Source organism: Myxocyprinus asiaticus, chromosome 16 (assembly GCF_019703515.2).
Source record: "Myxocyprinus asiaticus isolate MX2 ecotype Aquarium Trade chromosome 16, UBuf_Myxa_2, whole genome shotgun sequence".
Lineage (NCBI taxonomy): Eukaryota > Metazoa > Chordata > Actinopteri > Cypriniformes > Catostomidae > Myxocyprinus > Myxocyprinus asiaticus.
Genome location: NC_059359.1, coordinates 10,011,039 through 10,063,390, shown reverse-complemented (window position 1 = coordinate 10,063,390; position 52,352 = coordinate 10,011,039). Strand labels below are relative to the sequence as shown.

Sequence of the window (52,352 nt, the reverse complement as noted above, 5' to 3'; positions counted from 1 at the left end):
TGTACCATGAAGCCGGTTTCGGTGGCTAGCCAGATAAGTTTTAGTTTAGTTTGTCTCAACCCCAGGTTTTAAGTACCATGAAAGTAGGTCAGCTTTAACTGCGTTCATCACCATAGCAACATGCTCCGCAGGTTTCGCTCTGGATTACAGATGCTGAACCAATCAGCTGTGAGTAAAATGACATCTCTGACGCAATCAAGTCACTCCCCCTTTATCAGTGAACAGGTGATATCTTTTCAGACCTCTATCTGCCCAAAACTTATATGTATTATCTACTCTATTTGGCATGAAATCAGGATCTTTAGCAGTGTCTCTTAAATTAACTATATCTTTCTTAATTTTACAATTTGTATTTTTATCTAACCAAATTCTAAAAGTACTATTAATACAAATATTATCTATTGATTTAAAAGGGATATACTAATAGGTTCCCTCATTTGATACATTTACATCTTCCTCCATTTCACTTTAGATACTTCATTCATCCAAATCAATATAGGTTTAAGTTGGGCAGCTTTATAATAATTTATTAAATTTGGGAATTCTCATCCTCCAAGCCTTTTTGACAATTTAAGAATTTTAAGACTTTTTAAGGTTTCCTATTATCCCATATATATTTACAGAGTAGTTTATTCCATTGTCTAAAAACACATTTTGATATACAAATTGATAGATTTTGAAAAAGGATATGTAAAATATGTTTTTTTTATAACATTAATAATTTGATTGCAGCAGTCCTCTTGAGCTCTCGTATCAGCCGCTGTTTCTTTTTGTTGTGTAAATGTCTTTAATTGCTTCATAATTTTACATTTATCCCTTATACTGTGTAAATCATGTGTTTTGTCTTCATGATTTCATGCAGAACTCTTGAGCAGTGTAAATGCATTTTTATTTTTATTTTTAAAACAATATCTTGTGCAGAATGAATTTAAATTCTTATTTTCATAATAATCAGCTTTCAGCAGAGAGGTAAATCCCGCTGAGTCTCTCGCGAGATGTGAATCGCGTTCTCTCACATGATTGGTTGTGCGCAGCAAACGTCACTCATTCATGTGCACAAGCGCGTAATCTAATCTTGAAGTCAGCATCGAAGCCTGAGTTGACAGAGAAAGTTGATGAGCTGCATCATGGCACCAATTAAGCCTGACTGGATTGGTTTGAATTTGTCAACCTGTAACCAATCCTAAAACCCGGAGTTCGTTCAGAGACCTTCATGGTACAGGCCTCCGACAAACCTTCAGGTTTTGGGCTAGTTTCGGGTAAGTTTTTCCAAGTATGTTATAGGGCGAGTTACGGGCTGTTAACACGTGCGTCGAGGCCATTTAAACACGAACTGGACGGATGTCTTTGATCGTTTTGCCACAGCTCACTTTTTTCAGAGTACAGCGCAGGACCGTCGCATTTTTTTTAGACACTGGTAACTTAAAAATAATTTCAGTATTTATCAACTCATCTCCAGACACCTGTGTTCTGTTTCACCATTTGTTGATTTTTAAGTGGCACGAGGCGCCTACACAGACAAGTGGGCGCCCTGAACTCCACCAGCCATCTCATTTCCAACCACCCACAACAAGTAAATGATGAGATAAAAGGTTACCGTGCACATATTAAGGATATTTTGCTTTATCATTAAACATGAAATGCATGCAGGACTTAAACATTTTAAAGTCATCCATACTGTTGCACGAATTCTGTTGCATATATTAATTTAAACCATCAGCTTTGTGCACAGCAAGGGTAAACTGCACCTTATCTTTGTGTTTGGAAGTGTTTTGTAAATCAGACACTGTTCTCTGTAGTCCTTTAAACGTGCTGTACCTGTAAGACGCAGATTCCTTGAACGTACTCAAGTGCCTGTGCTGCTGTTGTCCAGCACGCATTCGGACAAACAAATGGTATTTCACATAAGTCTGACATTTGATATCTCAAAATAAATAATTGATTTAGAGCTCAGGGCCCTTTGGGTTTAGAGGCCCATGGGCAACGGCCCAATCATCCTGGTGGTTAATCAGTCCCTGCTAATATCGTTTAGGTCCCACTCATGCTGCCAAAACAACTATGACCTGTTGAGGCATGGACTCCACAAGACCTCTGAAGGTGTCCTGTGGTATCTGGCACCAAGACTTTAGCAGCAGATCCTTCGAGTCCTGTAAGTTACAAGGTGGAACTGCCTAGGATCAGACTTGTTGATCCAGCACATCCCATAGATGCTCAGTCAGATTGAGATCTGGGTAATTTGGAGGTTAAGTCAACACCTTGAAGACTTTGTCATGTTCCTCTAACCATTCCTGAACAATTTTTGCAGTGTGGCAGGGTGCATTATCTTGCTGAAAGAGGCCACTGCCATCAGGTAATACCATTGCCATGAAGGGGTGTACCAGGTCTGCAATGATGTTTAGGTAGGTGGCACGTGTCAAATTGACATCCACACCAATGGCCGGACCCAGGGTTTCCCAGCAGAACATTTCCCAGAGCATCAAACTCCCTCCACCAGCTTGTCCTCTTTCTACAGTGCATCCTGGTGCCATCACTTCCCCAAGTAAATGGCACACAGGTACACGGCCGTCCACTTGATGTAAAAAAAAAAAAAAAAAAAAAAAAAAAACTTGACTCATCGGACCAGGCGACCTTCTTCCACTTCTCCAAAGTCCAGTTCCAACACTCGCGTGCCAATTGTAGGCACTTTCAACGGTGGACAGGGGTTATCATGGGCACTCTGACTGGTCTGTGGCTACGCAGCAAGATGAGATGCACTGTGTGTTCTGACACCTTTCTATCATGGCCAGCATGAAGTTTTTCAGCAATTTGTGCTACAGTAGCTCTTCTGTGGGATCGGACCAGACTGGCTTGCCTTCACTCCCCATGTGCATCAGTGAGCCTTGGGCGCCCGTGACCTTGTCGACGGTTCACCGGTTGTCCTTCCTTGGACCACTTTTGGTAGGTACTAACCACTGCATACCGTGAACACCCCACATGACCTGCCGTTTTGGAGATGCTCTGACCCAGTCGTCTAGCATCACAATTTGGCCCTTGTCAAAGTCACTCAGATCCTTACGCTTGCCCATTTTTCCTGCTTCCAACACATGAAATTCAAGAACTGACTGTTCACTTGCTGCCTAATATATCCCACCACTTGACAGGTGCCATTGTAACGAGATAATGTTGTTCACTTCACCTGTCAGTGGTTTTAATGTTGTGGCTGATCAGTGTATTTGGTGTGCTAGTGCGCTTTTATTGAACTTAAAGTGAAATACTGTATGTTCATGGCATCTCTGCCAGCAAATCCTAATAAGAAGGGGTTTGGGTGGCATTCACACTTTTCTGATATATCAACTCTGTGGATACTGTGGATTGATTAAGTTTTTATATTTTAAAGTCATTCGTTATTGATATTGTATTAATCTTACTTGAAATTATATAATTATTTTAGGTTTGTTTATTCATACATATTTTATGGCCAGTGTGGGGGAAATAATTGGGGAAAAAATTAAAGTGTCTTTAAACAAATGCAAGACTACCAAAAATATATTTCTTGCAATAAATAATGATCATAAATTGCTTATTTTACAAATTTCTAAAATTGTCTCATTGAAGTGCACTTTAAATTGGAGTGAGAGATAGTGGGGGGAGGTCACTGTCACTTTGCACAGCTGATTGGTCCAGAATCTGGATGAGATCTCTGATCGGGAACACAACCTGCCTCGGAGCAGGTTACCCGATTAGCGTATGTTACTATGGTGATGAACCCCGATGTAAGCCTATCCATCCATTTTACTGGTATTGCGAATACAGAGTTCGCTTAAACTAAGTTTAAACTTTGCTAGCTAGCTGCTTAATCCTGCTTTGTGACATAGGCCACTGGTCATTCAATTTTACCCATGTCATACAGCATTAGCTTAAGTTAGTTTAAAAACTTTTCTCACGAAGCATTTTGCTTTTTTTTTATCTGCCATCACATGCATGAGTCCTCAGTTGATACTTCCTCTGAAAACAATTTATGCAAATAAAAGGGCAAACATCATTTCTATAAAATCGGTCAGTATGCCACTGTTTTTTAAAATTCACTTTCAATTTTCTGTTGGCATATGTGGTGCTTGTTATAAAAAAAATGTCTTAATTTAGACAAATTTATATGAAAAACATTTTATTGGTCATTTTTGAGGTGCTGATTTTTTCCTCAAATTGAAACATAAAATGCACACAAGATGTACATGTGTGCATTCATACTTTATCTACATACATAAATCTTTAGAAATCAAAGTCCCAGTACAAGCAGTGTTAACCTTGAACGGTTAAATCAAGGTTCAAAGTGTTATGACCTCAATGATACACAGTACGTACAAATAAATGTGAAACAGAGTGCCGATATCCAGTCTACAATATCAAATATTTTCTACTTGTAGAACTCGTGTTCCTGCTCGTCTTTCTTGATAACGGTCTTGTAAGCTTTCTCAAAATCTTTAGCAAGCACAATGTAACGGTTTTCACGCACCGCCAGCATACCAGCCTATAAACATGAAAGAAACAGTATTAATCATAAACAGAAAAACATATGCATGATTTAAAAAATGTATGAAAGTTAAGCAGAGTACAAACTGTCAAGTGTATACAGTAGGTGTCAGATCAGAATTTCAAAATGTAAAAAAGGTTTCATAATATTAATATAACAGTTTACAAAGAGCAATCTGCATATATCCTGAAAGTCATATTCAAAGTATTTAAAAGACATAACTAAACACAAATGTTGCTTTAGAAATGTAAAGGACTTAGATTTGTTAAACAGAACACTAGCTTAGCAAAGAAAATACTGCTCTAAACTATTCTCCTCTCGCTTACCTCCTGGCAAATAGAGTTGATGTCAGCACCAGAGATCTTGTCAGGCCTGGCAACATCTGCACTTCGGTTAAGGACAAGTGTGAAAAGCAAATACAAAGCATATTCTAAACATCTACTTTTAGTTTTTGGTTGTGACAGTCAAGAATAAGAAACTAAAGTCTTTGAGATATTTTATAAAATATTTGAGCAAACATTTTATGCAGAATCAGGATACAGTCCTCTAGGTCAACCTCCTCAGACAGGTTCATCTGGCTGGTGATGGTGGAGAACACCAGGCGTTTCTGTCGACGATCTGGCAGCGGGAACTCTATCTTACGGTCGAGCCTACCTGGGCGCAGCAGGGCTGGGTCCAGTGTGTCAGCCCTGTTGGTAGCCATAATGACCTGCCATAGAAAGTGTGAAACAGTGGACATCAGCAAAGGTTTAAAGTGAAAGTGACAGTGAAATAATAATAATTAAAACATTTCTCCAACCTTAACATTCACAGTCTGGTCAAAACCGTCCATTTGATTGAGGAGCTCCAGAAGGATTCTCTGCACCTCTCTATCAGCTACAAAGGAGATAACAGAAAAACAATCAACAATACGAACACAATATACAGTGCACAGGACCAGGGATTATCAGCAAGTATTAGTGATCATCCGATATTGAATGGCCGATGCCAATATCCAGCAAGCAGTGTTGCCGATACAGTAGCAATATCACAAAATGTAATAGTAATAACAATAACATAAAAACATAAAATTGCAAAAAAAAAAAAAAAAAACTTTAGCACTACATTTACTCAATTTCACACAAAACTAACTTTGTAAAAACAAATTTTTTTTGTGGATTTTCTCCCCAATTTGGAATGCCCAATTCCCAGTGTGCTCGTGGTGGCATAGTGGCTCGCCTCAATCCAGGTGGCAGAGGACGAATCTCAGTTGCCTCCACGTCTGAGACAGTCAATCCGCACATCTTATCACGTGGCTTGTTGAGCGCGTTATCACGGAGACATAGCATGCGTGGAGGCTTCACGCTATTCTCCGCGGCATGCACAAATCACCATGCGCCCTAACGAAAGAGAGAACCACATTATGGTGACCACAAGGAGGTTACCCCATGTGACTCTACCCTCCCTAGCAACCAGGCCAATTGGTTGTTTAGGAAGCCTGACTGGAGTCACTCAGCACGCCCTGGACTCGAACTTACGACTCGAACTTACGACTGTGGTAGTCAGCGTCTTTACTTGCTGAGCTACCCAGGCCCCCTGTAAAAAAGAATCTTTAAAAAAAAATTTATTGTATTTTAAATGGTATATGACAGTTTCTTCTGATTTCTGTAAAGTAATAAAATTTTAGTAATTTACTTGCACATGAATTTTTTTTAAATAAATTAGGGAAGACAGAAATAAGAAATAAAATGCGCATTAGTAATCGCATTTTCTCACAAAAGACCTAATCAAACCAATTGTACATATCGTGCATAGTGAATATGACATTTACTTAGAGTGCACGTTAAGAGCATTTACTTTGAAGTTGCACTCACAAGCTTGTGCGGATCCAGAGGGAGCAGCAATCACCTGACTGTTTAAATGTGCTGAATCACCTGCTTGGATTGTCACAGACTGACCATCGTGATTTGTGAAACAGAGGAACATTTGATCCTGATCTTGAAGTTTTGATTCTGGCTGATAGAATATGGGCCTCAGAGGAAGATATTAGATGAGCACTCGACGGTAAGAAAAGGTTGGATTTTCGTGAGGTTCGTGAATTACATCTGTTTAAACGAGACATCCACATATTTGCAGAAGGTATATGATAGAAGTATGATATTTGCCTTTTTATCATTAGACAAGACAGTTAAATGTTACAGGGAAATAAGAGGCTGATAGAATACGTGCTTCAGAAGAAGAAATGAGTGCTTCACAGGATGCTGAATTTGCCCAAGTTTTGTGAGGTTTGTTTATTGCATTTGTTTAAACGAGGTATTTGCAAATTTGCAGACGGTAAATATCTGTTTTATTGATATTTGCATTTTTATTATTAGACAAGAGAGTTATAAGTTACAGGGAACTGTTGAGGAGAGAGAGGAAGAGTGAAACACGCAAGCTTTAAAATTATGAGCTCAGACGAGTCTGACGCATCTATCAGATTCTGATAAGCGGACTGTTAAAATGACACTGTTATTGTAGTAACACGATGCCACGTAACAACAAAACTAACTGTGATTGGCCGTTTACATGTCTCAGACTATTCACATGCAAGCAGGCAATTCTTTGCACCCTCGCGGCCTTAAAGGGTTAGTTCACCCAAAAATGAAAATGATCCCATAATTTATTCACCCTCAAGCCATCCTAGGTGTATATGACTTTCTTCTTTCAGCCAAACACAATTGGAGTTATATTAAAAAATATCCTGGCTCTTCCAAGCTTTATAATGGGAGTGAATGGTACTTTAGATTTTGAAGCCCAAAAAAGCTCATCCATCCATCATAAAAGTAATCCATACGCCTCCAGGGGGTTAATAAAGGCCTTCTGAAGCGAAGCGATGCGTTTTTGTAAGAAAAATATCCATATTTATAACTTTATAAACTATAATCATTGGCTTCCAGTAACGGCCGTCCACATGTTCACGAGAGAGTTGAGTTCCGGCATATGACATGGGCGTAGCATAAGCTCTGGTGAGAAGTGACGAACGCGGAAGCGCGCGTTGTTTACAGCAAAGGAAAATGGAAAAAAGTAGTGAGTTGTTTTAGCTATACTGTACATTTGTATTAGTCTTAAAATAGTGCGTTTGTGTGTCTATTCAGGATGCTTCAGAATAAAGTCTTAAGATTACGTGAGCCGACATCGCGCGGACGGCTGTTACCAGAAGCCAGTGATTATAAAGTTATAAATATGGATATTTTTCTTACAAAAACGCATCACTTCGTTTCAGAAGGCCTTTATTAACCCCATGCAGCCGTATGGATTACTTTTGTGATAGATGGATGAGCTTTTTTGGGCGTCAAAATCTAAGGTACCATTCACTCCCATTATAAAGCTTGGAAGAGCCAGGAAATTTTTTAATATAACTCCAATTGTGTTTGGCTGAAAGAAGAAAGTCATATACACCTAGGATGGCTTGAGGGTGAGTAAATTATGGGATAATTTTCATTTTTTGGGTGAACTAACCCTTTAAGAAACAAATTGGCCAAATGGGAAAATTTATTCCTCCCCAATTTGGAATCCCTAATGCACTAAGTCCTCGTGGTGGCCTAGCGACTCGCCTCAATCTGGGTGGCAGAGGACGATTCTCAGTTGCCTCCGCGTCCGAGACCGTCAATCCACACATCTTATCACGTGGCTTGTGGAGCACATTACCGTGGAGACGTAGCTCGTGTGGAGGCCCACACTATTCTCCGCGGCATCATTTAAATGGAAGTTTTGTATCCGACTAGTCTAAAGAGAAACCAACCTTTAGAAAACAGTAAAAAAATAAAAAATAAAAATAAATTTATGCGACCCATTTAAAATACTTAATCTATTCCAAATCCGATGCTAAATTCCACTGAAATGGGGCATTTATCTGCGACGTGTTCACCTTGAATTATGATCATTGTACATTAAATATAGAACATGACACGCATTCACTGAATCAACATTAGCGAATATTTAATAGACATATTTATTGAAAACAAATGAATAATGCAGGATCAAATGGAACAACCATTAAAAGCCTGTTCTAAATGGAAATCACTAAGTAAAAGTTACTTAACATATTAAAACAGTCAGGACACTGAAAATAATTAACAGGTAGACTAAACCAAATCTATGAGAGAGAAAAAAAAAAGAACAAAAAAAAATGCGCTTAAGTTGCGCATATTTCACGCCGTGCAATCGTGCATTAACCATTGATCTAATATGACAGCTGTTCGGTAAAGAACGTTAACCAATAACAGTTGAAAACAAAAAAAAAGTAGCTATAGGATAGAAAAAATAGGCCTGTGATGTAGCCTGCAATAAACCTAATGTATTCTAAACATGCCGTGCACACAGAATAAAATATAGTTTAACCTGTTAAGCAGTCGGCACCTTGTTGAAAATAGTTTTCTTAATCAGCAGATTAAAAAAAAATTGCATACCTAGTCTAAAAGTTATTTTCTAGGCTACTTAAAAGCATACATTTTTTGATGAGCAAAATTAACCCGTCGACATGGTCTTGTGAAAGACAGGACTTGACTCACCTGAGTCGGCTATCCTGCACTTGAAAAAGCCCGCTCAGCGGAAAAATAACATCCAAGCATGCACAGATGTAAAGAAGACTCAAATGTGAAAACATCCATAGGGACTTTCAAACATTTGGAAAGCCGATTCCCACACCACCAAAGTGATTTTCCTAACTACTTTGCTGAGTTTGCATGTCTAGCGAGAGGACATTTTCCTGAGCGCGCCACGAGTGAGAGAGGTAAGAAACATGCGCAGCCTGAGGTGAAATTAAACTCTGTATCTGCTCCAGAAATCCTTTTTAAATAATATTTGTATTATTAATTCTATTTAAAATATGTAACATTAATGACAGTAATTTAAGTGCAGCCTCTGTAAAAATATAAAGCCAAATGTAAATGTGTAAAAAGAATGATCAGTTTAATGGGGGGAAATATTAACCGACTAGTAATTCCAGTGTCGAGTAGCAGCATCAGAACCGTTTAGTCGACCAGTCTCACACATCCCTACTCCTCACAAGACTTATAGCTCATGAGTCATATGGACTAATTTTATTTTGATTTTGTCACTTTTTATTCACTTAACAACCCCAGTCCTGATCAGCTATTGTTGTATGCAAAAGAGCAGCTCGGGACATGAACCCTATGGTTTTCATCTAAATCTATATTGTAAGTCATTAATAGGTTCTTAACGGTTCTTAAAATATTTTTGGCATTTTAACTGACAAAATGAGAATTTTCATTTTTGCATGATTATACTTTTATAAAAATGTCAGTGCTCTGCATTTCTCATTTGCCATGTTAAAATATATATATTTGCAGGGAACTTCATATAAACAATTAAAATAATTTCATGCTGCAATATGTGTATTGTATATACCTGTAATACAATACGCATATTATCATGAATAATGGTTTAATCGATACATTTCTGAAATAAACAGCCAAACAAAAAAGCGGGACCTTCATACCTCCAGTCTGTGCATCAAAACGCTTGGTAGCAATTGCATCTATCTCATCAATAAAGATGATAGCTGGGGCATTCTCTTTGGCCAGTCGAAAGACATCTCGTACCATGCGCGGACCCTCTCCAAGATACTTCTGTACAAACTCAGAGCCCACCACACGGATAAAAGCCGCTGCAGACATTTTGAAAAGCAAAGATAAGAGACTATAAAAGTTTAAAAATAACTGTGTGCCTCTGTTCTGTTCATTACAGTCTATGTTCATGAATAAAACCTCAACGATCAATGAGAATGGTTACTTAAGAGATTAAAGGATGAAAACTCCATGGTGGACCTTGATTTTCTAAAACATACCGGTGGTGTGGTGAGCAACAGCTTTTGCCAGCATAGTCTTTCCACAACCAGGTGGGCCATACATCAGCACTCCTCTGGGTGGGTCAATACCAATCTGTGAACAAAAGTTAAAAATTTAGTTGACAAACGAAACAGCTAAACTGTGACCCCATGTTTCCCATAGGTGCTGGCACCCATGCATATACACACACAAACAAACACCTGTTTATAGAGCTCAAAATGTGTCAGGGGGAGCTCCACAGCCTCTCTCACTTCCTGTTTCTGGATGTCCATTCCTCCGATTTCAGAGTATGTCACATCTGGTTTCTGATCTGAAGTCATAAACAAAATTGTGTAAAATTTCAAGACTTTTGTTGGCCTGGAAATCACAAATTCTATTATATTTCCAGGTTGCCCATGACAATTGGAATACTGCAGCAGATGCTCTTACCTGAGGTGAGCATCATAATGCTGCTATCAGCCTCTGGAGGGAGAACGTCCACCAGTGCATTGCTGTGCTTGTGCAGGGCAACAGAGGCATTGGGCTTCAGCAGTTCCCGGTCAATCGTGCTCAAAATCCGAACATAGTAGTTGGAGCCTGAGTTTTTAGAAAAATATACTAGGACATTAATGTTGAATCGAAAATGAATAGCATTAAGTATAAAACACAACTATATAAAAGTTATGCATGTGACACCATGTATATTGTTAAACCATAAATTTGGCATTGAAAGAATTTAACTGAATTCATAGTGGTTGTTTACATAGGAAAAGGGCACTGAAAACACACTCCATATTGCACCATCCCCACAGCAAAGCAGCAGCAATCAAAGGATGTGTTGGAACTATAATCTGCAGTTCTCAGTACTACTAGAACTACTCACTGACTTGTAATTCAAGATGGTCTGGGTGGCAGCATCCCCAATGTGTTTAATTTAAGCCATTTTGAAGACTCCAACAATTAAACCTCCTATTGCGTTCCATGCATTTTTTGGCCCGAGAAAGGTAGATGATAATTTTTAAATACCACATAGTTTTTAGTACAGGAACCAAACTTTGGGACTTTGTCAAGTCTATCAAAATACACATAATAAAAAAAAAAGAGTTTTTTTAAATACAATTGTTTGAGATATAATCTTTTGCATTTGTTTGTCAATTTTGACATCAATTGTGGCTTTAGTCTACACATGATATTATGTAGATTTTTTTGTACACTTATAAATACTCCACTTAGATTTTGCCTCTTTTCCATAATCTCTCACTGGGACTGCATCTTGTTTACAAACATGCACACACACATACAGTCACACACAGATTCCTGTACAAAACAGACAAGACAGGTGTAACAAACATAACAAATAAACTAAATCAAAGGTACTACTGTCCAAAGGGGTGTGGTGAGAAAGTTCAAAAGTATCAACATTAGTCTAAATAGGGCCTGAATGAGGAAATTGTCCACATTTTACTCTGCATGCTGAACCAGCTTGCAGCATACTCACGCATCAACATTTGGCAGTTCATGCAAGTAAACAGAATAGATTTTGCTTAAAAACCTAGTAAAGTATTACTGTTGCATACTTGAGTTGTACAGTTGTTTTGATAATGTTTAGTTGAAAAACGTTGGTCCACCAAGCTGTATTGAGCATTTATGAGTAATATGAAATTCATTCCAATTACTAGTAATTCTCACATTAGATGTCTATATATTGTATACTAAGTTATATTTAGATACATTTCACAGAAATGTTAATAAAAAAAGATGTCTTCACATGTATTATACTGGTTTTGTTGTAGTTAATGTATATTTTGAAATGTCAAAGAATTTCTACATTTTATTTTTTCTAAAAAAAAAAAAAAAATAGCCTATTAATTAATAACTTTTATATTTGTCAGTTAACATGCCAAAAATATTTTAAGAACCGTTAAGAACCTATTAATGACTTACAATATAGATTTAGATGAAAACCATAGGGTTATGTATGATTTATCAGCTTAAATTCCACCGGGTCAAAACTGACCCGTGAATGCAAAATGTGTATGCAGATTCTGAACACAATAGGAGGGTTAAGAGTTGATCGACAATGTCTTTTGATAATAGTACAATTGATACTTTTAATACACATACCCGTGGTTGAGCCCACAATGGCGGTATTCTGGTCAACTGCTTCCAGAAACTGCCCAATAACCAGAGGGATGCTCTGTATCCTCTTCACCTCTTCTTGAGCATGAAGGAACTCCTTCTTCAGGTTCTTCTGCTCATCTTTAATATATTCCTCTTGCACCTCCAGAAACTCCAGCTCCTGCTGCAACTTCTGCACAGTGGATATGAGGGCAAATTAAATAGGTGATTAAATGGGAACATTCAAAGCAGTAATAATTGGTGCCTTTTATACAAATAATAAACAAATGTCATGTTACTCAGTATAGATATTAGTCACAGTTGATGGCATGTAATTTTCTGCGATTGAAAACGAGGCTGTGAGGGATAGATGTATATAGTCTGTTCAATGGTATTGACCATTCTGCTGATGAAACAATAATATGTCATTCCATGAGTTGTGATAATTAAACTTGACTTCTGACATATGGATAGTACAACCAAGTGAACAAACTGCACATCTACTTTCCATTATTCACTCATGAAAAAGTAAATATGGAAGCTGCCATGACTAATGTCTATTATGCCAATATTGTGAAAGAAAACACCACAACATTCACAAAACAACAGGAAAACATAAACCTTATATCGGCTGTAAAGGTCCTCCAGATCTTCTGGTTCAGGAGCTAAGAAAGACAAGCCGGTCTGGGGCCTTGAATTCAACAGGGCCGGTACATCTTCCTGTAGGGGAACAAAAAGGATCACACACACATAAGGATCACATGTGTGTGTGTGTGTGTAAGCCCATATACCATGGAAATTTCAATCTACAATCCAGGGACACAAGAGAGTTCATAATAATAACACTAAACAAACACACTTTATAATCATTTCAATTAATAGCATTATTAAACATCATTACATTATATAATGCTAACGCTAATCATAATTGAAATGTACATTCATAGAGACTTTGAATTAGCCTAAATATATTCATGTATATAAATGTTAATGAACTTCTGTTAAGCATTAGATTGCTAAGCTAAATGGCTAACAAATATCCCAACTGATGTTGTTGCTGCTATGAATGTGTGAACCCCAAAATGACCACATATAGTACAAATATGTTGAGAAGTACACATCTGAACTTGAAAGGTTAGCACTGAGCGATTTTACTCCTGTAAAAGAGTGTCAGCACACGTGCTAACGTTAGCTGCTGTCAGAGAATGGCGTGACTGAGCATTTGCAGCCAGCTGAATGAATCGACGCCATCTATAGTACGATTAAGGGCCTTAGACTCGCGTTCCTGCTGCATTTGTATTTTTGAAATATGAACCATATCTCATTTAACATAAGTAGGACAGCAACACCGCCCCCGTCTTTGAAAAATGCTTGAAATACAACGGGATATCTCACCTGAGGCTTCTCAATCAGCACTCCGCCGTCCTCCATGTTGCTTTGTAGCGAACTGACGTCACGTCGTAGGTCATAAAAGTCCCTTAAATAATACTTTTCCTCTCCTCTCCCGATAGAGCCCTTTATTTTGGGCTACAAAAGCACCAGACATTATAGGTTAGGGTAAGAATAAATCAGCAGGAGAAAATCAAATGTCAAATAATTTAATCTGAATGCAGAAGTCCACTTTTTTAAGTGTTAGCCTACTTTGTGTGTAGAGAAATGTATAGCCTAAATATCTTTGACATACAATGAACTACCAATAAAAGTGTGTGCTTCTTTGAATAAATGTAGAAAGCTATATTAGGGTACAACGGGGCTAAAGGCATACATCACGGAAAATGTGCTTTTTCTCGTCACAAAATGTATCAAGATTTTAAAAAGTCAGTGTTGGGTAAATTACTCTAAAAAAAATAATTTATTACTAACTACTAATTACATATTCTACAGTGTAATTAGATTACTGTACTAATTACTCTGTCTGAAAAGTAATTGCATTACTTGTTACTAATTACTTCTAAAACCCTTATCAGCCTCCACAAGATGAAAAATACAAGGATAGACATGAAACTGTTCTTTTAATTCTTTCAAATAAATCATATAAAATCAAATAACTTATTAATGAACTGGCCAAAGAATTTAAGGGGGCAGCGTTAAATTAGAAAACATACATTTTAACATTAGATTTAAATTCACTATTGTTTTATATAGAATTGTTCTATAGTCTATACTGTATTTAACACAATTACATCAGAAGTAACTGTCATTAAAATACTGAAAAATTAAGATTAAGAGTAATCCCTTTATTTTTTATTTTTTACGAAAAATTAATTTACAGTAATTAATTACTTAGTAATGCATTACACCCAACAACTGAAAAAAAAATATATTTTTATTGAATATTGATGAAGCAACAATTTCTATGAAAATAAATAATAATAGGTTGTTTTGATTAAAATGCATTTATATATATATATATATATATATATATATATATATATATATATATATATATATATATTGTACAAAGGTTTTAGGCACTTGGGAAAAATGTTGCATAGTGAGGATGTCTTCAAAAATAATGCCATAAATAGTTTTCATTTATCAATTAACGTCATACAAAGTCCAGTAAACATAAAAAAAAGCTAAATCAATATTCGGTGTGACCAGCGTTGTCTTCAAAACAGCACCAATTCTCCTAGAATCTATTTCGGATATCTCAATTGCTTCTGTCTCTTCTTGTAATCTCAGACTGACTCGATGTTCAGTGGGGGACTCTGTGGGGGCAATGCCATCTCTTGCAGAGTGCCCTGTTCTTCTATTGTAATCTTTTCTATTTGCAAAATAAATATTTGGGAGTCTAAAATGTATATTTCCTACTGACACACTAAAGCTGAAAATATAAATAACCATCTTAAGACAAATGTTTTTGTGAAACATCTTATGTGCCTAAGAATTTTGCACAGTACTGTATATATATATATATATATATATATACAAAGATGAGCAATGTACTTGGGGTAAAAGGCCCCCAGGGGATTTATAGTGCTATTTTGTAGATATAGAGGCAACATTATATTATATTATATTATATCATATAGGTTAGTGCAAAATCTGTCAACTAATGCAAATACTTTTGAGACAGCAAGATGCTTTTTTGAGTAACAAATGAAAATAACCACCTCAGAAAAGGGTTAGCAATTTTCTGTTAATTTAAATCACATTTGGCAATTCTGAACATCTCAAGTATTCTATAAACAAATTAATCTCTATTGTGATTGGATCAGTCAATGTGAGCCCACTTTGAATATTTTTCACAATGAATCTATTCACCTCAATTAAGAAAAACTATGTGTTTTATGGGAGCCTTTAGCCCCTGCAACAAGGGAGCTTTTTACCCCAAATACTATCCTTTCACTTATTGGACAGTTTGTTTAAATCACCTTCAACAAAACTGAAAATGTCAAATAAGTATTTTGTCTCAAAATAAATGTGATAATTTCAGGAATTTTTATTAGCTACATAAATTTGCAACATTTTAAAAATGATTAAAAATTAAATCAAATTACTTTAAAATCAATCTTTAGACATTGCATGTTATGATCTCATGGATCAAGTAAACTTTGCAGTGTATAGTGACAAAAAGGTGTTAAGGAAAGTGTTGCGGTGGTTTTTGTTGCTGTTATAAGTGTTTTGGGGAAAATCAATCAAATGTGCCTTTTCACTGGGGACATTTATCCCCGTTGTATCCTACGGATTTCTTGTAGACGTATTTATAGAAGTATAGTTGGTTTAGTAAAAGAAAAAAGAAAATATTTATTGCATAAAATAAACAACTTGGTTACTCAGTTTTATTGAATTCTTTTTGATAACATCGTACAGTATTTGTAAAACAAGGCCAGTGAGTAGTCAAATGTACACACTTGAAAACAGTCTTGACCAAAAAAAAATCACTATATGAGTTTATTACACTTATATTGTCTGTTTTTTCAAAGTCACTTGTGAAATTGTCTGTTGTTAAGTGCACTCATGAATTCCAGCTGTGACATCAGGTTCCAAAATATCGCATGCCCTTAAATTAATTTGTGTTGAAATATTAATGAGAAAATGTACTAAAAAATAAATAAAATAAAAGTCAACAAAACATACTTTATCATATATTTAAGATGATTTTTTTTAAGCTGACTTATCGTTATTTATGTATTGATAAAACACCAATTGTGTGAATATTTGACATCAGATTCCATTATATCTTTTAGTTGTTTCTTTTTTCATACAAACCTATGAACAAAGACAAAACTTCAATTTTATTTAATGCATTTGGTAGACACGTTTATCCAAAGTGACTTACAGTGCTTTCAAACTATGCATCAGTATGTGCTCCGATGGGAATCAAATCTTGATCTTGGTGTTATTCGCATCATACTCTACCAGTTGAGCTACAGGATCTTTTGCAATGCCATTATTTTAATGGTTCAACTTTTTCCTGTCCTATTTGTGTGGGAGTGATGTGATGGGAACACAGTTTTGAAACCTGTACAGGTTCTAAGGCATAGAAAGGCATCAAGGTAAATATCTGTCTGATCAATAAGTCTAGACAGTAAAATGATTACTTAAGCTCGTCTGTCTTGGAATAATTTGTGTTATAAAAAGAGTTAATTGTCAAATAAATCTATATTTACCCTACAGTTTGTCCCATGACATGATTTAATTCTCATCATCAAAATTTAAAATCTTACTAACACATGAATTATTAACATCCCCAATAATGTAGTTTTAAAGAACCCATTAATAATCATTTTTCCATCAGATTGCACTACAGCAAACTAAAGTATCTTGTAGTTGACTTTAATTTAAACAAGCCACAGACATACAAAAATGAAACCTTTACGTGTATTTTAATGCCTTTATTTCATTGCATATTTTATGCATATTTTTATTGCACCACATTTTTCAATGCAACATGTTTTTTAATGCACAAGATGTTTATACACAAAATGTTTTACACACAACATTATGCACATTTTTTTTTTTTTTTTTTTGTTCTTTTTCATGCATAAAGATCCATACTGGAAAAGCAAGCAGTGATGGCTATGGTTGGCCTATCCTCTGGAAGCTGTTTGACAATCCCACAACAGAAAAATCTGGGATGTTTTTATATCCTTCTTGTGATGGGATTCTTGATCAACTCCAGGACAACGTTTGATCTGTACTCAGAAGGAAAACTGGTGGTGTCTTCCTTCTTGATTAAACCTTTTGCCAAAGCTGCTCTTCTGGCCAGAAGAGGGACTCTGCCTGGTGGACGAGGCCTCCACATCTTTGCATACTCTATGTCAGATGTACTCTCAGTGCTGAGGTGATAAGATGTATGATGATTATCCACAACAACAGTGCCTGTTTTCCTTGGTCTGGTTTGAGGAATGATGGGCAGACAGGTTGGTTCCATAGCTGGCATGCTCTTCGGCACAGCAACAGGCCACTGATGCTGAGATGTACCTTTGTCTACCCTAAATGTTCTGCTCACAAGATTGGGCAGGTGAGGAATGGAAGGGAAGACCGAAGACTCAGCTTTGGCTTGGGTCCTGAGAGACTCGCATGAAGGATCTGTGATCTTTTCATCAGAAACCTCTTTAAACTGGTTAGAAGATCTGGCCCCTCGACGCCCTGGAGGTCTTTCGTCTGGATCAGACATCTGAGGTCCAAACTCAGAAGTTCTGGGCCCTCGGCGACCTTGAGGCCTCCTTTCTGGAGCTAAATTCTTCTGATCTCCAGTCTCTGGCAAGTAAGATCCAGAAGGTCTGCCAGAAATATGCTTGCCTGGGTTTGGCCAAAGCCAGAGAGTCTGTCTGTCTCTGTCCATCATGTCTAAACGCTTGGTTGAAGTTTTCCAACAGCAACAACAACAAAACTGGCTATAACGAGTGATTAGCAAATAGCAGTCACAACAGTCAGATGCCAAATGAAGTTCTGATCAACACTATCCTCTCTTTAGAATCTTCGATGCGACTGTGTTTATGTCGTCATCTCTTTAGAATCTTCGATGCGACGGTGTTTATGGCGTCACACGCAACACGACATACTTTTGTAAACCACCTACTCAGGAGTTCTGAACGTTCTAAACATGGTGGAAATCTCTTCAGTGTATATACATAACTTTAAAAAAAAACATGTGGCATATTCACGTGACAGTTGCTCTCGGGGTTTTATTATTTCGATTAAACGAGCTTTGACCTGGGCAATGGATATCGTCATTTCTTACAATATAAATATATTATATCATTAATAATGAATAAATAAAAATACTGGATGGATTGGAGATGGATCTCTTCATATCAAATCGCTAGAACAAATTAATAATAACACCCTAATAATAAAAAATATATTTTTATAATGGAAAAAATATACAATTATTATTATTATAATAAAGCTATTCATATTATTCTTGTTGTTTTATTTTTAAAATCTGGACATTTCAAAACAATTAAAATCCGAGGATGTTTGCAGAAAGAGCAAAACTGAAAACTAGTTGCGCAGAGTAAAACAAATAAATAGGAAGCGCAATTTCATGTGATTTAAAAAAATAAAATAATAAATTGAATATTTTTTTTAATTTTTATTTTTTTATTTTTTTTTACTTATGCTACTTTTTAATTGTAAGTTGCCTTATAAAAGAGCGAATTTCAGAAAGAGTTGTTGATACCTGATGGATAATCGAACCTCTAAGACAGAATATTTATTTCATACTCAACTAAGACCTCGTCTCATTTTCTGTCTAGAAACATAGATATTGCGTGGGCAGGGCTAAATAAAAAAAATATCACTAACAATATCTATTGCTTTTATACTGTGTTATTTAAAACCTAACAAACTTTTTTTGTGAAATGTTTCACCTTAAAAGTGTGAATATGCACAGGGTGCTTTTCTACACCGTGAGGTGGAGACTACACTGATAAGAGCAAACCGATAAATTAAGAATATCAACAATTAAGCAATCTCTTCAGACAGTTAAAACGATCTGTCCACCCCCCTGCTTCAAAATAAACACACGTTATGTTACATAAAGGCTAACGCCATCAATAGAATTCACCATACTGAAGCATGGTTTAGGAGCTCCATAAATGGCATCCGTAGCATATGTTTGCTTTTGTATATTTCCACACAGCAGTGTCAGGATGCTAATGGTTTAATTGGTAAAGAAGTTTTGTTGGAAAATGTCTTTACATGAACAAGAAAAGGAATAACTTTCCTGTCAATCACATTAGATCTAAGAGGTGAGTACTACAAGGTAATCCAGTATTATTTGGAGGAATTTGTACTTTAAGGACTACTAAAACCGTACTTAATACTTTGCCAAGGGGGAAAAACTTTTTAGTTTTATTATTTCATTTACAGTGCATCTGGAAAGTATTCACAGCGCTTCACTTTTTCCACATTTTGTTATATTACAACCTTATTCCAAAATGGATTAAATTAATTATTTACCTCAAAATTCTACAAACAATACCCCATAATGACAAAGAAGTTTGTTTGAAGTCTTTGCAAATTTATAAAAAAATAAAAAACGGAAAAAAAAATCACATGTACATAAGTATTCACAGCCTTTGCCATGACGCTCAAAATTGAGCTCAGGTGCATCCTGTTTCCACTGATCATCCTTGAGATGTTTCTACAACTTGATTGGAGTCCACCTGTGGTAAATTCAGTTGATTGGACATGATTTGGAAAGGCACACACCTGTCTATATAAGGTCCCACAGTTAACAGTGCATGTCAGAGCACAAACCAAGCCATGAAGTCCAAGGAATTGTCTGTAGACCTCTGAGACAGGATTGTGTCGATGCACAGATCTGGGGAAAGATACAGAAACATTTCTGCAGTATTGAAAGTCCCAATGAGCACAGTTGCCTCCATCATCTGTAAATGGAAGTTTGGAACCACCAGGACTCTTACTAGAGCCGGCCGCATGGCCAAACTGAGTGATCGGGGGAGAAGGGCCTTAGTCAGGGAGGTGACCAAGAACCCGATTGTCACTCTGACAGAGTTCCAGCGTTTCTCTGTGGAGAGAGGAGAACCTTCCAGAAGAACAACCATCTCTGCAGCACTCCACCAATCAGGCCTGTATGGTAGAGTGGCCAGACGGAAGCCACTCCTCAGTAAAAGGCACATGACAGCCCGCCTGGAGTTTGCCAAAAGGCACCTGAAGGACTCCCAGACCATGAGAAACAAAGATTGAACTCTTTGGCCTGAATGGCAAGCATAATGTCTGGAGGAAACCAGGCACCGCTCATCACCTGGCCAATACCATCCCTACAGTGAAGCATGGTGGTGGCAGTATCATGCTGTGGGGATGTTTTTCAGCAGCAGGAACTGGGAGACTAGTCAGGATCGAGGAAAAGATGAATGCAGCAATGTACAGAGACATCCTTGATGAAAACCTGCTCCAGAGCGCTCTGGACCTCAGACTGGGGCGAAGGTTCATCTTCCAACAGGACAACGACCCTAAGCACACAGCCAAGATAACAAAGCAGTGGCTCCGGGACAACTCTGTGAATGTCCCTGAGTGGCCCAGCCAGAGCCCAGACTTGAACCCGATTGAACATCTCTGGAGAGATCTGAAAATGGCTGTGCACTGACGCTCCCCATCCAACCTGATGGAGCTTGAGAGGTCCTGCAAAGAAGAATGGGAGAAACTGCCCAAAAATAGGTGTGCCAAGCTTGTAGCATCATACTCAAAAAGACTTGATGCTGTAATTGGTGCCAAAAGTGTTTCAACAAAGTATTGAGAAAAGGCTGTGAATACTTATGTACATGTGATTTTTCTTTTTTTCTTTTTTATTATATTTATTTATTTTTTAATAACTTTGCAAAGATTTCAAACAAACTTCTTTCACATTGTTATTATGGGGTATTGTTTGTAGAATTTTGAGGAAAATAATGAATTGAATCCATTTTGGAATAAGGCTGTAACATAACAAAATGTGGAAAAAGTGAAACGCTGTGAATACTTTCCGGATGCACTTCAAAGTACATACACTGGGGGAAAAATTGTTGGTTTAACTTTTCAACCCAAAAGCTCCAACATATCCTCTTCAACATGCAATTCTTGTTTGATTTTAATTCTTGTTAATGTGAAGTTGATTCTCTTGAATCAATGAGAGAGCAAAATGCAAAGCTTAAATCCGGTGTCATCATGCAATTAAAGCACAATAGCATTATATGATATTTAGAACTACTGGAAATATTTATATTTTTAACAAATAATTTATAAAAATAAAAACTAGCTTTGCTGAAAACGATAGCATACAATGTGAAACATTACTGACTGATTTGTAATTTTCAACCTAACCATACTGTTGCATTCTCACAATTTCAACAAATCCTAGGTTTAAATCAGCAGAATTCACAATGGTGTATAATATATCATAGAAATCCAGATATTTCAGTCTGTAAGGCATAAAAACACATTTACAAGGGCAACGAATGTAACATTTAATGACAATGTATCACTGACCCTAATGGGCAAAACATATTTTCAACAGCTTTGAACCAAATATCTCCAACATATCCTCTTCCACATGCAGTATTTTGATTGTTAAAGTGGCAGTTTATTCTCTTTAATCAAAAGGAGAGGAAAATGTGAAGCTTAAATTCTGCATCATCATACAATTAAAGCAAAAGAAAGTTGTTTCAATGTTTAATAGCAGAGGTTTCTGCAGCTGCTGTATCGAAAATGGGAAATTTAGGGAGCAAACTGGTGTCAGGGTTTCTGTCAGTGTGCTTCATCACTAGAAATAGATTAAATATTAGCCCGAGGAAATTATTTTTAAAAGCCTTTAACTTTTCATGCAAAATTGACCCCAAAAGTTGCTAAATCTGTCAAAACCTACTTTGGGGAGTCCGTAGACCTCCTCAAATGTTAAAAATTATTAGTAACACTTCAAAATAAGGTACATTTGTTTACATTAGTAAATGCATTAGGTTTCATGAACTAACAGTTAACCTTTAAATGCATGGGAATTTCACCAAACACTCTTACATATTCTCTTACATAGTCTTTAGATACCCGGCATTTATCTATCACAAATGGATCTACAAAATGCACAAATAGTGTCAAATTTTCAAAATATTTGAAAGACAGTAACAAAATAAAAGAATAAAATATATTTTGATGTTTTTATTTTTCATTTATTAAAGAGAAAATGCAACAAATCAGAACAAATCTAGAACAGGATTCATTACTTTCACACTGAAATTTCATGAGATGCAACTGGCTGTCAAAAACATTATGAACTACACATAACACATAAGATACACATAAGCTACACATCAGTATTTTCTCAAGCACTTATTGAGTCTAAATAGATGCTCAACTTACATAATTTCAGTCCAAACACCCAAATGACAATACTCATATCATACTGGTCATGTGTTACACTTGCTATAGTTTACTTCCATGTTGTTTCTTCATTAATTAGCAATGTCAAATGTAAATCAAGTCAATCACTAAAACAGTAACAGCACCACCTTGAGTATAATATGTATAATATGTATCTGTACAGGCATGGAATAATGATAATAATGAGGTACAGGTGGTGGAATGAGATCCCGGGTCACTAAAGACCTGAGGTATGCACTTAAGGGTTAACAATGTGGTTGCATTTTATAACCTTTGTTATCATTAATTTATGAAAATAATTTATGTTCATTTTAGGTCTTAGTGCATTAACTAATGTTGACATATGCAACTTTTAATTAAAAAAATATATATATTAGTATATGTTGAAATTAACATTAACCAAGATTAATAAGTGCTAAAATAATAATAATAATAATAATAATAATAATAATAATAATAATAAAAGATTTTGTACATCATGTTAACAACATTATTGCAAAGAGTTACCAAATTATTGATAAAGTAAAATTTGTTTTTGTTTTTTTTAATGCAAGTTTTCTTTTAGGATTATGAATAAGCACTGGGTTAGGGTCTATTAGGCCTAATTATAATTTTAAAACCGATAGAAGTCTGTGCTACAAACTACTGATTAACAGGCTGGGATTCCTCCCAATTCCATAACTCTAGAATAATATGTTCTAGTATAATGTTCTAGAATAATCCATACTGCAGCGCGCCAAGTAGCTATGTTTTGAGGGGCATTTGCGTGTCATGTATGTCTAATTTTGGATAGGTCAGTGATATCGTCCTGTGCAATGAATCTGAAAGTGACAAATCATCATTTTTCATTGACATAAAAACTTGAAATTGTTATCACCTTGCCTTCCATCCAACCCACTACTGCAATGCATCAGTCTGTGTTGTCTATCCCTCCCCCAATCACTGTTCCTTCCCTGACTGTCCCTCCTCGCCTGTCCTAAATGCAGCATCCTTTAACCTAGACCACGAGATACCGCCAATGAACGCAACACTGCTGCGCATAGCAGGTGTCGTGCTCCAGTTTTTAAGACGATTTTTGTGCATATCCCAATTCCAAACCGAGCATTTATGCAGGGAAGAGCAGCAGGATCTCACGCGACAGCATTTTTGGTTAATATCCATGACGCACGCTCAAATAAAACACCCCGCGCGACTGACGGAATGATTTGACGGCGCGAGTGGGGCGACTTCATCGGATTTTACCAACTGAATGAAGAACAAACGGCGAACATGTGGTAATCGCTAAAGGAAGGCTGAGAAATATTCAAACCATAGAAATAGGCACCCACAGGTCACATTTTGTATTCTTGACAGTGGAAATATCGTCGACTTTGTTTGCATTTTCCTCAGCTGTTAAAAGAGGGGAAACACAGCCTTGCATGCCTTGCATCACACCCTTGAATATTGCTATGTTTAAAAGACTAGGGAATGTAGTTAATCCATTCCTCGGTAATGTAGACGCATGAATGATGTACTATTGACATATTTTGGTGATCATAATGCGCTGTTAGACATATGCCTTCCTGCTTGACGGAATTTGACCAGATGGCATGAGGCATAATCACATCCGGTCACAGTAAACACTTACTGCATGTATGAGCAACTTCATATGCATTTATTTTTAATGAGAGAAAGATACAAGCATTACATCTTGTGTTGAAGTGCACTTGTCAGGCAGCCTCCAAAGTTAGTTGTTGTTATTGTATATATCATATAATGTAAATTGCCTCATATCATATACAGTATATAGCAGGTCTTTAAAGTGTATAATTTGAAACTGATTGTAATATATATATATATATATATTCTCACATTCAGACATTAACATTTCATAAGCAATAATTCACAAAATATATCATCAATAAATATCATTGAGTGTAGAAGAGAATGTCTAAATGTATGTTTGCATGAAGCCAAAGACACAAAATCATTTTGCATTCCAAACTCACTGTGGCACAAAAGACTGCTTCTCTTCAATTATTTTTCTCAGGTTAAAAGTGTAACACTCAAAATTCTTAGTTTAGGTCACTTGTCTTCAATTATCTCTCATTCTAAACTTGATCACAAACCTCAGATCCAAGTCTTCCACTGTCACAAAAAGGAAACGTTGTTTTTTAGTGACTATACCATTATATATTTTAGAAGACAGATTAGATCAACAGAAAAAAAAAATATATATATATTGATATCATCTTTAAAGAAGATAATAGAATCTGCGTCACAGCTAAATAGGTCAAGAAAACATCTGAAGAACAATTATAGACACTTGAGTCTGCTCATTTGTCTTTCATGGAGTAACTGAATACTCAGTGCCTGGACTTATTGGACCGATTGTCTCGCACAGAATACGTCATTCTCTGATACTCCCTCCCTGGTCTCATTTGCTCCTCATCAGTGGCTAAAGGGAAAGAAGGAACCATCATTAGGGTCTGAACTAAGAGGGAAGCCCCACATCATCTCCCTGTTTGTGTCTGACCTGAACTGTATTCTACACCGTCAAGCTCATCTCTGCAAAGTTCCAGAGGACTTGTTTCCCTTGCAGAGCTTCTGTCTTGCTGTGGACTACTTACTAAAACCTCCGGCTCTTCTGTCAACTGTGTGATACTGTGTTTTGTGTTTGTTATTGTGTGTGTTTGTGTGAGAGACACAGAGACACGACTCTGAAAGGAACACCTATCATCAGTGAAGATGCCTGCACTGCGGCTTCTGTGGGTCCCTGTTCTGATGTGTTTAACACACGGTGAGTGTCTTGAGCTATGTCACGTTTGAGATGCATGTTCCAAACTTCACAATCTGTCTCTCTCTGTGTTAGTCAGGCCATGTCAAGGGAAGAGGTCACCTCTCAGTGTGTATGAGGAATCCATTCATGATCTCATGCTAAAATGTATCTAATGCTGTCGGTCATAATGCCGGCATTTTTGTGTATAGATAGATAGATAAACATGACATATTTCAAACAATATGATGATAAGAAATATGCAGTGTACATCAGAATTGAAACATTTGTGAAAGCCAGTGCCAGTTGTAATTAATCATTAGTTGTTAGATTACGAAATCATGCAACTGAAGTGAATGTAATAGCTTTTGTGGCAAGAATGTGTTTATATTCTATTGGTTTGCCGACCAGTTCAAGGTAATTTAGCACCTGTCCAGTAGTGTTATTTCTATGCACTTTGTTTATTCAGTCTCAGCTCTGTGTGTGTGTGTACATGTGTGTGTTTATAGTTATCAGGGTTATAAAGCCACCAAGATAGCTCAGTAAAACCCCAAAACCAGCTGTAACTGTTTGTAAAGCATGTGTCGAGGCATGGGTGATCAGAATGGTCAAGTCAGCTGTGTAGCTCTTACTCCCTCACTTCTGTCTCAGACTGTTATCTCATAGTCAGTTGTGATGCTTTGTTTTGTGGTGGGCGTCCAATATATTTGGCTGTCTATGTTCATACATACCCTGAATATCTTTCATCTGCAAAGGCAACGAGGACAGAGATGGAAATAAATCTCATCCAGGGAACTGGTGTTATCACTTATGCCTAAGCGATAAATGTCCCAATTTACTCAGTGGGGATTTGCCATGCGTCAGCACACCCATTATGGGGATATGTGTATTTCCTGAAGTACAGACAGGTTATACAAAGCACCAGTTATCAGCTGTTTAGATTAACCTTTTGTTATGTTACACCTGAACTGTATAGCTCTGATGAACAAATGTTCTTCCTTTCTTAACTCATTTGACAATTCCCACTCGCCTCCGATCCTAATATACACTGCCATTCAAAAGTTTGGGGTCACTTGACTGAAATGTTTCACGTGATTTTAAAAACCTTTTGATCTGAAGGCATATGCTTAAATGTTTGAAATTAGTTTTGTAGACAAAAATATAATTGTGCCAACATATTAATTGATTTCATTATAAAGCTAAAATGTAATTGTTTTTTTTTTTTTAAATGGATGACTTATAGAATAATAAAGAAAAGCAGCCAATAAATGCCAGGCATAGATGGGAACTCCTTTAATACTGTTTAAAAAGCATCCCAGGGTGATACCTCAAGAAGTTGGTTGAGAAAATGCCAAGAATACATATCTGCAAATTCTAAGATAAGGGTGGCTCTTTTGAAGATGTTTTTGGTCACAATATAATTCCCATAATTCCATTTCTGTTATTCCATAGTTTTGATGACTTCACTATTATTCTAAAATGTGAAGAAATAAATTATAATAAAGAATGAGTAAGTGACCCCAAACTTTTAAACAGCAGTGTACCTTATATATAAAGTCATATTTAGGCAGCAATAATGTAATCCACACGACTCCAGTCGATCAATGAATGTCTTCTGAAGCAAATTGCTAAATATGTGTAAAAAAATAAATAGATAATTTTTTTTTTTTTTGTGATTAACATTTTATTAATTCACACAGAAAACACGAAAAACAAAACATATATACATGGAATCAACATTTAACATTTAATCCCCACCACTATCCCTCCCAATCCCCAACCCCACTACAAAACACAAAGCATATACACAAAAAAAAAAAAAAAAAATATATATATATATATAATAATCACACACATCTACATTTAAACCTCTCTCTCTGCTACCTCTCCCCTAGAGCCCTCCAAGAATGCTAACCACTTGCCCCATTTCCCAACAAACAAATCCAAATGACCCAGTCTACTAAATACCATTTCCTCATACGCCGCCACCCTCCCCATATCCGTGCACCACTCCTGAAATGGGGGCGCTCCAGCTGACTTCCATCGATGACCTCCCCACTTGACTTTTTTAGAATCTTAGCCAACACTCCTTCCTCCAATACCTCTGAATTAGGATAATTATTAACTTTTAAAAAGCGCTTCCTGCAAGCAGCTGACGCGAAGCCTGGCGTAAGCATGTTGGCAAGGTCACCCGAGAATTTGGAAGCGGTGCTTATTTACAACAGATGAATGAACGTCACGTGAGAGTTCGGCCATTTCAAACTGCATCAGAGCCCTGGATGGAAGCACTGATTTAAAGTTAAAAAACTTTTTAATTATCAACTTGTTTCTTACATAAACCAATTGATTCACTTCAGAAGACATTCATTGATCGACTGGAGTCGCATGGATTACTTTTGTGCTGCCGAAATATGAAAGTGCTGGCACCTGTTTACTTCCATTATAAGGACCTGACAGAGCTCTATCTTCTTCTAAAAATCTTAATTTGTGTTCTGCTGAAGAAAAACAGTCATACACATCTGGGATGGCATCAGGGTAAGTGAATAATGAGTGAATTATAATTTATGGTGCTTAACAGCATAGTGTATATAAATGTATTCATGAATTTAAAAAAATACATTTATATTTACATACAAGGAATTTAGCAGACAATGCTATCCAAAAAGTTACTTCCAAAAAGTAGCTTAGCTTCACATATTTAACATTAATACAACATTAATAATGTTTTTATCGACCTGTGCTCGCATTTATGATTTCATTGATAATATCTATGTATCTGAAACTTATTGTGTGTTCTTATTACTGATAAAATGTATTATTATTTTATGTCATAAGGAGTGAAAATGTGTATAGCAGTGAGTTAAATTTAGACAGGAAATGGGAAAGCTCAGAAATGAGAACTGTTACACAACTAAACTTGTGTAATACCTTTTTCGTAAGTCGTCTCTCAGATTCACCCAAAAATAAAAACTGTGTCATGGTTTAATCACCCTCACGTTGTTCAAAACCTGTGGAACACAAAAGGAGATGTTAGTCAGAATGTTAGCCTGGATCACCATTAACTTTCATAGAATCTTTTTTCCATACATTGAAAGTGAATGGTGACTGAGGCTTCAACATAACATTTGGCTATAAGGCTAACAAAACTCATTGTGTGTTCTACAGAAGAAAGTAAGTCAAACAGCTTTGGAACAACATGAGGTTGTGTAAATTTTGACACAGTTTTCATATTTGGGTGAACTATCTCTTTAAGGGACCGTTTTATTCAGTGGAGATCAAACGGAGGAGTGAGCATGGGCAGATGGACAGGAAGATGAACCATGTGTGAGAACGAAAGTGTGACACAGAAAGAGAATCCCCTGTGATCGCCTGGTGGTGTCTTACATCATATGTCCCAAACTGTCCAAACTCAAAACTGCAATATCTGATTTAATAAAATCTTTATTTATAACTATATGACCTGGGCTGGTCGAATATTTTTCCATAACTTTCAGGTTATGTCACCAAAGAACAGTGCAGCAGAACAAGCAACCTTCTGATTACAACACCATACTTTTAGAAGGTTTTAAATGGTGTTCTTGACAGGAATTGACTTTGTAAGATAAATGAGTGGATGGAAGCAACTAGGAATGCTATAGGAATACAGTATATAATCTAATATCTAATCACATTGTTACATTTCTGCATCATACATCACTTTGGTAAAGTGCAGTTTTGGCACGGGCCCATCTGACTCACAAAGATGATGTCCACTCCACCGGCTTGGATCAGTTTATCACACAAAAATACTACGCAATTTGCAAGATGTAACATTGTTAGAATTGATGAGTACAATTTGTGCGTAAGTCTCAGTTGATGTCTGAGGTTGCGGTGGATTACATTATTTCTTGTTGTACTGTGTAATAGCATCCGTTCCTTTATGAAGACTATTAGAAATCAAAACCTGGCATTATCTCTGCACGTGCGCTGCTCACTCAGTGTCTCCACTGTTCTTAGCAGACACTTACTGTGGTAACAGTCTTACTAGTTGTTTAACAGCTGTATCATATCCTGCTCTCTACACAATACTGAGGGAGCTTTATTGTGTAAATTTAGACTGTTTGGCTTGATTCTGGAAGATACTTTGTTTGTAAGTGTATGTTTGTTGTGTGTGTGTGCATGTTAGTGGACGTTGGTAGTTAGCTATCAATGAGTGATCCATAGTTCTAAAGGAAATGTGGAGTTAATCAGTGGGAGGTTGACGCAGCTTAGAAATATTGTCAGAAAATAGTGCTTCTGATTGAAAAATATATACGGGATATACAGAGCAAGACAGTATGAGAGATTCATTACAGTCTTACAATTTGATGGACTTGCACAAATCCATTACTGCAATGGTGAGTGGAAGTAAAAGCATGCAATATTTCAATAGAAGGACCAACTGGATTTGTACTGAATTGTTCTGAAGAAAATTTGAGTAGTGCTTGCCTGTGAAAAATTTGCCGCCACAATGCTAGGGTGTTGCGGGTGGTTGTCAGGACGTTGCAGTTACGAAGGGGATTTAAGTGGTTGATAGATGGTTACTTACTGACGACTCAAGATCTCATGACAATTATGTAACTGCTGCGACATTTTTGACATGACAGTTTCTTACACGTATCGCGGCAGTTCCAAAGTGAAATGTCCACTGTGTGGCGGCAAAAGTGAGTTAAATGTTTTCCCAAACAGGTGAGGTTTTGAAGGTTAATGCTCTATCAAGTTTTAAATCAACAAAACCTGCCTCCCTACCCGAAACCTTAAACCTAAACATAAACGATAGTGTCATAAAAAGCAAATGCTACATGAAAAACAGATGAGGTTTTCAAGGTTAACGCTCTATCAAGTTTTAAATCAACAAAACCTTCCTCCCTACCCGAAACCTTAAACCTAAACCTAAACGATAATGATAATGAGGTTTTAAAGGTTAATGCACTATCGAGTTTTAAATAGACAAAACCTACCTCCCTACTTGAAACCTTAACCCTTTAAGCGCAGAGGGTGTTTTGTAAAGATTTCCTGTTTCAGTGGCATACCCAAAATTAAAGGCTTAAAAAAACAAACAAAAACAAAATAAGGATGGTGAAGTGTTTTGAATAATTGTAAAGAAAACTTTTTATGTATGATAAATTCTGAGACTCTTAGGCTAAGGAACTGAACTTAAAACATAAAATTAACTTTTTCCTAAAAATATTATTTATCCTAGTGTCCAAAAATGTCTCCAATCGTCCAAAAGCCTCTCCTAGCAAATAAAGCATAATAATTGTACATAATAACTAGTTACACATGCAAACACAATAATGACTAAAGGTTTGCATAGCATGCAGACATAATTTTAGTAGTGAGATTTCACAGAATGAGTTTCATTCTGTGCCATTTGAGTCCTTATTGAGTCTGTGTCATGTACTTGGCGCCATCTCCTGGTGGCCATATGTAACAGTAACCAATCACACGTCTCTCTGCCCAAAGATGACTTTGCTTTGATCTGAAACAAATCCAATTGGTTTAGTGTTTCATGATGCTACATCATTTCCGAATACCTCATCTGATCCAGGAAAGCTAACATGTTTTCAGCCAGATTACAAGATGACAGATAGCCAGATGCTGTGTGCACTGTGCACATCGTGCTTCTTGTCAATTATCTAATGATCTATGCATCTGATTACCTTTGAAATATAATCACCTTCTCTAAGTAATGGTATGAGATATTTTATGTTATGTTTATTTTTCGCGAAGTTATAAGCGAAAATGTGGCATATGAGCAACACCTGTTCACTTGAAACATAAATGTCAATGACATATAGCTAATACTCGCTAAATTTTTGCCTGTGAGTAAAACAAATAGGCTGGTTGTATTCTACTCTTTGAGAGCGTTCCAACAAAAAGCTTCTAAAGTAGAGTTTTAAGCTTTTAAATAATATTTTGTGTTGGTAAAAACTGTAGTTATTAATATTTTGATCATTTTTTTTTTTCTCGTGGGCTTAAAGGGTTAAACCTAAACCTAACCGATAGTGTTATAAAAAGCAAATGTTACATGAAAAACAGATGAGGTTTTCAAGGTTAATGCTCTATCAAGTTTTAAATCAACAAACCTACCACCCTACCCAAAATCTTTAACTAGGGCTGCAAAAAGTCATATTGTGATTATTTTGGAAAATATTTGATTTGAACTGCGATTATGAAAGACACACACACACAAAAAAAAAGTTTTTGCTGTCAAAAATACTGTTGGTTGGTGGAATAATTAAATAAGCAAAGTATTCAATTTTACTCTTTACTCTAAACCTTAAAAACAAGTAGGCCTATACAAACTATTCTCTGTTGTATATAAGATAGTCCTAAAGAATGAGGCTTAATGGTTGTGTCTCGTTTGGAAGGCTGCGTGCTAGGTAGGACGCGTCCTTTGGAAGCTGCAGTATACCGAGCGTCCTCCTTTAAACAAGCCTCGTTTAAATGAGATGGACTTCATAGGACAAATGGAAACGAAACACAACATGGTTGCTATTACAGCACGTCACTCTTTAACAAGCACCAATGCTTTGAGTGAGAAGGGAACAAAGTCCCTTTAGAAGGGAATGTATGAGGTCAATTTTAGGAGAGTTATAATGATGTAAAAAGAAAAGAAAATAGATTTTACAGGTGTACTTTTTGTCTAATACTTTATTTTAATTATATATTAATATAATTATACACAGGGTTGGGAGGGTTACTTTTGAAATGTATTCCACTACAGATTACAGAATACATGCTGTAAAATGTAATTTGTAACATTTTTCGTTAGATTACTCAAGGTCAGTAACGTAATCTGAATACTTTTGATTACTTCTTCAGCACTGGTAGATTTTTTTCACTTGTTTTGACTATAAAAACTCTGCCAGTACAGTAAGACAAAATACACATGTTAAAAATACATTCTCTGAAAAACCTAAATATCTTATGCAGTGTTTTTTCTAAAACAAGATAAATCAAACTGATCTTGTTTTAAGGATTTTTAGATATTTTTACAGGAAAACAATACAAAAATTATTATCAAGAATATGATTTTTGCCCTAATATCAAAGGTCTTACTAGAAAAAAATAAATTATGATCCAACGTGAATTTTCTTGATAAAAAAATATGATCATGCCTGGTAACGTGCATGTAAAATGGCTAGAAATAGCATTTTAGCTTAGCGTAAAGCTGACAATTTACACAAGGTTTATTTCAATTTCTTCTGCTTCAAATTTACTTCTCAGTCTGCTTGTATGAATGTAACACAACATAAGAAAGTGTTTCACTGCTGTTCAAATGCACTTTGTATCACATCATTTATATGTATAAATATTTTCCATCTGAAAGGACTAAATATTAAATTAAACAAATGTCAATAAAATGCAAAGTAATCTCTTCAGTAATCAAAATACTTTTTGAATGTAACTGTATTCTAATTACCAATGATTTAAATTGTAACTGTAGTGAAATACAGTTACTTATATTTTGTATTTTAAATATGTAATCCCGTTACATGTATTCCATTACTCCCCAACCCTGATTATACATATTATATACTCTGCACCCATCTACTGAGGTACTTAAATTTGGGAATTAACATTACTTGCATTTGAACATCATATTATGGGCAAATTGGCTTTTTCTTTTTTTTACATTTTTATTTTTTTTGTTGTTTTTTTACATTTCCGTTGAAGCAAAGAATTGTGGGTTGTGAGTGCCCACGAAGGATACACCTCATGCATCCAGCAATCATTTAATAAAGATGTTTGAATTATCCCTCATCTTGTATTCCGCATTATTATTATGATACCTGTGCCTGGCGGAGACTGAGATGCTGCAGATGATAATAAAAACAACTTCACGTAGAATGCGCCGGTGTAAATAAAGCGCTTAGCTCACATAAGCAAACAGAACTGAACTCTGAACACTTCTGTTACTATAAGCATGAGATGGATTTGTGGATAACAGAACCACTCTAAAAACACTGTAATAATAGTCTATCTTAATGTAGACTGGTCAGAGCAGCGCAAATAATCTTTGAAGCGAGCAGACTATTTATTTATTTATTTAAATTGCAACCATTTGCGATTTAACAATCGCACGAGGTCATATTGCGATTTCGATTTTATTTCGATTAATTGTGCAGCCCTACCTTTAACCTAAACCTAACCTATAGTATCATAAAGCAAATGTGAGATGAAAAACGCAATTGCTAAAGCAACCCTGTTATTTTGACATTTTTGTCTCACATGTCGACTTGCATGCTCTTCTGGACTCGTACCCTGGTCCATCGCATTGGAAGTGCAACACTCTATCAACTGAGCCACAACATAAATTTATTGTGCTCCAATAAGCTTCTATAATTGGTTGTTTATGTAATGCAAATGCTAAAATAGGTTGTGTTAGAAAGTCATGTGCTATTTTAAAAGTGGGTTTTTTTATGCCGTAAGATAGCACTGTGTGAGAAACAGGGCAAAATGTAAGTGTTTATGAACTGATCATATGCTGTTTTACTCGTGATTTTTGTAAAAGTGAATACAATTCGTTGTTGTAGTGCCTCTAGTGTTTATTTCACCAAGCAACTGCCACGTAAAAATATTTTATCAAAAATGTAGGTATAGTAACGTGATTCATGTTGCATTTATTTCTGTAAAAGGTGCAGAACGAGTTGCATGCCAAAGTTTAAGACTTTAGGGTTTGGGGTTTACAGCAAATCTCTACATTTTTAACCCTAGTAATTTTAACCCAGGGCAGTCGGTAAAATGTTGGTAAAGGCAAAAAGGAGAAGGGAGGAAACTATTAATCATTTAACAGTGGCTGAAAACTGAAGCCTAGAAACAGGCAAACCAATGAGGAGCAAGATCTTTGTATCCTAAGCAGATTTTCAGCAGAATCCAGCACTGTCATGCTGCCTCAGAAAGCAGCAACGCAGGCTTCAGGGTCTGGTACTGTGGAAAACGGTGACATGCGTGTATATGAAAATGTGTGTCTGACTGCACGTGTGTGCTTGTGAGAAAAATAATGAGAGGGTGGGGGAGGGAGCAGGGAGTGTGAATGCTAAATCTAGGCAAGGGCAGACAAGGACAAAGAAGGATTGTGTCTTGCCAGTAAAATATTTTAAGCTGTCAGCTATTTAATGTAGGATTTGAAATAGGAAATGAGAGGAAATTGAAATTACAAGAAGAAAAGAGAGATTACAGTGCAGCCCACCCTCCATCCTAGCACATAGACACAGATATACTAATTTAAGAACAGTGTGATTATTGTTAACGAATAATAAACAGAAACTAAAGTGAAAACATTTGCATTAACTGAAATAATAAAAGAAAAAATCATAATTGGAAAAACAAACTAAATTAAAATACATTATCATGAATCCAAATGATGCTAAATAAAATAAAAGTAATCACAAATATTTGCTTTTGATATATAAATATAAAATGTAAAACCTTTACAACCTGCCCTTATAAACGTAAAAATGCTACTAGATAGCGATAACATAGACAACCATGAGAATTTTGTGGCAGTAAACACATTTAAATTATGTACGTTTACGCAAACTAAAAAGAAAACTGAATATACTGAAAAACTAAATCCAAACTGAAATAAGAAAACACAAAAAAACTACAAAATAACATATAGTGAACTCTAATGAAAACAAAACTGAATTGAAAGGATAAACTCAAAATAGAAATAAAACCTCATATCATATAATACTACTCAAAACTGGATCATGAGAAAGCCTTCAGTGTCTTGGAGCTAAAAAAGAAGAGACTTTGTCTTTAGTTCAGATTGCCTGGGGAAATATCGCTGCCATTTGCCTTTTACCCTTGACCACTGGGGTCACTAACAGTATCTTTCATTGTGAATTAATTTTATAGATTAGATTATATAGTAGGGTAGATGTAGATGAAAACATCTGGGTTCAATAGGACGCTTGTTCCATCAACATCAACATGAGATCATACATTGGCTAATGTATTAAAGAGCCATTGTTCCTTTGGAAAGTCTCCACCCTGGAGCTCATTGTTTGTCACAGATCTTTGCCATTTCCCTGGAGGCCTGAGTGTATATGTCACCGCTTTACCATTGGAGATGGTCGGCTGGCATGGAAACGCCACCCTCAACTGCTTGTTTCTAACCAGAAAACCTAAATCAGTTCTTAGAAGACGACTTCTCTCTTTATCGCTCTGTCACTTTCATTTGCTCGTATTCCATCCAAGAAGTGTCCTTTTAGGACATTTTCACTCACTGAAATGCCCGTAATTCAGGTCTTTAATGCTTTAATTCAGTCCTGGGATTAAATGTTCATTGTGCAGTCTAATCTGGAATAAATTGCATAATGTAATCTCTGTAAAAAGGGGTTATGTAATGACCCCGCCACTGCAGTGACACTGACAGTTTAGAAGGGAGTGTTTGACAGGTCTGAGTACAGCTTATTATGCTTATACTTTTACCCATTTTCTTCTTTTGCTGTTTCCTCCCATCATGTACAGTCCCCTTGGATGTATATGCTGATATTCAATTTGCCCTGCCTATTTAAGACCCCATGAAATGGTTTGACACACACAATTTCCTGTGTTAACATGTTTACTATTGAAACAGGGAGTTGGGGAGGGAAATATCAAAGGGCTTGTCCTTTTCTTATGTACCAAACCCAGTATTTGCATCCATCTGCATTGGTTTCCCATTGTTTTTCTATGTAAACATACGCAAGACTGACATTTTTAACGTTGTGCCACTTCTCACTGTTGTTGTTTTCAGCATCTCGCACAGGAGAACATAGTTTTTTAGGCATTGTGTCAGGTTAAAAAGAACATCAACTTCAAATACAATGTGTCTCAATACACCTGCATTCTGTTCTATTCGTTGAACTGCATTGAGCTTTTTAAGTGCAAGAATGTGTTCGGTCTGAATACTAGCCATTGGTATTAGAAAGAGGGTCGTTCTTATTCTAGACAGCATTTTATTGGACAAAAATGCATATATGCCTTCAATGTGTTTGGTCCATTTTCCTGGAAGATGTGGTCTTTAAAGGGTCATGAAACACTAATCTACATTTTATGAGATGTTAACAGATGTGTTGCAAATGATAGAATAGTATTCTTTAATTTAAATTTTAGGAGGAATGTGGTTAATTTAGGGATTTTTTGCGCTAATCTCTTCTTCCGGGATGTGACGTTTCCTCTTACTATAGTACATCATCGCGTCATCAGTGTCAGATAATTGTTAATGAGACTGCTTGACCTTATCCTATGAGAAGGCGATATGTCACGGTTATTCATGACACCACGTGACATTCCCATAAAATGAGAGCTTCAAACACTGAAGCGGGTAATCCCTGGCCGCAAGTGTTCAAGACCGCACGGCTTCTCTGCGATGATGACAGAGGGATGGTGACATGCAGTGAGGTGGACTGGGGCTCATTTGAGGCGCTGATAGTCTTAGACACAAATGCTATCAATGGATTCATTCTTAATGTGAGTGTGTGTACCGCTCTAAGCACTTATTTTTGTGAATCAATGGAATAAATCTCAAAAGTTATTACAAATAAAAAAACACATTTTCAGTACAGAGTACAAGTGCTTGGCATTTATTTGCACATTAAATTACAGAGATGAAATGAACAGTGTGTTTTTGTGTAATATATTGTGTGAGCTTACACAACAGTTACAAAACTTACAGTGTGTAATTTATTTGTGCATTTTGTTACGAGCAACAGAGAGCGGTGCCTGCCCACTTCTTCAGCTGTCTGGGTTCGGGAACAATTTTTCCCATTCATTTTTTCCATTGACTTTTCATAAAATCCTCCATAAAAGAGTTTTAAGCCATGAACCAATCCAATCAGCTCCGAGGTGAATTACAACATAACAAACTTTGTTTTGAGGCAAAAAAGTATTTGAAAATTGGACAAAAAGACAAAGGTGCTGTATACTTACCGAAAAGTAAATTTTACTTCCGAAACCAGACTGTTGTGCTCTATTGTAAGAATATTTGATGCTGTTAACTGGACTAGTGAAAAAAAGTTGAGTGTCTGGATCAGACAGACATTTATTGTGTTCACTCGACCCTTCTCCTCTCTACTCCACTGCTGACCACGCCCCCTCTCTCTGACATTTTTTAAAATTGAGGTGAGAACTCAACTATGCTGAAACAAGGGTTTTCATGACCCTTTAAGTGTATTTTTATCTACGAAAGCACCATTGAACTTGTCTTTTTGGTACAAAATCCTTTCTGAGATGAAATACTCAAGAAGGTGTAGATCTTTTTGAGCGGTATTGTAATAGTTTGGTAAAAGTAATAGAGTATGTCAACATGATATGTTTATACCCCTCCTTTCGCTCCCTCTGAAGTTGCAGTATGCTCCCTCTGTAGTACAGTATTTCTGTGATAATAATTGTCTTTCCTCCCCCATCCACCCTTCTTTTTCCTCAGAAGCCAATACATCAGTGATATGTCAGTGATAATCAGTTATGTCAATAAGTGTAACATTGTTAACTATCTCTCTCCCTTCTTTTCTCCCTCTCTTGTCCCTCGATTTGTGTGGCAGCCATTTTTACTCTGTTCTCCTTTCTCTCAGCTATCAAGAGTAAATGATAAATGTCATTTTCCTGAATAGTAAAGAGATTCCCATACGAATCTAAACGAATTTATAAAGATATAATCTAATGCTTTAGCTGACATTGATGTACTACTAGGCAATCTGTGCTCACTTATTGATGTGTGTGTGCAATTATTCCTGTCCCTCATCTCATTGCACACATACACATACTTCTCCAGAGGTCAAACTTGAAAATAGCACAAGATCATTGGTTGAGAGCGATGCAGATGTCTCTGTGGAAACTGCAGGGTGAAGTGTGTGAAAGAGAGATACTTGGAATTACAGGTGCGTTCCTTTCTGCTAGTGTTTGCGATTTCATGGCATATATAGAGACCTGCATCTATATATGAATGTAGATTAAAGACCTACAATTTAAACCAGATCACTGCTAACTATTTATTTCCCCTCAAAGTTTTTTGTGTGCAGACAAAAACAAAAAGCCATCAAACCAAAAACTGTTGTGAAATGCACAGTTAATTCTGACTATTTTAATGCACGGTGTTCATGAGTGGAAATAAAACTTGCAAGGAAATGCTCTGCCTTGAACAACAACAAAAAAAAGCCAGCATGCACAGTTTTAGGCAATGGGAACGCACGCATAACAACAGAAAAAAATACATTTTAGTCGTTCAAAACAGCAACGAAAATAAGTGGGCATCCAAAAGACTTATAGAGAATCTTTTAAGAAGTAAAGAAGTTGTGTCTATGTTTCTGTGGCTGATTATGTTTTGTTCTTCTTGTAGCATGGCTCTGCAGTGGGGCATGTGTAGAGGTGGACTCTGACACGGAGGCTGTGATGGGTAATGGCTTCAAACTGGGCTGCATCTCTTGCAAGATGCGAGGGGAAGTGCCAGCCTCTGCCACAGTGGACTGGTGGTTCATGGCCAAAGGCGAGAGTGAATTTACACATGTGAGTATGAGACCAAAAGAGGTCTGACATGTCAACCGGGATCAGTTTTAAAAAGTGTTAATGTTTTACTGTACGATGAGTGGCACAGATGCTGCAACCCCCAACACACACTGTGCATTACCTAAATAAATGTGCCCTTTTTTATTTTGTAATGCTTTCGTTTTCAAGTAAGTTATCAGTATGGATGCAGCATCAGGTAAAAGCAAAGGTTTTTCAGTTAGAGAGATACTAGAAATTATATAGAATTATGTAGAAATACTCTACTCACATACATATTTATCACTCATTATCATTTCATTCTAAAAATGAACCTGTCCAATAAATTTGGGGTTACAGAGATTTTTACATTTAGAATGTTTAGAACGATGATTCTCATTACCGTAACACATCCGGTTGTTGAATTTTTACTATTCTCATTGTTTAGAATGATGATTCTCATTACTGTAACACATCCGGTTGTTGAATTTTTACTATTCTCATTGTTTAGAATGATGATTCTCATTACCGTAACACATCCGGTTGATTAATTTTTACTATTCTCCTTGTTTAGAGTGATGATTCTCATTAACGTAACACATCCGGTTGTTGAATTTTTACTATTCTCATTGTTTAGAATGATGATTCTCATTACCGTAACACATCCGGTTGTTGAATTTTTACTATTCTCATTGTTTAGAGTGATGATTCTCATTAACATAACACATCCGGTTGTTGAATTTTTACTACTCTCATTGTTTAGAGTGATGATTCTCATTAACATAACACATCCGGTTGTTGAATTTTTACTATTCTCATTGTTTAGAGTGATGATTCTCATTACCGTAACACATCCGGTTGATTCATTTTTACTATTCTCATTGTTTAGAATGATGATTCTCATTACCGTAACACATCCGGTTGTTGAATTTTTACTATTCTCATTGTTTAGAGTGATGATTCTCATTAGCATAACACATCCGGTTGTTGAATTTTTACTATTCTCATTGTTTAGAGTGATGATTCTCATTAACATAACACATCCGGTTGTTGAATTTTTACTATTCTCATTGTTTAGAATGATGATTCTCATTACCGTAACACATCCGGTTGATTCATTTTAACTATTCTCATTGTTTAGAATGATGATTCTCATTACCGTAACACAGTAATTTTTTCCCCCTGTATTACAGTGAAAAAAGTGTGAATTTGTCGTGTAGATTTGTCATAAAAATTTTAATAAGCGCAGCTATTTGCACCCCAATAGTCTATTGGAAACAGAAATTTACGACAAACTGCATTGTGAGTGTCGCTTCAGTGGAGTGGGGCATAACGCCGGGGAGACCCTGGTTCGATTCCACCTTTGTAATTATAACAATAATACAGTACATAAAATTAATACAAAGTTAGTTTTACTATAGTAATATTGTAATAACCATGTTTTTTGGCAGAAACCATAGATTTGATGCAATTAACAATGGTGTTACGACAGTGATATAGTGTTTATATAGTAACCATATTTAATTTTTTGTTTACTATGATTTTACTACAAAATACAATGGTGAAACTATTTACTGTAGTGGACCATGGTCAATTTTTGTAAAGGAAGGTTAGGGTTAAGTTTAGGGGTAGGGATTGGTGTAGTGTGGGGCTATAAATAAACACAATAAACATGCTGCAGTGATGCTTTTTTTACTGTTAGTATAATTAGGGGTGTAAATAGCATCTGCTGTACCTTTATTTGCCTCAGGGTGCAAATAGCATCTGCCTAAAAATAATGTCACAATGTAAAAAATCTGTATGTAAAATATATATTTTTATTTGTTTCTCTTGATTTTGGAGTAAAATAGGGCCAGGACATATTTATGGCTGGTTTTGTGAAAATCACCCAAAACAGCTTTTTCTAGGCAACTGATATGACTGGAGTCTTCATTTCATGTGAATGTACATCATGTTAAACATGTTTTGGGTGTAGAACATTTTAAAGGTGAAAGTTTTACTTTAAACACCTTTAAAAGTGTAAAAAACAACAACAAACAAACTCCAAAACAACTGCTTGGCAGCTGAAATGCAGAAAATAATTGATACTATTTAATTATTTCCGTGGTATTTGTAAAACATTTAAATCCCCAAACCTAAACCCAACATCATGCATTTTTTATGACGCAAGCATTTCTTCTCAGCTGCAAGTAATTTACTACACATGTTTCCAAAACATTCCTAAGCAGATCGAGAGCTAATGGGCATTAGCGGTCACTTAACTTCGAGTATATTTATGAGGAGGGCAGTATACTTCCTCTGGTATTAGAGCAACCACTTCCTGCTGCTACCTAAAATCTGCAGTGCAAGTCTCATTCACTGTAATGCCATAGTCATTGTAAAGGCAGTTCAACATACCATATTACCACAATTATATTTTCTATGCAATAAAAAATTAGAATAAGAGATGACATTTGGCTTGATGAATGATAATGAAATCTAACTAAACTTTGACTTTTCATTATGTGTTCCTAAATATTTAACAATAGGAACAATTTTGGTCCAAACGTGCAATTATTGAAGGATATACGTTCTTTGAATTTTCAAATGTCCTGCTATTTGTAGCCTGATCGGGCTTTTCTGTAGACAGAGGCCAGTGTAGATCAAGCAAAATGTACAGACCATAACAACAAAATATTACCAATATAGTAGCCAGGCCAATTAACTGGTCAAATATCTGGCCATTTTGAGATTATCGCATTTGCCGACAACCCTAACACATGTCTGACATTGGCTGATAAATGTGTATGTTCAAAAATCTGTGGATAATGTAAATTTTCTGGAGTGACTTTTAAATCAGTGTTGTTTAAAATAAACATTCATTGAATTCTAGAAATTTTAGGCTATTAACATGATCTCATTTGTTATGTAAAATTATATTATTAAGTACAGAATGTCTATATATCAGCATCATATCGGCGATGGGCAACCTCTCTAAATATTGGCATTATTATAAGTTATTGAAAAACCAGATGGACTAGTGAATTATGAAAATAAATGCACCCCCCGAGGTTGTAATGTGGCCGGCCACTACTAAATTACTTAGCCACTGGCCTTGCGTCGGGTAACAACAAGTAAGCTCTAAGTCCATCTAAAGATATTAAAGCGTGAAGAAATTGTAGTTTTTTTTTTTTTTACACTGGTTATTTTTTTCATAGCATACTAATAAGAGCTCTTTTTCTGATTTAGCTCTACAGTTATGTAGAAATGACTGGCTACATAGTGGATGACCGTTTTGTTGACCGCTTGGACTGGAATGGCAGTAAAAAAACGGTGGACGTGCAGGATGGCTCCATTTACATCCTCAACGTTACCTACAATGATACAGGAACCTACCGATGCTACTTTGACCGGATCCTCATCTTCCCCAATTATGAGTTCCGTACCAATGCCACCAAGTTTATCACCATCAACGTAGTGGGCAAAGGTATGCTAGTAAAAAGAGACAATGGGAACACTAAAATCTACACCTGTTTGTTGTTCCAAACATGTTTTACTTTTTTTCTTACGTCGAATACAAAAGTATATTTTAGGCAAAATGTTCACACGGCTCTTTTTTTTTTTTTTTTAATTTGGAATGCCCAATTCCCAATGCGCTCTAAGTCCTCGTAGTGGCGTAGTGACTCGCCTCAGTCCGGGTGGCGGAGGACGAATCTCAGTTGCCTCCGCGTCTCAGACCGTCAACCCGCGCATTTTATCACGTGGTTTGTTGAGCGCGTTATCATGGAGACATAGCGTGTAGCCTCCACACGCGCTGTGTCTCTGCAATAACATGCTCAACAAGCCATTTGATAAGATGCACAGATTGACGGTCTCAGACGCGGAGACAACTGAGATTCCGGCATCCACGCACAACTCACCACACGCCCCACCGAGAGCGAGAACCACATTATAGCGACCACGAGGAGGTTACCCCATGTTACTGTACCCTCCCTAGCAACCGGGCCAATTTGGTTGCTTAGGAGACCTGGCTGGAGTCACTTAGCACGCTCTGGATTCAAACTCACAACTCCAGGGGTGGTAGTCAGCGTCTTTACTCACTTAGCTACCCAGGCCCCCACACAGCTCTTTTTAATTCTATGAAAGGGAATGTGAACCAGGGGCTGTTAAGCTCTAAAAATGACAAAAAGTAGTCTATCATAAAAGTAGTCCATTTTACTATATTCTTACTAAAGTCTTCTGAATCCATATGATAACTTTGTGTAAGAAACAGACCAAAAATATTGTCCTTCTTTGCTGAAAATCTTCCATCTGCCATAGCCCTCAAATCTCATTTGCAATTATTTACGAGACGCATTGACGTCAAATTTGGCGCAACGCGCCATATTTTTATATATACGCAAAATTATGATTTAAATGAGATTTGGAGCTGTGGCAAAGGAGTAAATTGTCAGTGAATACCTACTAATATTTCAGTGATTTCCTTCAAAAGACTTGGAATATAGTGTATGAGTCATATGAACTACTTTTATGGAGCTTTGTCATTCTTGGAGCTTGACAATCCCTGGTCACAATTCACTTTCACTGTATGGAAAAGAGTGCTAAACTCCTCCTATTGTGTTCTACAGAAGAAAGAAAATCATACAGATTGGGAATGACATACAATAAGGGGGAGTAAATGATGACAGAACATTCATTTTTGAATAAACTCTTTAAACACTGATTTTGTAAACACAAACCAGTTGATATGTTTTCCTATGGTGAACTGAATTTTGCAGAGACTAAGCAAAGTAAGGTGGCGATAACGTCACAGGCACAACAGAATACAGATACAAGATCCTCTGATATTCAGCCATAAACAAAACATAAGGGTGCTTCCGTAAAGAAACATGTCAACACTAAACAGAAATGCCTGATTAGATGTCAAAAGCAAGGACACAGGCATCGCCCTCATTCAGCCCTGAAAGCAAACAGTGTTGTCATAGCAGCAGCAGCATCGGGGCTTTCATCATAGTATGTCCTTGGCTCCTGAACGCTTAGCTGTTTGACAGCAGGGACATTTAAGAATCTGTTATCACTTTATTTATCCCTAGAACTTTACAGTTTGATATTACAAGTTACAGTATTTATCTTGTGGTTCCATTAAGCAACATTACAACATTATACATTCTTTTTTAAAACATGACAAACAACAACAGCAAAATGATCTGTGCTAAAATGTTTTGCAGGACAATGGAATAAACAAATAATAATAAATTACAAATTATTATAGGAGAACTTTAAATTGTTAGTCTAGAGATAAAGTTGTTGCTTAGTGTGCAAAGGGACCCAGGTTCAAATCTCGACCTTATATATAACATTTTTAGAAACCAAGCAAAATTTCACCTGGTCTTGACAGCCAGTGATAACTATGCCCTTTTGTTTTGTAACATATCTCATTATGTGGAAATGTTTTTCATACGAGTGACATGATTGTGGGTACATGTTGAATTTTGCCTTTAACCTCGTGCAACCCCGTGTCCACATGCGTGGACGTTGTATTTTAGCTTTGCTAGATGCAGCGCATAATTTAAATGAATTTAAACTGGCTGAATAGTGTTCACAAAACTCTAGACTGTCATTTAGGGGGAAACTTCTGCCGCACCAAGTCACGTGACACAACAGCATGACGTCTATTTCCGTGAAGTGCTTCTATGGGCGCAGAGCTAATAAAAGTGACTGGTGACTAAAAGTGAGTTTATTCATTGAAACCTGTATTTGGCGTAAAGAGTAGCGTCTCTAGTTTTTTTTGATATGCCGCTTTAAAAAATGTATACATTTTCCATGCTTCAGTACACTGATAAACATGAATGTCCACAAACATGGATTATGAGACATTTCCTTAAAAGTAAAAAAAAAACAACAAAAAAAACATGTTCGTTATTTTGAATAACTTTCAACTTTAACACATCTGTAGGTCATTTTGCTTCATTTTAATATAAATTTGGTTATACTTTAATATGTTATTATCACTGTAAAGTACAGTTCTATTCATTAACATTAGTAAATGAATTCCTATTTTTTCCTATGCACACAGCAGTCACGCTTAGGTCTCAGGAGGTTAAAGCAAATTATCTGCGTAAGATGCGACTCGATTGGACCAATTTTAGACAAACACTTCTTCCTTTCAATATTTAATTATGAACATATTTGGGGGCCTGGGTAGCTCAGCGAGTATTGATGCTGACTACCACCACTTGATTCGTGAGTTCGAATCCAGGGTGTGCTGAGTGACACCAGCCAGGTCGCCTAAGCAACCAAATTGGCCCGGTTGCTAGGGAGGGTAGAGTCACATGGGGTAACCTCCTCATGGTCATGATTAAGTGGTTCTCGCTCTCAATGGGGTGCGTGGTAAGTTGTGCGTGGATCGCGGAGAGTAGCATGAGCCTCCACATACTGTAAGTCTCTGCAGTGTCATGCACAGTGAAGCGGAGGCAACTGAGACTTGTCCTCCGCCACCCGGATTGAGGTGAGTAACCGTGCCACCACGAGGACCTAGTAAGTAGTGGGAATTGGGCATTCCAGATTGGGGAGAAAAGGGGATAAAAAGAAATAAATAAATAAAAACAATTATGAACATATTTAACTATGGGATTGTTCACCCAAAAATGACAATTCTCTCATCATTTACTTACCCTTGTGTTGTCACAAAAGGAGAGGTGGAATGACAATCTCAGTCACCATTCACTTTCATTGTATGTAAAAGAAATGGAATGAAAGTTGTGACTGAGACTAGCAAACTGCCTTGCATATCTTTTTGTGGAAATCTTCTTTTAAGTTGCACTCAAAATAAGGGGTGACATTTGGATGGGCATGACGCTTCTGCTGAGAACGTGTCTGTCCACTAAGACAGAGGTTGGAATGTCACATCATTTGCGGTGAAGGTGATTAAACAGACATATTTGTATGTATACTAGCTGTCTGAGGCTGAGTCAGGCCCACATCAGCACTAATGTCACTACTGATCATCTACATAATATTGAGTGCATAAAGCTTTGCAAATATGCTGATTTCTGAAGTTCTTTGTTTGTGCGTGACCATAGTTCAAAGAGTGGTGAATCAAAAGATTATCTAGATAGCTAGCTCAAATGTGGAAGATGTTTTCTGAGCATTTTTAGATTAACAATGGCTTCACACAACTAGATCGGACAGTTACATCACACTTGTGACAATTCTTCCAGCATCGTTCCAACACCCCAACTACACCTTTATTTCTATTCCATTTCTATTTGGTATTAAATAATTATATTAATCAAGTAGTCCAAGCTCAAGTCGAATATCATGCCCGCCATCACAGACAGCAAGCCAGATCTGTAAAATATAGATTTCTGAATTGAATTGGGAGAGAATAAATTGATGAATTCTCTCCCGCAGCTACCCGAGGCATGGCATCCATCCTTTCTGAGATTATGATGTATGTGTCCATCATTGGGCTGCAGTTATGGCTGGTGGTTGAGATGGTCTACTGTTACCGGAAGATAGCAGCAGCAGGAGAAGAAGCACTTCGAGAGAGCGAGTGAGTTATACTTCTGTTCATTTTGACATTTTCTTCTAATTATCTTCTGTTACATTCTTTTCTAATATCCAGGATCATCGAAATGAAAATATTGCTTAAAATATTTACATGATGTGATAGACCTTCACCCTTATTTATCAGTTTTGTAATTTCCACTTTTCTTCTTCCTGAACTTTATTTCACATACAGTACTTCCTTGACAAGCATGACAGACAGCTCTGTATTTTTCCGATATGCTGTTCTCTGTTTTCAAAACATTTCAAGTTCTTTCCACAGTTTCTATGATATTCTCTTCTTCTTCACTCTCTTTTCTATCCCTTTATTTCCTTGTTTCCGTTCTCTTAGGGCGGAATATTTAGCTATAACCTCTGAGAGCAAAGATAACTGTGCAGGTGTAACGGTGGCAGAATAACACAGGTAGGTTTATTAAAGACTAGAAAAATGCCAAGGTCATATCTGGATTCAAGATAAGTCTTCCAGTCATCTATAAAATACACTTCCAAGTCAGCATAGTTTAACAAACTGCCTTTTGTTTCATTTCAGGGCCAAAGAAACTCTCAAGCATAAAGCTCTCCATCCATTATGACATCGCCAACTGACTCCTTCATCACCTTCACCGGCGCTCCGTGCAACCACAGGCTGCCGTTTTCAGCATGACTGTGACCGAATAACCATTCTAAATCATCAGGGAAAAACACGCAGCTATACATTGCGCAGCTATGGACATTTTTTGTTTTTAAATAAGGCCCTGACATTGCGTTACTTTATAGACAGCAGCTTTGAGGTTAACAAATGAATCTAATGAAGCATGACTATGTAACACTGAACAATACGAATTGTACATGTGTTTGAGCTTTTAACAACTTTAAAAAAAAATGATATCACTGGTAGGCTATTTCTGCTGAGCCAAAGGATATCAGAAATATTCATAAATATATAAATACCTAATTTTATATCAAGCCACATGAAAAGAAATATATATAAAAATATGATGTTAAAGAATTTAATGATAAATGTGATAAATTAATACATCTATTTATTTATATCACTATTTATCTCATGAAAAAGATCAAAAGAAAAATGAAACGGTGGGCAAGAAAACAAAGCGACTGACATATATGCATAGAAATCAGGCTGACTTTCGCCGAAGATTTCTCTTGTTTGACAGCTGGGTACTGTGGTAACAATTTTAGTGCACATTAACAAAAAGAGCTTCCTATCTGTATACTTGTCCCTTTCACGTACAGGTAATTCGAACCAGAACTAATTTCACCACGACTAAGCTAACCATAAATTTAACGTTTTCTCACTGACACATACAGTAACTAATCCTTCACTTAAATGACAAAGGAATGTTTTTTTCTTTTTGTGTTAACAAAATATTTGCACAGTTATCAGCAACCAACATTTACTGTTCACTGTACTCTTGTTACTAAACAGAAAAGACTTTGAGCAACACAAAGCACAAAATATCTGTTCTGGGCCAAAAGCAAACACTGTAAAGTATATAAAGCTCGCAGATCTAATCCATGTAGCCTATAGGCTCTGCCTCTCAATTTGTGCAAATCTTGAATAAATGTTACGATTATGTTATGCAACCTATAAAAGAGGGGAAAAAATGCATTGTTGCTTATGATAACGTAGCATAGTACAGCTTCAATAAAATCTACAGAGATGTGATAAAAAATATTTTTTAAAAAACAGTACTATGATCAATATTAATTATGTGCCGTAGATAAGAGCCGCTTCTCCGTTTCTTTCCCGGTGCCATTCTGTACCCATTTGAGCTCATTGGCATTGTTACGATTACTTTTTACATCATGATGCTGTGAAATCGGGATTAGTCAGGACTAACTGGGCTATTGACCAATCGCGAGTCGCCATGTCACTACAGGCGTTCCACCAGCATGGTTGAGTACGGTTATTTTACTGTGCTGAGAGGTCAGCTATATCGCAAGCCCTTTTCAACATTTAAGCATGTGCAGGATATGAATGATAGATATCTATCATTTAATTTTCACTAGTTAAAGTTCTTGATATCAGCAATAGAATTACTACTAGTGAAAATGCTACATTTTGTATCAGTAATTACATTTGCACTAGTAAAAATTTTCATTCTTGATATAAAAATGACATCATTACCCATGTAATACACATTTTTTATATAATTTCAACTAGTAAAATTTTTTTTTTCCTGATAAATGCATTTTACCCAGTAGAATTTAACAATCTGTCATTCACTGCTGTTTAAAACACAATTACAGTTATACAGAATTAATTTCTTACTAGTAGAATTTCCAATTTTACATATCAGTAATGCACTACTTATAAAAACGATATAATATCAATAACTGAATTACAACTAGTAAAAATGCTAATTTTTGAATTTTTACAATATCTTTAATTACACTTCAATTTATCAATGTCTAAAATCCATTTCCAGATACCTGAAATACCAAATCTGACATGTTCACCAGTTGTAATTCAATTGCTGATATCAGGAATGGACATTTATACTAGAAACAATGTAATTATTGATATAAAGTTTGGAATAATGTCCAGATTTTACTCTTATGGAAAGAAATAGGCACTTGAATTCACCAAAGTGGCATTCAACTGATCACAATATATAGTCAGAACATTAATAATGTGAAAAATTACTATTACAATTTGAAAAAAAAAAAATGTTCAGAACTTCTTAAACTACTTCAAAGAGTTCTCATCAAAAATCCTCTACGTGCAGCAATGACAGCTTTGCAGATCCTTGGCATTCTAGCTGTCAGTTTGTCCAGATACTCAGGTGACATTTCACCCCACGCTTCCTGTAGCACTTGCCATAGATGTGGCTGTCTTGTCGAGCACTTCTCACACACATTACAGTCTAGCTGATCCAACAAAAGCTCAATGGGGTTAAGATCCATAACACTCTTTTCCAATTATCTGTTGTGGCAACTCAAAAACAAACACAAAGACAATGTTAAGCTTCATATAATGAACCAAATAGCTTTAAGCTGTGTTTGATATAATGGCAAGTGATTTTCTAGTACCAAATTAGCAATTTATCATGATTACTCAAGGATAAGGTGTTGGAGTGATGGCTGCTGGAAATGGGGCCTGTCTAGATTTGATCAAAAATGACTTTTTCAAATAGTGATGGTGCTGTTTTTTTACATCAGTAATGTTCTGACTATACTTTGTGATCAGTTGAATGCCACTTTGGTGAATTAAAGTACCAATTTCCTTCTGAAACAGCAAAATCTGTACATTATTCCAAATTTTTGGCTGCCAGTGTATGTATTTGAAATTGAATCGTAAGAAATGAATTATAGATATTCCTAACTGCCTTTTGAACAGGAATGAATGAAAGATCATTGTGAAAATCTACTAGTGAAAATGCAGTTACAGATATTGTTACTTTTTTTACTAGCTGAAATTTTTTTTTTTTTTTAAATATCAAGTATGGGTAATTCCCGGAGTAATTAAACTGTTTTTGATAAAGAATTACCGTTTTTACTAGTGCAAATGTAATTACTGATATCAAGAATTAGCATTTGACGTAGTGAAAAATTAATTGTAGATATCTTTATTAATATCTAGCACATGATTAATTGTCAAAAGGGCGAGTGATAGGGCTGGAAACGGTTTGTAACTGTTCCATACCGAACCATGCTCAAGTGGAAATGCCAAAGGAAGCGTTACTCTCTTTTTTTCAGGACTTTTTGGCCCGATGGTGGGAACACAGCTAAGCTGTACTATTAAGAATTATTCATAATGTTGACCCAACCCCTTACCCCTCTCTTTTTTTGTCTTTGCTGACAAAATAATCAAGGGCTGCATGAAATTAAGAATGACTAAAGTCGAGTTCAGTGTGTGTCTCGTGTAGGACCATTTATTTCATTTTATTTTTTTATCCCGTTTTTTCCCAATCTGGAATGCCCAATTCCCACTACTTAGTAGGTCCTCGTGGTGGCACGGTTACTCACCTCAATCCGGGTGGCGGAGGACAAGTCTCAGTTGCCTCCACTTCTGAGACAGTCAATCCGTGCATCTTATCACGTGGCTCATTGTGCATGACACCGTGGAGACTCACAGCATGTGGAGGCTCATGCTACTCTCTGCGATCCACGCACAACTTACCACGCGCCCCATTGAGAGCAGGAGCCACTAATCACGACCATGAGGAGGTTACCCCATGTGACTCTACCCTCCCTAGCAACCGGGCCAATATGGTTGCTTAGGAGACCTGGCTGGAGTAACTTAGCACCCTGGATTTGAACTCGCGACTCCAGGGGTGGTAGTCAGCGTCAATACTCGCTGAGCTACCCAGGCCCCCAAGCTTCTGGCTCTTAATGCATGATGTTTTTTAAAAGAACAAATCAATGACAAGAAGGTAAAGCAGGAATCAAATGTATTCATTCAGAAGTGCAATAAAAACCATCCAGTCTTTACTCTCCCTCTTAGTAGCCAATTTCTGGTAGTGACTACAGAGGACAGCACAACCCTGCCAAAGTCTCACTGCCTTTATGCATGAATAATCAATTCTGAGACGTCCCAACACTGGTTCTTATTTTTTTTATATCTTTCATTCTGGGGTTGTTAAATTTGTAGATTTCTACTGCATGAATTTAAATATACTTTTAGTACTTCACACTGTCATAAACATGGATCATTCCTGCTTGAGCAAAAGTTTAATACCACAGCTGCTTTAAGTGCTGTAATTATTAAAAAAATTACATGGTATTGTAACACTTTGATGTCACAGAAAATTGACAATGTCTGCACATTTGTGGGACTCTGTACAGTATGCACAGAAGATTCTATAGCCTCAACAAATCAAGTATGCAGCTCATGCTTAAGTGAAAGTGTTGCTTGCCAAAAAAAAAAAAAAAAAAAAAATTACAGAACAAGAATAAAATACACTGAAAATTAAATGTGTGGATTTTTTTTTTTTTTAACACTTCTAATGCATTAGCCATGCATAATATACCCAGACAATTTTATAGAGAAGTGCTGATCTTGAAATAAGTGTAAAAAGAATATTCTCATTAAAGGGCGACTGCATTCAAACTCAACATATAACGTAAATGGACACGAAGTACAGCTAATTAAATAAAAAATAAAAAACACCTTCATTCATATTACCAAAGCTTAGTGAATCTAAATAAAAAAGAAAAAAAAAAAAGACAGGTAGCAGTTTACATTAATATTTCCAGTATTGTTAAGGGTTTATAAAGGGGTTCATTAATGACTAATACATCATTTACAAATGCATTATAAATCATTTATGTGCAGTTATAGCAACATGCATAAAAAGGGCAACTTTCATCCAATACTTGCCAATACACTGTGAGCATTTGAACTTACATGTTATAAATGCTTTATTCATTCTTATTTTAATCAAAATATAATAATGCAAAAAGCGACCCTGCGTCCACATGCGTGGACATTGTATTTTAGCATAATTTAAATTAATTTAAACTGATCTCAGTGCAGGAGACTCTGGGCTGTCAGTTAAACTTTCGACGCAGTGAGCCATGTGACAAAACAACATGGCGCCGACCACAACAGAGTTTGTCTTTGGGAGAAACTGCAACAAAACATCTGGTAAGAAACCTTAAGTTTGAGTCTCTAGTTTTATCCGATATGCCATGTTTAAAATTTGAGCGATTTATCGCGAAACGCCACGCTGCTAAACACAATGTACACTAATGTGTACTTTAGCAAATTTTTTACTTAGAAATCCTTTATTTACTGTGCATTATCACATTGAGAATCAATGGGTTCATCCAAAAGTTAAAAAAT

The 52,352-nt window shown here is 36.4% G+C and overlaps 2 protein-coding genes across 5 annotated transcripts; one reads left to right on the top strand and one right to left on the bottom strand.

Annotated features, from left to right (window-relative positions):
* Positions 1-4,127: 4,127 nt before the first annotated feature.
* psmc4 (proteasome 26S subunit, ATPase 4) lies at positions 4,128-13,887 on the bottom strand. Its single transcript, XM_051721951.1, has 11 exons — positions 13,834-13,887; positions 13,060-13,158; positions 12,445-12,631; positions 10,771-10,917; positions 10,542-10,651; positions 10,341-10,434; positions 9,993-10,160; positions 5,310-5,386; positions 5,051-5,219; positions 4,837-4,892; positions 4,128-4,507 (listed from the first exon to the last, which is right to left on the bottom strand). The coding sequence occupies exons 1-11, from the start codon at positions 13,867-13,869 to the stop codon at positions 4,394-4,396; spliced, it is 1,257 nt and encodes a 418-aa protein (XP_051577911.1). The 5' UTR covers positions 13,870-13,887; the 3' UTR covers positions 4,128-4,393.
* Positions 13,888-23,779: 9,892 nt separating this feature from the next.
* LOC127454627 (sodium channel subunit beta-1-like) lies at positions 23,780-51,481 on the top strand. 4 transcript variants are annotated; one of them, XM_051721956.1, is made up of 7 exons: positions 23,780-25,546; positions 38,310-38,415; positions 38,874-39,040; positions 42,245-42,482; positions 46,409-46,550; positions 46,896-46,967; positions 47,094-51,481. In XM_051721956.1, the coding sequence occupies exons 2-6, from the start codon at positions 38,352-38,354 to the stop codon at positions 46,960-46,962; spliced, it is 678 nt and encodes a 225-aa protein (XP_051577916.1). In that variant the 5' UTR covers positions 23,780-25,546; positions 38,310-38,351; the 3' UTR covers positions 46,963-46,967; positions 47,094-51,481. The 4 variants fall into 4 exon arrangements, with proteins under 4 accessions (XP_051577916.1, XP_051577917.1, XP_051577915.1 ...); XM_051721954.1 differs by lacking the exon at positions 23,780-25,546 and adding an exon at positions 33,867-37,009; XM_051721957.1 differs by lacking the exon at positions 38,310-38,415.
* Positions 51,482-52,352: the final 871 nt, after the last annotated feature.

Bases quoted from the DNA above. Each gene is read 5' to 3' on its own strand.
- psmc4 (XM_051721951.1), bottom strand. From the start codon at position 13,869: ATGGAGGACGGCGGAGTGCTGATTGAGAAGCCTCAG. The intron at 12,632-13,059 runs GTTTATGTTTTC...TCCACTGTGCAG, and splicing joins ACCTTTACAGCCGATATAAG to AAGTTGCAGCAGGAGCTGGA. The intron at 4,508-4,836 runs GTAAGCGAGAGG...TCATGTTTATAG, and splicing joins TCAACTCTATTTGCCAGGAG to GCTGGTATGCTGGCGGTGCG.
- LOC127454627 (XM_051721954.1), top strand. From the start codon at position 36,839: ATGAGAGCTTCAAACACTGAAGCGGGTAATCCCTGGCCGCAAGTGTTC. The intron at 39,041-42,244 runs GTGAGTATGAGA...TTTCTGATTTAG, and splicing joins GCGAGAGTGAATTTACACAT to CTCTACAGTTATGTAGAAAT. The intron at 42,483-46,408 runs GTATGCTAGTAA...TCTCTCCCGCAG, and splicing joins CATCAACGTAGTGGGCAAAG to CTACCCGAGGCATGGCATCC.